The sequence below is a fragment of the Salmo salar genome, chromosome ssa12 (genome assembly GCF_905237065.1).
Source record: "Salmo salar chromosome ssa12, Ssal_v3.1, whole genome shotgun sequence".
Classification (NCBI taxonomy): Eukaryota; Metazoa; Chordata; class Actinopteri; order Salmoniformes; family Salmonidae; genus Salmo; species Salmo salar.
In genome coordinates, this window is record NC_059453.1 from 41889722 (window position 1) to 41952917 (window position 63196).

General features: G+C 43.4%; 1 protein-coding gene across 4 annotated transcripts; it reads left to right on the forward strand.

The window, feature by feature from the left end:
- The first annotated feature begins 14014 nt into the window (after positions 1-14014).
- osgn1 (oxidative stress induced growth inhibitor 1) lies at positions 14015-34232 on the forward strand. Of its 4 annotated transcripts, XM_045691384.1 has the most exons (7): positions 14021-14316; positions 18116-18192; positions 23769-23892; positions 24276-24412; positions 24854-25045; positions 27955-28046; positions 29855-34232. In XM_045691384.1, exons 3-7 carry the CDS (start codon positions 23820-23822, stop codon positions 30903-30905), a joined length of 1545 nt encoding a protein of 514 aa, XP_045547340.1. In that variant the 5' UTR covers positions 14021-14316; positions 18116-18192; positions 23769-23819; the 3' UTR covers positions 30906-34232. The 4 variants fall into 4 exon arrangements, with proteins under 4 accessions (XP_013987142.2, XP_045547340.1, XP_013987143.2 ...); XM_014131667.2 differs by lacking the exon at positions 23769-23892 and having other exon boundaries at positions 14015-14316; XM_014131668.2 differs by lacking the exons at positions 14021-14316; positions 23769-23892 and adding an exon at positions 14621-14767.
- The last annotated feature ends 28964 nt before the right edge of the window (positions 34233-63196 follow it).

Below are 63196 nucleotides of genomic sequence, written 5' to 3' on the forward strand. Positions count from 1 at the left end.
GTTTCAAAAATTGAAGTTTTCGGATTTTAGAGGAATTTGTATTTCGCGCCACGCCCATCATTGGATATTGGAGCAGGTGTTCCGCTAGCGGAACGTCTAGATGTAAGAGGTTAAAATCAATTTTTATGCAATTTTTCTCGTAAAAAAGCGATAATATTCCGACCGGGAAATCGTTGCATGCTATCCCCTCATGCACGAGCCTCAGTCTAATGGCCCTCTGATAGAGCACTTGCCAAACGCGCTAATGTGTTTCAGCCTGGGGATGGAATTACATCGTTCAGCTTTTTCCCGCCTTCTGAGAGCCTATGGGAGCCGTAGGAAGTGTCACGTTAGAGCAAAGATCCTCAGTCTTCAATAAAAACAGCCAAGATGAAACACAACTTGTCAGACAAGCCACTTCCTGCATGGAATCTTATCAGGTTTTGGCCTGCCATTTGAGTTCTGTTATACTCAGACACCATTCAAACAGTTTTAGAAACTTTAGGGTGTTTTCTATCCAAAGCCAATAATTATATGCATATTCTAGTTACTGGGCAGGAGTAGTAACCAGATTAAATCGGGTACGTTTTTTATCCGGCCGTGCAAATACTGCCCCCTAGTCCCAACAGTTTAAGAAGAAACTCATCCAGCTCATAGCTGAGTACAAGTCCATTTTTTTCCAGGCACAAGTTGGATTGTGGAAAAGCTTCCGGATTATCTTCATCGCATTCAACTGAGTGATGAGAAACCCATTCGGATGCCCTACTGACGCCTTTCACCAAATCATTATGAGAAGCTCAAGCAAGCGTTGAATGAGATGGAAGAACGTGAAATCATAACGAAGTCTAGTGAGTTCGCCTCACCCCTTGTCCTTGTATGGAAGAAGCCTGGAGACCTGAGAGACTGTACTGATTTTCGTTTGCTCAATGCTCGCACCATAAAAGACGCCCACCCACTCCCTCACCAGGCTGACGTGCTGGTTGCTTTAGGTGGAAATGCCTTTTTCTCGGCAATGGACCTTACCTCTGGCTACTACAATGTGGAAGTGCATGAGGATGACCGGAGATTCACAGCTTTTACGTCGCCATTTGGATTGTACGAATACAATCGTAACCCCTGTGGCATATGTAATAGTCCTGCAACCTTTGAGGATGATGCTAAACATCTTTGGGGATGAGAACTTTCTTAGCCTGCTGTGTTACCTTGACGATGTCTTGGTCTATGCACCCACTGAAGATCTGGCTATACAGCACCTGGAAATGGTTTTTGAGCGTCTCAAGGCTCACAACCTGAAGTTGGCGCCAAAAAAGTAACATTCTGCAGAGGTCTGTGAAGTTTCTGGGGCATACCATTAGTGCGGATGGTGTAGCTACAAACCCTGAGAAGGTGAGGGCCATTACAGGAGTAACAGAAGCTGATCTGATGGAAGATGGTACTGACATTCCATCTCAGAATTTGAGGTCATTCCTTGGGATGGTGGTGTATTACCAACAGTTCATTGAAGGTTGCTCGACCATCGCAAAGCCTCTCTTTGGATTGACTACTGGACACAAGGCTCAACGCTGGAAAAAGAAGCGACGCTCACCTGTCAGGAAGTTGACGGCTGCCGACTGGACAACAGAATGCAGACAGGCCTTATTCCAGCTAAAGCAAGCCTTACTGGACCAGGTTTTGTTGGCCCACCCCAACTTCGACAAACCCTTTCTACACTCGGTGGACGCGTCCAGCAACGGCTTAGGTGTTGTGCTGTCCCAGGTGCAGGAACAGGGAGCTACAGCAAGACCTATAGCCTTTGCGAGCAAGCCCCTCAGTTATGCGCAGTCGAGGTATCCTGCGCACAGCCCATTTCATGGCAAAGAGCTTGAGCCTATCTGTGACAAGTTCCACCACTGGCTATGGGGACAGCAGTTCACGGTATGGACGGATAATAATCCCTTGACATACATTCTGAGCAAAGCTTGATGCTTGTGAACAGAGATAGGTCGCCAAGCTGGCACCGTACGAGTTTGACATCAAGTACATCCCTGAAAAAATAAATGTTGCAGAGGCTTTGAGCAGAGAGCCCTTTGTACGACCCAGTGCACTCCATCGCCTGACAAGGGTCCTATACGAGACCTTACTAGCTGAAGCTAACGCTGTGCGCACAGACAGAGTGCAAGATGTGTTTCACTGGTCCAACCACCCCTTTGACAAAGCCTCTGACTCCAACGAAGTGGTCATTAGCTGTCAGACTACTGTTGACCCCCCCCCCCCCCCCCAAATCTGCTGCTTTATCAAGACATGAAGTTGCAGCTGTTCTTCGTTCACACAGGTGCTGGGTGGGTGAAGTGGGCTCACATGCACTGCTATTACCACAGGCTGTTATGCCATCGGAGCAGACCGATGTCAATGTTCTGCCACACGACCTACTGATGAGTAAGTAGTGTGATGACAACGTGATCAGCAGAGTGATCTTTTTTGTGGAGAGGGGGAGAACACCATCCCGGAGAGAGCGTGCCCGAGAGTGAGGTTTTGTGTCTTCTCAGAAGTTGGGACAAGTTGAACATGAAGATGGGTGAACTGTATCGGGTTTCGAAGAATGTGGTTACAAAGAGGAAAACGTTCCTGTATGTGTTTCCAGCCTCCATGAAAGCAATGGTGTTGAAGGGTGTCCATGATGAAGCTGGCCAACAGAGAACAGTCTACCTGACAAGACAGAGGTTCTTCTGGCATGGCCTGGAGAGGGAGGTATAAGCATATGTGAAGTGCTGCAGGAGATGCGTCGTGAGCAAGACTCCTGATCCGGAAGCAAGAGCTCCTCTTGAGAGCATAATAACAACTGAGCCTCTTGAACTAGCGTGCATAGACTTTTGGTCTGCAGAAGATTCTTCAAACAAGTCCTTGGATGTGCTCGTTGTTACTGACCACTTTACCAAATTGGCTCATGCCTTCTTGTGTCTGAACCAGTCTGCTAAGTCAGTAGCACATCAGCTGGGGAACAACTATTTCTGTGTCTACGGGATGCCTCGCCGTATACACTCAGATCAGGGAGCCAACTTTGAGAGCATTTTAATAGCCGAACTGTTGTGTTGCAGGTGTTCAGAAGTCTCACACCACACCGTACCATCCGATGTGGAATGGGTCTTGCGAAAGGATGAATAGGACGTTGGGAAACATGATCCGGGCTCTGCTGACGAGAGCAAAGCACAGATGGACTCAGGCGCTGAAGTCCCTCACGTTTGCGTACAATTGTACAATCCACGAGACCACAGGCTTTGCCCCTTTCCTGCTAATGTTTGGGAGGATGCCAAGACTGCCTGTTGACATAGTCTTTGGCTCTGTCCTAGAGAACCCAGAAGTTGTTGACTATGACCAGTTTGTTCAGATCTGAAAGAAGCCATGAATACAGCACAGGCATCTGCAGCGAAGCAGTTGAAGAGGCATGCTGACCTGTATGACAAGAGTCAGAGGAGCACCAGTGGAGATTGGTGATCGAGTGTTGCTAGCTAACAAGGGGGAGCGCCGAAAGCGGAAGCTCGCTGACCGTTGGGAGGATACTGTCTACCTTGTCACTGGATTGAATGCTGACAGTCACACTTTTAAGATTCAGAACAGCTCCACTGGACAGGAGAAGACGGTACATCGCAACCTGATAATGCCAGTCAACTTTCTTCCTCTTCCCCCATGCTGCGGCTGGAAGGTCTGCCTCAAACAGAGAGTCTTCAAGAATCTGACCAAGACGTAACAGTGTAGTGAGTGAGCTAATTGACCAGTCTGCTTACAATATCTGTACTGACCTACCAAACTCGGACCATTCCTTACCTGATCAGTTACACACTGACTGACTGTGTTGACAGACCCACTATTGCAACAGTACACAACACTGTCACTCCTTATGCAGTTGAAGGTACTCTGGGTCGTATTAGGTCAAGGTCAGGAAGACTATTTAAACCAGTGTCAAGACTGATTGAGATTATGAATCAGCAGAAAGTTAGCTCTTGAAGGTTAATATGTGACCAGAGAGGGTCAATGGTATTGACATCATTTATTTGTTTTGTTTTTACATCATTGTGACCATGATTAGTGGTTGCAGGATGGTAATGTGCCGGATATGATAGTCTCTTATGGTAGTTTATTTTATTACTTGGATGTTTTAAAGTCGCTGAGTGCACTTAACATGTAACAGGCATGTTTACCTATGAGGGCTAAGGGGATTGATCAACACTTTTCACTCTAATTCTCATGGAGAATAGTCTAATGACTGGAATATTTAGTGATCGTTTTAAAGCAGGGTCTGCATCCTCGATATACACAGCTTTAACTTTTAGTTTTCTCTATTAGGTAGTATAAAAAAAAATATATATATATATATATATATATATATATATATATATATATACTTTTTTTCTCTGGATTATTCTGTACATATGTTGTGTCTCTATACCTGGTATGTTTGCACAGTGCAGTTTTGTATTTTTATTATTTTTGTTTGCAAGTGGAATTCAGTAGGGGGGAGTGAACAGGGTTATATTGGTGATTCCCCTTGCCACTTTATTGTTAAGCCAATGGGTTTTTGGTTTTATTTTTGTCTTGCCTTCACCTACTCAACATGGCATCTTATTGGCTGGTTTGCATAGCTTGTTTACGAGGGAGGATGTTTCAGTTAGAATCGTCCCAGTGAACAAGCACCAAACCAGCGGTAAGTTGTTGGTTGCAAAGCACTGTATGTCAAAAGTGATTTTTACACACCCAAGTGATGATTTAAATGTACAATTTATATCAATTTGTTTGTAAATGTTATTAGAACACCACACATAAGATGTAGTGTTTTGTTGGTGCATTTTTGTTGTAGAGAATTCCAGCTAATACTAGTTAGCAACTTACTGTGTCTGGTGGGGGGGTTTGTATATTTTGTACAGTGCGTGAGTGCAGAGTTGGATGGTGAGCCGTGCATTGCACGACGTGCAATTTTGTGCTGTTTCTATCAGAATAAATCTCCATGACTGGTGCTACAAGATGGAGTTTGTGTCAGATTGATTGTACACAACGCAAGAAGAGTACTGTTATACATTCTCATTGGACATTGTTAATGAAGTCATAAGATGTCAAGCTTGTGATTTTGATGCTAACGAGCTAGCATGAAGTTGCATAGCAACAACATCAACTTCCGGTAGACAGGCAAAGTGCTAATACACTCAACTGAAAGAATACTGTTTGTTTGCAGTATACTAAAATTAACTAATAGTATGTACTATATACTCATTAAGCACAGTTGATGTCGGAAGTTTACATACACCTTAGCCAAATACATTTAAACTCAGTTTTTCACAATTCGTGACATTTAATCCTAGTAAAAATTCCCTGTCTTAGGTCAGTTAGGATCACTTTATTTTAAGAATGTGAAATGTCAGAATAATAGTAGAGAATTATTTATTTCAGCTTTTATTTCTTTCATCACATTCCCAGTGGGTCAGAGGCTTACATACACTCAATTAATATTTGGTAGCATTGCCTTTAAATTGTTTAACTTGGATCAAACGTTTTCAGGTAGCCTTCCACAAGCTTCCCACAATAAGTTGGGTGAATTTTGGCCTATTCCTCCTGACAGAGCTGGTGTAACTGAGTCAGGTTTGTAGACCTCCTTGCTCGCACACACTTTTTCAGTTCTGCCCACAAATGTTTTATAGGATTGAGGTCAGGGCTTTATGATGGCTACTCCAATATCTTGACTTTGTCCTTAAGCCATTTTGCCACAACTTTGGAAGTATGCTTGGGGTCATTGTCCATTTGGAAGACCCATTTGCGACCAAGCTTTAACTTCCTGACAGATGCCTTGAGATGTTGCTTCAATATATGCACATAATATTCCTCCCTCATGTTGCCATCTATTTTGTGAAGTGCACCAGGTCCTCCTGCAGCAAAGCACCCACCCAACATGATGCTGCTAGCCCTGTGCTTCACTGTTGGGATGGTGTTCTTCAGCTTGCAAGCTTCCCCATTTTTCCTCCAAACATAATGATGGTCATTATGGCCAAACGGTTCCATTTTTGTTTCATCAGTCCAGAGGACATTTCTCCAAAAAGTACGATCTTTGTCCCCATGTGCAGTTGCAAACTGGAGTCTGGCTTTTTTATGGCGGTTTTGGAGCAGTGGCTTCTTCCTTGCTGAGCGGCCTTTCTGGTTAGGTCGATATGGGACTCGTTTTACTGTGGATATAGATACTTTTGTACCGGTTTCCTCTAGCATCTTCACAAGGTCCTTTGCTGTTGTTCTGGAATTGATCTGCACTTTTCGCACCAAAGTACATTCATCTCTAGGAGACAGAATGCGTCTCCTTCCTGAGCGGTATGACGGCTGCGTGGTCCCATGGTGTTTATTCTTGCGTACTATTGTTTGTACAGATGGTTGAAAAACAAGTTTTAATGACTCCAACCTAAGTGTATGTAAACTTCCGACTTCAACTGTATGTAGTATACAGTATGTTAGTATGGATATTCGAACACAGCTCATGTGTAACCATGCCAGCCCAGGACCTCCACATCCGGCTTCTTCACCTGCGGGATCGTCAAAGGGGAGGGGTGCTGAGGAAAATTTCTGTCTGTAATAAAGTCCTTTTGTGGGAGAAACTCATTCTGATTGGCTGGGCCTGGCTCTACAGTAGGTGGACCTGGCTCCCAAGTGGGTGGGCCTACACCCATTGGCTTGGCCCGGCTCTACAGTGGTTGGACCTGGCTCCCAAGTGGGTGGGCCTATGCCCTCCAGGCCCACCCATGGCTGCAGCCCTGCCCAGTCATGTGAAATTCATTGATTAGGGCCTAATGAATTCATTTAAATTGACTGATTTCCTTAAATTAACTTTAACTCAACAAAAATTACTGCATGTTGTGTTTATATTTTTGTTCAGTATAGTATCTCTTAGAAGAACCTAAGGATCGCCATCACCACAGCAGTCTAACTACTGTCGTGGAAATTCTTACACAGGGACACTCAAACTCAATCTTAAATTAATCAAGAGTTTATTTGTCAGCACGCTGGAGAGATTCCAACCAACTCATTGCACCATAGCACACGTCTGTCAGAAAACTCAGCCGGGGCAGTCCCAACAGTTGTCTTATACACGGCTATACGCAGACAAGTTATTTGCATGATTTAGCACAATTAATTAATCATTACCGGTTTGGTCTATTTATGTGACCGACCAATACTGTTTCATAACATGTGACAGACCGACACCTCAAGGCTTCTTTCTAAGCTGATACCTTGAAACTGAGATATCTTTCGTTTGTTCGTTCTCAAAACAACGTCTGGCGTACTGCCAAATTGCAGCTACTGATAGGTGTGATTTGTACAGTCAACCACTTGCATGAACACAGAAATTGGTTTATAGAACAGCACATGAATAGAACACAGAAATTGGTTATAAGAATAGCACAAACATTAAAATGTCCCTTACACTACCATGGCCTGACGATGATGTCTACCTGAGACTCTAAGCCAAACTCTAGAGTCCAACCCCTGGATCCTTCATCTGCAACCCTCTGCTTCTTCCGGTCCATTCTCATTCCCCTCCTGAATCCTCATTTCTTTTAAAATATGATTCCAAACGGCAAAGGTCTATCTGGTTCATTACAATTGCTTTGTAGAAAAATACATTCACAGTTCTCATTATCAATAGAAAAATAGCTACATAAATATACATTCTGATACTTTCATATACAATGTTCAGTCTCTAACAGCAGTTGCGGTGCATGGGCTGCTATTCGCTGTTTATTATCTATGTATAGTCACGTAACCCTTACTACATGTACCAATTACCTTGACTAACTTGTATCCTGACATAGACTCGGTAACCCCTGTATATAGCCTCGTTATTGTTATTTAAAAATAATAATTCTTAACTCTATTTTCGGCGGCAGGTAACCTAGTGGTTAGAGCGTTGGGCCAGTAACCGAAAGGTTGCTGGATCAAATCCCTGAGCTGACAAGGAAAACATCTGTCATTCTGCCCCTGAACAAGGCAGTTAACCCACTGTTCCTAGGCTGTCATTGTAAATAAGAATTTGTTCTAAACTGACTTGCCTAGTTAAATGAAGGTTTTAAAAAAGTGTTAACCAACAATGCAGTTGTAAGAATTTTTTTTAAGGGCTTTTCACGGTAAGGTCTACCTGTTGTATTCTGCGCATTTGACAAATACAATTTGATTTGATGGGTAAGATCAGGGGGGAAAAAAGGCATATTACAACCTATGTGTTGTGATAATTGCTTTGTTTGCTCTATAACTTGTTAGTTCATATGCCTTGACATCGTGATATATATAGGCCTAAGGCCACAACAATTAGAAGACACAGTGGCAGAATAAATTCAATTACACCTTTGTTTCATCACAAAACTGGAGAGCAACATCTGTCCTGTGAAGTCCACAAAACATATTGCAGTTACATGATCTACAGCATGTTCAAGAAAGTCAATGTTTTTAACATTTTGGAACTAAACAACTATTGATTTAGAACCATGGAGAGTTACCACTATTCGTAAAGAAATCAGGCACAGCCTCCACTACAGTACTAGTCACACCTACTCATTCAAGGGTTTTTATTTTTACTATTTTCTACATTGTAGAATAATAGTGAAGACATCACAACTATGAAATAACACATATGGAATCATGTAGTTACCAAAAAAGTGTTGAACAATTAAAAATATATTTTATATTTGAGATTCTTCAAAGTAGCCACACTTTGCCTTGATGACAGCTTTGCACACTCTTGTCATTGGTCCCACCTGCCTAGAACCTGCCCTCACCGTAACGTTAACATAACTGCAGGGAAGCAGTGTTCGGGAGGCGGGGACGAAGTACACTGTCTACCGGTGTACTACTGTAGCTACCGGTGTCGCCCCCATGTCCATAACATTACCGGAGTACTAGCTAGCTAGCTAGTACTCAGTGTTGCCAACTCGTCAGTAAGGAAAGTAGCTATTGGCTGTCGTAAAAGTTGCTATAAGTCGCTAAATGACGTTATCACCTAATTTGCATAATTGGCCATGTGCATGTAATTGTGATGGACGCTGTAGGAGAGAGGAATAACGTCGTGGGAGAGACAAAGAGTGAGTAAAAACACCCTAAATATGTTTAGAACTACAAATGAGCACGCTGCAGAGAGTGGCACACACAGCGAATAAGAACCGGATATTTGAGGCCATACTCCTCCTTCAGCACTTTATGGACCCCATTGTTAATCCCTGTCATAACAGAGGCATTGTCAGTCCCTATCCCCAGGAGTTTCTCTTTTTTAAGACAACACTTCTCGAGGAAAGCCACAACAGCACGGGCTATAGATTTGGCATCTCCTCCCTCCAACTCAACAAGCCCCAGAAATGTTGATACAATTGTCTGCTTGGTGTCACTAAAGTACCTTATCACAACCCCCAGGTACTTAGAAACACTTACATCCGTGGACTCATCGAGGAGGAGGCTGAAACGCTGGTCACCCACATCTGCAACCAACTTTTTCAGAAAGTATGGTGCTAGAACACCATTAATCATTTCTGTGAACTTTGTCCTGTGCGTTTTGAAGTGGGTAGCAGCAGTGGAGTCTGAGAAAGCAGCTCTACATGCTTCTCCAATGTGATCACATGCCAGCATGGAACAGTGTTCAGCGATAGCTAATGCCATGGTGGCCTCAGCCTTTTTTGCATAGTACATTTTTTTTAACCATAAATGGCAGCTTGTTTTGGGTGGAACTGTTATAAGGCTTTGCCTTTTGAGTATGTTTTTGAGTTGTCATGTGTTTTTTTTTTTTTACATCACTAAGTTTGGCGTAGAAATCAGCCTTACAATACAGGCAGCATGCCCGTGTATCATCTCCAATAAACGGCTTCAACCAGCCTTTGAATTCAGGGTTTGATTCCCACTCCTTTCTGTATTTTTGAGTGTACAGTTTAGACTGAGACATGATGTGCTAGCCAGCTAGATGTTTAGCTTATGTCACAGAGAGGCACACACACAGTGGACAAGGTAAGTGACTGAGGCTGTGTGTGTCAAATGCAGTGATTTATTTTTGTGTAGTGATTTATTTTAGACAACGAACATTTTACATTTACATCCTGCCCTGAATGTAAGCCAGGGCGGGATCAGCCAGCGGCGGCTTCCCGCATGCGTGATTCATTTGCAGTCTGGACGCGGAGGGGTGAACATCTCCTGCTCTGACTGCAGCTGGGAGGGACTGCTGCGCATAGACTGGGCCGCCTGTGAGTGCTTTGGGATGGGGGTGGGGCCCACGGCAGCACCCGCTGCTCGTTGAGAAGAGCAAGAACGATACGTGCTTTCACATCAGTCTCTAAAAGCCTCCAATAACACCAGAAAAAGTCGCTAGATTTGTCCCTAGTCAATTTTTTTTAAATATGTCGCTAGAGGGGTCTGAATACTCGCTAAATATAGCGACAGAGTCGCTAAGTTGGCAACACTGCTAGTACTTTATCCCCGCTTGCCAATTGCCTGCCCTTGCCGTAATATTAACAGAGCTGCGGGAAAGCAGTGCTCGGCAGAAGGGAGCGAGGGACGCTATGGGGGGTGATTCATGCCAGAATTAAGCCTTGTGAAGCTGCTGATACCTCTCACCAAGTCACCTAACGTCTTCCTAGAGCCATAAAATACCGCCATGAATTAACTTGGACTGTCAATGGAGACAAGTTTGTTTCTAAGGCGTCAATCTCACACAAATCATCAAGAAACCTGTAATTGACAATTAACCTGTAAGTCTATGCCGTTTTTTGGTTTGAATTGTTTACGTGTTCGCTATGCGGGGGAAATGATAAGACAAGTGGGGCTACGTGGCTAAGAACTGTTGTAATGGGGATTATTATCGTAGAAACACACCTTTGGAGTGAAGGCAATCTGTGTTAGCTAAGTTTTCATGTCTTCGCGTGTTGTTCGTAAAGGTTGAAGTGTGTATGTTAGGATGGTAACGTTATAATAATGAAGGCTGAAGCGTGAATTCATGCCAGGAATAATAAGTGTGAAGTTTTTTGATTTCCTCCCTTCTGTAATAAGCAGCCAATTAGGTATTTTTCCTTTATTCATGTGTTTTGGTAATTATTTTCAAATAAACCAAATTTGCCTTAACACAGTAGGCCTCATTATCTCTAAGGAAACTATCTGGGGCAGACACTCGAAAATCGCTTCTGCCACTTGTAAATAAAATGTATGTCTGTGTTGCCGCCTAGCTCTCAAATACCGTGCCAGTCTCTCACTCTATGAATGGTCACTGCTATCTGTACTCCTTGGGACGTCCTTACCCTAAACTACCACTAAACTTAACCATTTTACATTTATACTTGATAGCAGTAGGGACATCCCAAGGATCCCTAATAGCACGGACACTCTGGGAAAGCATATGAACTCCTCAGTACATAATATTGCCTACATGCTTTCGACAATACGTTATCAACAAAACATGTTTTATTTTCAAATAAACCAAATTTGCCTTAACACAGTAGGCCTAAATATTTCCTAACGATGTCACAACTTAAATATAGCCTACTTACTCCTCAATTGGATCAAGTACATTTTGGTAATTATTTTCATCGTCTCTAAGGAAACTATCTGGGGCAGACACTCGCAAATCGCTTCTGGTGCTTGTAAAAAAAATAACGAATGAATGTCTGTGAAGCCGCCGAGCTCTCAAATACCGTGCCAGTCTCTCACTCTATGAACGGTCACTGCTATCCGTATTCCTTGGGTCGTTCTTACCCTAAACTAACACTAAACTTAAACATTTTACATTTATACTTGATAGAGTCCCTAGGATCCCGAATAGCACCTATTAACTCCTCTATATTCGACTGAAAGCCGTGGACACAACTCTTATTGGTTCTCTGATGTAGGTTACTGGGAACTAGTAACATCACAGTCTGTGATTGGCTAACAACATTTAGATCTGTATACAGCGAGAAAAGATAACATACCATGCCAGGAGGTGTTGAGGGAAAGACAGATTACCTATAGATTGGACATCATCCTTTCTAGGCCATTAGCGATAACAGGAAATACTGAAGTCGTAGGCTACACTGTAGTTCAAGGTGGCTACGTCGGAATGTCTGCTTGCACGGGAAAAATGGTACGTTTTTCAACATATGGTTGAGATTTTATTAACATAAATATAAACTATGCACATTATGACTTTCATTAACATGCGACGCAGGCGTCACGCAAGGTGTTTGTATCATGTCATGTCAGTCAGACGTGCAATGCTAGGCAACAGTCACACAGTGGTACGGTTAGGCTTATATGTGTCTCTTATCACCCCCCATAGGACACTGTCTAGTCGTGTCTACCAGTGTCCTAGATAGCGGCCCTTGCCTCCCACCTGTGTTATTGGTGCATTACTGCCACCTACTGTGCTGGAGTCCTAGCTTAAAAATGTACCAATAGTATAAAGAGGGGTTCCTGCAGATGCAAGAATGCCTACATTTATGTTATTTTTTTTATCCTTTATTTATCCAGATTAGTCTCGTTGAGATAAAATATTGTTTTTAAAGAGAGACCTGGTTCAACCAAGAAAGCAGCAGGGGGAACAATGTTTCAGTCATAGACACACCATAAACAGCATTTAAACGTAGACACGCATACATTACAATTACAGAAACAGAAGCGTTTTAGAAACTTGTTGACTATATAAAAGTATTTGGAATGATTATAACAATAAACACTCGCAAACAAAGTGCACAAGACGCACGGCTCATTCGACATTGCAGTTGAGTTTAAAGACAAGTCAACTGACTGATCTATAAATCACCTTGCATCCTAAAAACTACTCAATATTATCTGTAGATCAGTCAGTCACAATTTACCCATGACTCATCCCGGTTTTGATGCTCTCGAACACAGCCATGGGCTCAACTACCTTCAATGGTGAGAGTTGCCGCGTTCACGTGCTAGTCGGAACTAGTAAACTCAAACATTTCCGACATGCTAACTGGTTGTAGTTATACACGTGCCGCTTTCAGCAAGTCGGAAATTTCAGTCTTCTAGTTCTAACTAGAATGTGAACGCGGCAAGTGGTCTCTGCATGTGTGTGAACGCATGCAGGAAGGCATGTGAGTTGCGGGCCCCGAATGGTGGGTAGCAATCACACCGTTCTCCATTTGAGACCATTCCATTTGTCCTTGAGGGAAATCTTAATCCACCCTCGGCACCAGACCATTCAAAACAAACTTGCCCAGTTGCTTGCATGATGTTCAGTGCTATCTGTGATCCTTGGGATGTCCATACCCTAACCCCTAGCATTTAAGATGTAAACTTCAATGGGGTAGGGACGTCCCAAGGATCCCAGATAGCGCGGATTGCATCATTAAGGAGAAAGCCTATAGTCATTTTAAGCGTCATCTCCCGTTGACAATGACGAGAGGGGCAGGTTTAAGTGGCCAGAGTCAGAGTTGTGCAGAAAGTGTTGTATGTTGAGGCAGTGAAAAAAGTAGAGGAGGATGGGTCAAGGGTGAGGGATCCTGAGAGGATCCCAGTGAGTAGTTTTTTTTTTACCAGCACAGAGGGATAGGACAATGAGTGATTTATGTTTGAGTAAGGTTGGCTTCTTAGCCTTCATAGCAATGGTTATCAACTGTACTGCAGAAATGGAATGTAAAATCGCAGAAAATGTGTTGTGGTGGAAGCTGCATAGAAGTATACGAGATTTGAATTCAGAAGAATTACAGGGTGTGTTGAGGGATGGTGTCCCGTCATCCCAGTATGTTGACATAGTGCAGGAGCAGATGGGGTCAAAGTAGTGGAATGGGGGAGTGGGTTTTTAATGAGTATAGGTGGCAGTTGAAGAGAAGTACCTGGGTATACAAGATCTTAATGCAAAAGAGTTAATGGGGTGGTGATTTACATTTTTTATGAAATTGTGATATATAGGTGTAGGGTTAATTGGTGGAATTATTATTATTATTATTATTTAGGAACCGGAATAATTAAGATAATTTAATGTAGGTAGGCCGTGACTGGTCTCACACTTCAGTACAGTAGGTGGCGGTGTATGGACTTTAAAGTTGGATGCGATCCACCAACCCAATTCCAAAGATGAAGAAGAAGGTGACCATGAGTGGCTGGTGAACACAACGCAAATAGGAATTATAAAATTAGTTCATGCTCATCTTCCATCGCGGGTTACCGTAACATTGCAGCATTTTACACATGTCGGTGAAAGAGTCACATAACGAGAATTTGAGGCATATCTTTAGAGATTGCAGTCGGTTGAACCTGCCTGGGGAAGGAATCGAAGGTTTTCAACAAGGGTAGGCGTTTGATAACTCTAGCAGCGTTTAAGGGATATCAGCGGTAGCCTTGTCTTCATAGCTATCGGTAAGTGGAAACATTGTAGTCAATATTTCAATATTTTCGTTCTCCTTATTGGGCCCATTTAGCTTTTCTCCGACGTCTTCTAGGCTGTTCCTGATGTGTCTGTTGGTAAATAGCGAATTTGACGTGGTTTCAATGTGCCGGTTGCCGATGGAAACCGTAGACGGGAACCCAGCATTGAAGTAGAAATCTAAATCATTTAACCAAGGCTATCAGTCTAGACGTTTTGCGTTGGATTCAGGTTGTGTGTGTGTGTGTGTGTGTGTGTGTGTTTAATCTATCGATAATTAGGCTACAGTCCAGTTAGAAGGCTGCGTCGGCTGCAGTCAAATGGTCCACTACGAGACTACAATCGGGCTGTTTGCGGGTACTGTGCACGTCTCGCGTAGCACAACGGAAATTTTTGGCTACAATATAGGACCCATCATTCATTCGAACCTAGCGAGGTAATTTGGTAAGCATTTTCAGCCAGGATGGCGAATATTGACATGTATTCGATTTATGATAACATGGCACATTATTTATAACCATAGCGCATTGAGTCGTTAGCAGTTATATCATAACCTCATGTGGTGTTCTGTCAGGATTACATCATTGGTACAGTGATACAAAGGCCGGGAGATGGCGGGATTGAGTCGTTACATTTTACCGTCCAAAGGGACTCTGTTTATGCAAGGCAAACCCGTTTTTGTGATTTCTGGTATCAAAATAAATGAATCACAGCACGTTTTTGGAGTCATTCAGCAGTTTTTACCCGAATAAGTACAATAGCATTGGGAATGAATATTGGAAGTTTAATTAATCTTAAATTGAAAGGGATGTTATCGGTTCTCCCTGTTGACAAGACATTCATAAAGTTTCTTTCAAAAATGACTTATTAAAGCACCCAAATAATAGCCTGCAGTTGTAACCGATGTGAAATGGCTAGTTAGTTAGCGGTGGTGCGCGCTAATAGCGTTTCAATCAGTGACGTCACTCGCTCTGAGACTTGAAGTAGGGTTTCCCCTTGCGTTGCAAGGGCCGCGGCTTTTGTGGCGTGATGGGTAACGATGCTTCGTGGGGTGTCAGTTGTTGATGTGTGCAAGGGTCCCTGGTTCGAGCCCGGGTTGGGGCGAAGAGAGGGACGGAACCTACACTGTTACAGTTACACACGGCTTTGTTCTGTGTAATTGTGGGCTGTTCTTTGGGTGCTGAAATCAGTAGTTTTTGATAAAAATGAAGTTGTGTTGTCAGAGCTCCAGTCTGCCCACACTAACGTTATAGTTGAGTTTAATTAGCGAATTGATAAATAGCCCAATGTAAAAACACAGTTTTAAAGTGTCCAAATCAATAACCAATATGCAGAAACAGTTCATGATATTAAAAACATAAACCAAAAATGTACTATCTACACATACATGTGCAACAATAGTAGTCATATTACTATTTTTTTTTAAATTAACAACTTATAAACAGCACACGCCCCCAAAAATAATTTGTCAAGTGGCAATAAATCATTCATCATTTGGGAGGGGGGTGGTATGCACTGTTTAAACTAACACTATTCATGGAAACATAGAATAACCTATACATAGTTGGTTAGATGAGAATGGCCAATGTTGATTTCGGGATGCTGCTATCACGGGGAAAGAGGAATAATTCACTTTCTGTTAACTTCAGCGATTCACGACCCGCCATAGGATATCAACAGTCACAACGGTTGGCTGCTATTTAAGTGATAGTTTGACTTTCAAATCCGTGTATTGATGTGTGGCCAGCGGCTTTTATACAGAGACCACCCTGAATTATATTGAATTCTGTGCCATTTGAGAAAATCATAGATGCGTTCTAAGACGGAAATCAACAGTACAAAACCAATGAGCGTGTATGATGAAATCGACTGTAAAAAAAACAAATATATGTTTTAAGCAATTGATCTTGTCATCATGACTATGAACTTTTATACTAACGTCACCAGTCTGAGGTAAAAAAATTGCAATTCCCCTCAATTCTATGTGGTCCAAAACTTCTGCATGTGTAATGTAGTGACACATATTGTCCCCATTATGGAAAGTAGCATAATAATCATTAATTATATATGGCAAAATAATTATCTTAATTTAGGATGATAGTAAATGAAGTAAACTCCCAAGATTTTTTAAATAATCACATTTTCTCTCTAGTTTAAACATTTCGTTACTTTCTTTATGAAACACCATTTTCCACTGCCATGCTATGGTGGCAAATGCTAATTCCTGACATTGACTACAGCATTCAGACAAAGGGTAAACAGGCTACTGCAACCTGATTGGCTGAACGTGATACGCAACATCCGGAACTAGCATTAGCCACTCTAGGATGGTGGTGGAAAATGGTGTTTCATAAAGAATGCATATTTCCCCTGTTTTTTTCCGCCTTCTCTCCATTAAATCGAGTTAAGGAGGAAAACGTTGCCTTTCCAGCCTGAATATTTTATGTATCGAACCGGTCCGTGGGGGATACAAGTGTATAGCGGGCTTCGTACAGTCCCTTTAGACGTTAAGATGAAACGACCCAACATCGGCATCTGCCGGCCTTTGGGCTACCCCAGGCCTATCATACTAGGTGGAGAGAAAAGGCAGTGGGCGGAGAAAAAGTTTACTGTAAAGTTGACTTGTTTGGTTATGGCTGCTTTCTTGAACAACATTTTATAGACAATTGTCTGTCAAGTGAATTTTTTTATTTAACCACAAAGACTCTTTAGTTGAGACTTTTACAGGAGAGGTGCAGTTTGACAAATTTAGTTATTAGTTGTACCATTTCAGACAAGTAAGCCTTCGCCCCCAGGATGATCTACCTAGACAAAATATGTAGATGTAACGACTGCAAATTTATGCAAGCTTTGATCACTGACGTGTCAGTCACGGACAAGTACAGACTGACACATGTACAGAAAGGCAGGCAGACAACTAAGTAATGTGACAACTGAGCACAATGTAATTCTTTGGGATGAATACAAGAAAAAAAACATTTGAAATGTCAATATTTATGTTGTGGTCTGACAAAATAAGTTTTTAACAAGGACATCTTAACCTAGATCTTGGGTAGGCTAATATCTCACTTTAATCCTGCCCAGCTGTTCTATATAAGCCTATAAACAATATGGGTTAAAGTATTTAAATAATATTGCACTGACTGTCACTAGAAAAGGTAAGGAACATCTGCTTGTAACAGTCAAATCTTAGTCAGTCCACATAGTTTCCTTTGCATTTTGAGTCCGGCTCAGCCGGATTGAGATGATATAAAAGCTGCTTGCTGCGCTATCGCTTTAAACTTTCTGCCGAGTCACGCTTACAAGCAAAGTGAGTTGTATAACCACTCTGCTCGCTGTAAGCCTCTGCAAGGATCCAGTAGGGGTCCCAGAGCTTTCTGGTATAACCTGTCTCTTCCCCCTCATGACTCACTTCACTACTGTACTACTTCTCCCCTTACATGCTTAAAGCTGTCCTCGCCCCCTTCCTGGCTAAATTAGATCACTATTGGACCCTTCCCAGCCATTTAAGTGTTCTCCCTCAACTATTTGAGTTGTGTTTTAGCTGCAGTTTCCGTTCCACATTTAACTTCTCTTATCTGTACACGTTCACCTTGGCTTGAGGACACAGAGGCTGGTCTCGCCCAGACGGAAGTGTTTTGTTTCTTTTATGTGCCGTTATGGAAAGCAGCTTGGCAATGGTGTCAGACAGGGATGTGTCATTGGTGGACTGTGGAAATGTACTGAAGTAGAAGACCAGAGCAGGAATTTAAAGGCTAATGGTTAACGTCCCTTTTTTTTCTCTCCTTGCAGATAAAAGCATACAGTGGCCATGGACTTGCAAAATAAAGATATCCTTCCCAGAGAGATTCTGCCAGTTGTTGTCATCGGTAAGACTGGGGTGACTGTACACATTCAGCTCTGAAAGACTTGGCTATAAAACCAGATTTGGTTACAAGTTATTTCTACACATAGTAGGGAATTTGGTCAAAGATCTTCTCGGGGACTAGACTATGAAACTGCTTCCGGTATTATAGGGAAGGAAGTAACACTTTGCACAACAGTGTTTCTCTTCTGAGGCAATTTCCAAATTGCATACGGTGGGTGAAAGGATGCATTGTCACCAAAATGTCAAGTGCCCTAGATCATTGTAGACTCACAAGGCTATAGGGTCATTCCAAGATATGACACCCACCATCTCAGATTGTTCTAAAATTGTTTTTGTAGTTAGAAACAGTTAAGATTATAATTTCTACAAGATTTTTGTTGAAAGATAATTAGATCTCTGAGAAATTAAAATAATTGATTGCAGAACATGGTATTTTTCAGGATGTAGAATGGGACATAAACCTAACAACTTCAATTTGATCTTTTCTATGAACAGGGAGGGGAAAAAACACCATCAAATTCACTGAGAATACATTGCATAGGATGAAAAACAATACAGCTCCATACTATTCATAGATAACTGATACTGTATACTCATTGTTGGATATGAGGTGGGTGGCTTTTTACCATTTCTTTGGATTCTTACTCATAGTTAGAAAGAAATGTTTGGATGTTAAGTGAGGTTATATGTATTGAAAATTATATGAATCATATAAATTGAAATGGTCAATTTGGATGCAATAAATTACCTTAATATCTCAGAGACAAGATTATATTTCAACAAAATAATGTTGCAGGAATGCTAATGTTATATTTCTTACAACAAACGATGTCGGAACAATCTGAGATGGTGAGTGTCAATCCCCTTTCTTGTGCTTTTTTAGGTGGAACGACCCCATAAGAACCTAGTTTCTTAGAATGATGGCACAACGTGCTCCCCTTATACAGTGAGGGGGAAAAAGTATTTGATCCCCTGCTGGTTTTGTACGTTTGCCCACTGACAAAGAAATGATCAGTCTATAATTTTAATGGTAGGTTTATTTGAACAGTGAGAGACAGAATAACAACAACAAAATCCAGAAAAACGCATGTCAAAAATGTTATAAATTGATTTGCATTTTAATGAAGAAAATAAGTATTTGACCCCCTCTCAATCAGGAAGATTTCTGGCTCCCAGGTGTCTTTTATACAGGTAACGAGCTGAGATTAGGAGCACACTCATAAAGGGAGTGCTCCTAACCGCAGCTTGTTACCTGTAAAAAAGACACCTGTCCACAGAAGCAATCAATCAATCAGATTCCAAACTCTCCACCATGGCCAAGACCAAAGAGCTCTCCAAGGATGTCAGGGACAACATTGTAGACCTACACAAGGCTGGTATGGGCTACAAGACCATCGCCAGGCAGCTTGGTGAGAAGGTGAAAACAGTTGGTGTGATTATTCGCAAATGGAAGAAACACAAAAGAACTCAATCTCCCTCGGCCTGGGGCTCCATGCAAGATCTCACCTCGTGGAGTTGCAATGATCATGAGAACGGTGAGGAATCAGCCCAGAACTACACGGGAGGATTTTGTCAATGATCTCAAGGCAGCTGGGACCATAGTCACCAAGAAAACAATTGCTAACACACTACGCCGTGAAGGACTGAAATCCGGCAGCGCCCGCAAGGTCCCCCTGCTCAAGAAAGCACATATACATGCCCGTCTGAAGTTTGCCAATCATTCCATCTGAATGATTCAGAGGACAACTGGGTGAAAGTGTTGTGGTCAGATGAGACCAAAATGGAGCTCTTTGGCATCAACTCAACTCGCCGTGTTTGGAGGAGGAGCAATGCTGCCTATGACCCCAAGAACACCATCCCCACCGTCTAACATGGATCTGGAAACATTATGCTTTGGGGGTGTTTTTCTGCTAAGGGGACAGGACAACTTCACCGCATCAAAGGAACGATGGATGGGGCCATGTACCGTCAAATATTTGGTGAGAACCTCCTTCCCTCAGCCAGGGCATTGAAAATGGGTCATGGATGGGTATTCCAGCATGACAATGACCCAAAACACACAGCCAAGGCAACAAAGGAGTGGCTCAAGAAGAAGCACATTAAGGTCCTGGAGTGGCCTAGCCAGTCTCCAGACCTTAATCCCATAGAAAATCTGTGGAGGGAGCTGAAGGTTCGAGTTGCCAAACGTCAGCCTCAAAACCTTAATGACTTGGAGAAGATCTGCAAAGAGGAGTGGGACAAAATCCCTCCTGAGATGTGTGCAAACCTGGTGGCCAACTACAAGAAACGTCTGACCTCTGTGATTGCCAACAAGGGTTTTGCCACCAAGTACTAAGTCATGTTTTGCAGAGGGGTCAAATACTTATTTCCCTCATTAAAATGCAAATCAATTTATAACACTTTTGACATGTGTTTTTCTGGATTTTTTTTGGTTTGTTATTCTGTCTCTCACTGTTCAAATAAACCTACCATTAAAATTATAGACTGATCATTTCTTTGTCAGTGGGCAAACATACAAAATCAGCAGGGGATCAAATACTTTTTTCCCTCACTGTAAGAAGACCCATCTCAAATGACTCAACTTTTTTAGGCTTTTCTTATGCGAGGCATTCTTAAAAGCCAAGTATATTTTTATACAAATACTTTTTTGACTGCTATTCATGGTTGATTCTCATATCAGATTTTTACATTCATGATGAGCCCTCAAACATTCTCTATGTAGGGCTGTTGCGGTGAACATATTACCACCACACCAGCAGTCACGAGCCATTACTGCAGTAAAATTTGACATCAGGGTAATCTCTTATGCACTCCGGACATGCTTGGTGGTACCCAACTCACTAATGACCATCAGGTCGCTAATGGCCTGGTACTCATGGACCTGTTGTCCCTAACCACACTGACATCAATACAAATGCAATCGAAAATAACATCAAACACTTGTCATCAAAACAGTATCATGCTTTTAAAACTCACCTCACTGTGATTGATCAATTTGAAGAAAGAAGTTCAACAACAGGTTTCAAAGCCTAACATAACAAAATGGACAGCGCTTTCTAAGGTTGTGAATAATTCAAAACATCCGTACGCATATTAGAGATAATACATAGGCCTATAAATGAGCCCCAAAAAAGGAAAAAAACAGAATTAAAATAATGATTGTGCCGTTATCAAATGTTGTACAATACATAGCCGATAAATACATACAAATATTTAACGTGTCTTTGGTAAATTATACGTATAGCCTATACTCCAAAATTAACCAAATTCTTGTAATCATCTTTGAGTGTGGAATGTGTTGTTATGCATACCGGATGGACTGGTTACCTTATGCAATGTGCCAAACTTTCTATTCAGTAGTCTGGGAGAGAATGCCTGGATGATACTGTTGGTTCATTGATTTGTCAGGTTGTCTTACAGAGTTAGCCTACAATTTGTATTTTGTTTTGAATAGCCTACTAATAGGGCATTTTTTTTACATTTTCATAATTTATAGACTGACACATTACCTTATAGTTACAGAATCTCACCACCGTGTTTCAATCTCCTCCCCTCTCTCCTTCATTCTTTTCTTGAGTGTGCAGAGAGGGGCTGTCAACAGTTTAATGCAATATTTTTAGTTGTGAAAACATGTTACTGTTGATGCTCCTGAACAACTTTCACTTGGTTTCCCAATTTTAAGCACTGGCTAGCTGCAGGAACAGGGTTGGAGGGCCCATGGCATACAGAGTTTGGGCGGAATATCACCTGTCGTGCAGCGAGAGGCTGCATGCTCTTCAAACAGTGGTTGATTCATGGAGTGAAATAACCAGAGTAGCCTCACCAGGCTGATTTTGAAAATTGAACCAGCAGGAAAGCGGCCTCCATTCACTATTTAAGTGTATATGGATGACGCCTTTTTTCCCCTGGCCATTTTATAATGGGCCGTTCTTAATCAAAACTAATTTGACCTATTAGTAAAGACAAAGTTGAGAATAGTCTGATGGGGAAAATATAGTCACGTGATGTTAGAATAGTTTGTGCAGTCAGAGGTAAGGAACAGAGCTCAAACCTTTTTGCTTAAAATAAATAATGGATTTATTGTGATGGATATTAAATTGATTTTGACATTCTTAAATGTAGACATTCCAAAGGCGTGCATCAGTGGCTTGTATGCGTGAAGGCCTGGAGATACTAAACGTGTTTATGTTAATTGACTGTCTATTATCGTGAGACCAGCAGTCTTTTGCCTGGCAATAACCGGCTGACAAAATTTCATGACAGCCAAAGCCTGTATGAGCCCCCAAATAATGTTAATATATTGCCTTACATAATATTAAGGCACTACATTATTATTATATATTTTTTTACCTTTATTTAACTAGGCAAGTCAGTTAAGAACAAATTCTTACTTTCAATGACTGCCTAGGAACAGGGGGTTAACTGCCTTGTTCAGGGGCAGAACGACAGATTTTTACCTTGTCAGCTCGGGGATTCGACCTTGCAACCTTTGTTACAAGTCCAACACTCTAACCACTAGGCTACCTGCCGCCCCAGGTAGCCTAGCCTACATAAACAAACAAAAACTGTAGTGGTTAACCTCTCTGGGGTATGTGGGACAGTAGCATTCAACCTCGCCAACAACCAGTGAAATAGCAGAGCGCCAAATTCAAAACGAAGAAAAATCTCATAATTCAAATTTCTCACACATACAAGTATTATACACCATTTTAAAGATAATCTTCTCGTTAATCCAACCACAGTGTCCGATTTCAAAAAGGCTTTACGGCGAAAGCATAACATTAGATTATGTTAGGACATAAACTTCACAAGAAAAACCACACAGCCATTTTCCAAGCAAGAAGAGGCGTCACAAAAACCAGAAATACAGCTAAAATGAATCACTAACCTTTGATGATCTTCATCAGATGGCACTCAATAGGACTTCATGTTACACAATACATGTATGTTTTTCTCGATAAAGTTCATATTTATATATTAAAAAAAAAAAAAAAAACATTTTTACATTGGCGGTTAATGTTCAGAAATGTTTTGCCTCCAAAACCTCCGGTGAATGAGCACATCAATTTACAGAAATACTCATCATAAACTTTGATAAAAGATAGTGTTAAGCACAGAATTCTAGATAAACCTCTCCTTAATGCAACCGCTATGTCAGATTTAAAAAAAACTTTACAGCTAAAACACACTTTGCAATAATCTGAGTACAGCGCTCAACAACAACAAGCAATACAGATACCCGCCATGTTGGAGTCAACAAAATTCAGGAATAGCATTATAAATATTGACTTACCTTTGATCTTCATCGGAATGCACTCCCAGGAATCCCAGTTCCACAATAAATGTTTGTTTTGTTCGATAAAGTTCATCTTTATGTCCAAATACCTCCATTTTGTTTGCGCATTTAGTCCAGCACTCCAAATTCACTAAGTGCGCGAGTTTAGTCCAGACGAAAAGTCAAAATAGTTACATTACAGTTCGTAGAAACATGTCAAACGATGTATAGAATCAATCTTTAGGATGTTTTTATCATAAATATTCAATAATATTCCAACTGGACAATTCCTTTCTCTTTAGGAATGAAGAGGAACTCCGCTCGCTCCCAAGGCTGCGCGTGTGACTGAGCTCATGCCTTATTTTGGGACACCTGATACAATCAGCTCTTATTCTCTCCCCAGTCACAGTAGAAGCATGAAACAAGGTTCTAAAGACTGTTGATATCTATTGGAAGCCTTAGGAAGTGCAATATGACCCCATTTACATGTTGGATAGGCAATCACTTGAAAAACTTCAAACCTCAGATTTCCACACTTCCTGGTTGGATTTCTTTCTCTGGTTTTTGCCTGCCTTATGAGTTCTGTTATACTCACAGACATCATTCAAACAGTTTTAGAAACTTCAGAGTATTTTTCAATCCAAGTCTACTAATAATATGCATGTCTTAGCTTCTGGGCCTGAGTAGCAGGCAGTTTACTACGGGCACGCTTTTCATCCGGATGTCAAAATACTGCCCCCTACCCCAAAGAAGTTAAACTAATTTATTCAACTTGTCTGAACTTGCACCTCTTTCCCTTTCTCTCCTAGGTAACGGCCCCTCGGGCATCTGCCTGTCATATCTGTTGTCAGGTTACACCCCCTACCTATCTCCAGAGGGCACTCACCCTAACCCCCTACTGCAAGGCAAGCTGGATCAACAGCCTCATTTGTCACTGTTGGAGCTGGTAAGAATGACACCTCGTCTGTCTTCACAATGTCTCTGTCACAACTCGCATTTTACACCTAGCTTGGTGGGTGTTGGTTTACAGTTGCCGGGCTGGTTGTAGGTGCTAGTTTAAATGTTCTGTAAAATGCTGTCTGTTTGTGTTTACCACTAAGATTTATGGTTTGTTGGTAGTTATGCAACTATTACTACCTGTATGTATGCTCAGTAGAAATATTTGTGTGGCCCTAAGTAAGGTCTGTATGTAGGCTACAGGAGGTTTTGTAAATAAAGTTGTGTCCATGTTATAAGCTTAGTAAAAAGCTTTATTAGTGTCCTTGATAAAGGGTGGCATTTTGTTTTTCAATGAGCTAGACCCTAAAACTAATTATATAATAGGTAGGTAGGGCTACATACCACAGTCTTTGTACAAAGTTGTTTACGTGTTTGTTTCTGTGTGCAGGACCTGGAGTACCTGTGTGAGGGACTAGAGGGCCGCTCCTCCAACCCCGTGGCTGTGCTGTTTGACTCCCTGCTCCTGCCCGACAGTGACTTTGGGCTGGACCATGCCTCACCTCTGCTTTGGCGCTACGAACCGGAGCGGGCCACCCCACACCTGGTGCTTGGCAAAGGACCCCCAGGAGGAGCCTGGCATGTAAGTGCCCAGTCCATAATAATTGCCCAATACCATGTTGACCCCCTGGTCCCCACTTTGTGCAGATCTAAAAAGGATTGGTTATTCCAAGAATTCCAACTTTTCCTTGTGATGTTGCTCACAACAATCTAATCATTTTCAGATACACACAAGGCGCTTTTTGGAAGGGGCCAGGTGGTGATTTGCAATTGGGTAAAAAAATTGGGTCATAAACACATTTTGTGCTAACATTCAGAATTGGTCTGTCACACCCTTAAATCTCTGAAGTCTGTTTTTGTCAAGTGGAAAATGGCCTTGGGTATTTGCTATTTTATTAGGATCCCCATTAGCTGTTGCTGAAGCAGCAGCTACTCTTCCTGGGGTCTATACAAAACATAAAACAGAACATCAATAGACAAGAACAGCAAAAGGACTGAACTACACAAATTTAAAATAAGAACAATCGAACCAAAAAAGGTCCTACGGACAGTTGCACGCATACATAAACTCAGCAAAAAAAGAAACTGTCTCACTGTCAACTGCGTTTATTTTCAGCAAACTTAACACGTGTAAATATTTGTATGAACATAACAAGATACAACAACTGATACTTAAATTGAACAAGTTCCACAGACATGTGACTAACAGAAATGGAAGAATGTGTCCCTGAACAAAGGGGGGGGGGTCAAAATCAAAAGTAACAGTCAGTATCTGGTGTGGCCACCAGCTGTATTAAGTACTGCAGTGCATCTCCTCCTCATGGACTGCACATCAGCTGTTCGTCTTGTCTCCCTGTAGCGCTGTCTTAGGCGTCTCACAGTACGGACATTGCAATTCATTGCCCTGGCCACATCTGCAGTCCTCATGCCTCCTTAACAGCATGCCTAATGCACGTTCACGCAGATGAGCAGGGACCCTGGGCATCTTTCTTTTGGTGTTTTTCAGAGTCAGTAGAAAGGATCCGGCCGTGAAAATACTGCCCCCCTAGCCATAACAGGTCGAGTGCATAGAGGAGTTCTGTATCTATAATTCTTAAAATAATTGTTATGCTTTTCGTGAACGTTTATTGTGAGTAATTTAGTAAATTGTTAGCAAATTCCCCGGAAGTTCCCCGGAAGTATGCTAGTTCTGAACGTCACATGCTAATGTAAAAAGCTGTTTTTTGATATAAATATGAACTTGATTGAACAAAACATGCATGTATTGTATAACATAATGTCCTAGGTGTGTCATCTGATGAAGATCATCAAAGGTTAGTGCTGCATTTAGCTGTCTTCTGGGTTTTTGTGACATTATATGCTAGCTTGAAAAATGGGTGTCTGATTATTTCTGGCTGGGTACTCTGCTGACATAATCTGTTTTGCTTTCGCTGTAAAGCCTTTTTGAAATCGGACAGTGTGGTTAGATAAAGGAGAGTCTGGTCTTTATTATGGTGTAAAATAGTCATATGTTTGAAAAATGGAAGTTTTTGGATTTTTGAGGAATTTGTAATTCGCGCCACGCCTATCATTGGATATTGGAGCAGGTGTTCCGCTAGCGGAACGTCTAGATGTAAGAGGTTAATTGCCTACCGTTTGTAAGCTGTTAGTGTCTTAATGACCGTTCCACGGGTGCATGTTCATTAATTGTTTATGATTCATTGAACAAGCATGGGAAACAGTATTTAAACCCTTTACAATGAAGATTTGTGAAGTTATTTGGATGTTTACGAATTATCTTTGAAAGACGGGGTCCTGAAAAAGGGACAATGCTTTTTTTTTTTGCAGAGTTTACATTAGTACAGTGGTTCCAAACCTTTTTCGGTTACTGTACCATCAGGTACATTTTGCTTTGCCCAAAGTACCCTTGAAGTACCCCCTCATGCATTTTCCCTGTAAGCCTATGGTTTTATGAGTCCTCTGAAGTACCCAATGTGGATCCGAGTTAATTAGGTCAGATTGGGGAGAGACGTTGTGCTGTGAGGTGTTGTTTTATTTGTTAAAGCAAATTGAGTCATTCAAGATGGAAGGGAGAGATGTGATCATGGCTCTATATAAAATTGTGATTTGCCTTGAATTCATTCTGGATTTGGGGACTGTGAAGAGACCCCTGGTGGCATGTCTGGTGGGTAAGTATGTCTGTCTGTCTAAGTTGATTATACAGACAATTTGGAATTTTCAACACTAGTATTTCTTTGAAAAACAAGAATTGATGCAATAATAATTCTTGGTCCCTTTCTGAAAATGTGTCTTGCATCTCCAAAAAACGCAGTAAGCATCACCATAAGTGCATACATAATACAGCCGACAACACTGTTTACAGATGGATATAGTTTGCAACTCAGTTCGTAAGTTCTGTGGGGGTGAAGTTACTGTATTTATTCAATTGACTTATACTGGTGGAGATGAATGATTTCTTGTAAAGGTCAACTCTGTATCGGCGGTGCTCCTGGTTGAGTGGGTGTGTCAGGTCGGTGGCAATTCTCTCTTCTTCCCTTGACACTCTCTCCATGAACAGCACTCATGTTCTTGAGATGAACTCCACTGATTTTGATTGACAGCTTTACTATTTTGTGTAATAGTTTTTTGTTTGAGATGGATAGTTATAGTCAATCTCTTGGTAAATTCCTTACATAGTATACTTAGTGAAAAATGTTGTTTATATGTCATGGCTAACTAATGGCATGTAGCTAGTAAAACCACCTGTAGTTTGCATACCTGCAGATACATTGGCATGTAAAACAGCAAGGGACAATGGCAGACCATTGCTTTCTGGGAAAAAGGTGGGTGGGTGAAATATGCATCTGATGACCATTGACCAGAACACTTTGGGCCCTGGCCAAAAGTAACACCATTTATAGGAAATAGGATGCCATTTGGGACACGAAAGTTTGCATATGTGGCTTTCAGCCTTGTGGTTAATGGTGCTGGTGTTTGTGTTTGTCTCCTTAGGCGATGGAAGGCTCCATGCTCACTCTTAGCCTAGCTAACTGGATGGAACTGCCCGGCCTGAAGCTTAAGGAGTGGATGAGAGAAAAACGCAGGTGGGTCCTTCTGACAAGCTACAGCACCATTAACTTTTTTTTTGGTATTTTTTTCATTAATCCACAGAAGCAAAGATTCACTTGCCACATCATGATGATGTGTTTGGCGGCAGGTGACACTTTCCTTTTTTAAAGTCCTATATCTTGAATGCTGACATGCAAAACATTTTGGGACTGTATTTCACTGAACAAAAATCAAACCATTTCAAAGTGTTACAATTCAAATAAGGAAATAATTTAATTGAAATGAATTCATTAGCCCCTAATCTATGAATTTCACATGATGGATACAGATATATCTGTTGGTCACAGATACCTTAAGGTGGGGGCGTGGATCAGAACCAGCCAGTATCTGGTGTGACCACCATTTGCCTCATGCAGCGTGACATCTCCTTTCCATAGAGTTGATCAGGCTGTTGATTGTAGCCTGTGAAATGTTGTCCCAATCTTCTTCAATAGCTGTGCGAAGGAATCCTGTACAGATCCTTGTGCCATGGGGCCGTGCATTATCATGCTGAAACATGAGTTGATGGCAATGAATTAATAGCACGACAATGGGCCTCAGGTCCCTCTCCCGGTATCTCTGTGCATTTAAATTGCCATCAATAAATTGCAGTTTTGTTCGTTGTCCGTAGCTTATGCCTGCCTATATCATAACTGCACCACCACCATGGAGCACTCTGTTTACAACAGCAAACCACTCGTCCACACAATGCCATACACGCTGTCTGCCATCTGCCTGGTACAGTTCAAACCGGGATTCATCCGTGAAGAGCACTCATCTCCAGCGTGCCAGTGGCCATTGAAGGTGAGCATTTGCCCACTGAAGTCGGTTACGACGCAGAACTGCAGTCAGGTCAAGACCCTTAGGTTGTGCAAATCCACAGTTTCATCAGTTATCCGGATGGCTGGTCTCAGACGATCCCGCAGTGTGAAGAAACCGGATGTAGAGGTCCTGGGCTGGCATGGTTACACATGGTCTGCAGTTGTGAGGCCAGTTGGACGTACTGCCAAATTTTCTAAAACGTAGTTGAAGGCAGCTTATGATAGAAATTAACATTCAATTATCTGGCAACAGCTCCGTTGGACATTCCTCCAGTCAGCATGCCAATTGCACGCTCCCTCAAGTTGAGACATCTGTGACACAACTGCACATTTTAGTGGCTTTTTATTGTCCCCAGCACAAGGTGAACCTATGTAATGATCATGATGTTTAATCAGCTTCTTGATATGCCACACCTGTCAGATGGATGGATTATTTTAGCAAAGGAGAAATGCTCACTAATAGGGATGTGAACAAATTTCTGCACAAAATTTGAGCGAAACTCGCTTTTTGTGCGTTTGAAAAATGTCTGGGATCTTTTATTTTGGCTCATGAAACATGGGACCAGCACTTTACATGTTGCATTTTATATTGTTGTTCAAGGTAACAGTGCACTAATAAAAAATAACAAAATACAGTTTTTGGTGTGAATTTTTCCTTTAAGTGGCCACAGTCGAATCAGCCATTCCAGATTGACCTTATCACTGTTACTGAATAGGAGTGTTCACTTAAGGGAAATATTCTTGTTTGCGTGTAGTTTTTTTCTGTGTTGAGCCGCTTAGGAACTAGGATTAGCTACCAGTATTAATGCCTTAGGTTTAGTGAAAATAGAGGCAAAACAAATGTGGTTTTGTGTAAAAGACAAGTGGCTGGTGAATGAGGCTGTTTTTTTGTTGTTTTCATTCAGGTTTTGGCCCCAAGGACCTTTTTTTGTGTGTATTTTAAACACCGGTGTCTGAGCCTCATACTTAAATCTTTGTTTCAGGAATGTCCGTAACGACAGGGCCACCCCCGCCGAGATCGCCTCCTACTACCAGCACTATGTCAACCAGATGGGCCTGGAGGACAGCTTCGCCTGCGGCACCACCGTCACCTCCATACAGAGGGTGAACTGCGAGGGGGCCAGCGGCCGTCCCTTTTGGAAAGTCCAGGGAACCCAGAAGAGGGAGGCTGACGAGCTGGGGGAAGGAAGTCTGTCAGAGGTCCCCTTTATAGTGTGCGCAGACTACGTGGTTCTGGCCACGGGCACCCATGACATCCCGGCCCGTCTGGGCGTGGAAGGCGAGGGTCTCCCCTTCGTGTGCCACAGCTTCTGGGAGCTGGAGGCAGCAATCTCCAGAGGCCAGCTGGACCACACCTCAGACCCGGTACTGGTGGTGGGAGCCGGGCTGACAGCGGCCGACGCTGTCCTGGCAGCTCACCACCTCAACACGCCTGTGTACCACGCCTTCCGGCGCTCGGTCACCGACCCAGGCCTCATCTTCAACCAGCTTCCCAAGCTCCTCTACCCTGAGTACCACAAGGTGCACCAGATGATGACCCAGCAGCAGCAGCATGGCCAAGACATCCCCAGCTCTGGGGGAACGGGCACCCCGGTGGACCAACAGGAAAACAACACCGCCTCCATGTCTACTGGCTCCTACCCAGGCTACGTCAGTCTGCCAAAACACCGGGTGGTGGCCTTCAAGCCTGACAGGAAGTGCGTGCTGGAGGGGGAGGACGGACGTCGCACCGTGCTGCAGGTCTCCATGGTCCTGGTGCTGATTGGCGCCCACCCCAACCTGTCCTTCCTTCCTGAGAACGGACGGCCCCTCGGTCTCAACCCCCAGGAGCCAATCACGTGCCGGCGGAACCCCCTGGAAGTTGACCCATACACGTATGAGTTGGTGTCAGAGGGGGGGCTGTACGCCATGGGGCCTCTAGTTGGGGAGAACTTTGTCCGCTTCCTCAAGGGGGGTGCTTTAGCCATCGCTAGCGACCTCGCCAAGAAGCAGCGGGCCAAGGAGGAGAATCGCACCACCCTGCGTGTGTCCTAGACTCCTAGGGGTTAAGGGTTGCGACAGGAGTAAACTGCTCCTAAGGCCTGTTGTTGTTATTATTGTTATTATTATTATTATTATTATGAAGGCTGGACTGGGCTTGTCAGCTCAGGCTAAAAGACTGAAGCGCAATCTGTGACAATATGACCTGCACCAGTCCCAATATTCCTCAAAGGACATTGCCACTCTCTCTGGCTCCGCTGAGAGAATAATTCAATCTTTTTACCAGGGCAGGAGAGTAGGTCGGGTTGATGTGTAGCTAATCATATGGTGCAAGGGTAGAATCCAATGTCCTTATAGAGTACCACAGTATGAGCCATAATACCCATAGAACATAGCGGTCAAACAGGTGAATGGTTCCAATAGTTTTTACACCGTTCATTTTTCCCATAGGGGATTTTAGAAATACTTAAAATAAGGGCTGTGTTTCCTGTAGGCTTACCCTGGCGTAATGTTTTGATAACTGTGTAAATCTCTCTCGGACAAGGTGACTTTTATCAATTGAAATGCTAATTAGCTCCTAATGTGGCTATCATAAAGAACTATAAATGCCATTATTATCTGGATGAGACTGACTCGAGGCAAAGGTAAGAATATCTGGATGAACTATCTGTTAGCTAAATGTAGTAATTAAGTAATTGGCAAAATGTATTTAAATGGACAATTATGTGAACTGGCTTGTGTAATTTTAAATTGACACAATACCTCTTAGCAAAGGTGTCAGAGATTTGTAGTTTTGCATTATGTCTGCTTTGATGCGAATTAGCATTTTCGAATCAGTAAATGGGACCTAATATATTGATAAAAGTCACCTTGTCCTACGCCAATGTAAGCCTACACGAAACACAGCACTTATTTTAAGTGTTTCTAAAATCCCCTATGGGAAAAATGTATGGTGGAAAAACAATTGGAGCCATTTCCCTGTTTGACCACTAGATTTTATGGGTATTATGACACCTCCACTGGGCGCTATTTGGTTCCTCATCAAGTATGCTAGCCGTATACTACAAATGTAGTTTGAGTTAGCAAGGTAACTCTTGAGTTCAACTTGGGATAACCGGTACCACGAAAGTGGCTCACCTTTTAGCCAGGTAAATGTTCTATGGCCACGAATCCTTCAGAACTAACCTGCTCCGGGGCAGGTTAACTCGGGTCTAACTACATTTACCCTGAATTAAGTGTCTTAGCCACGAGTTGAGGACCAAGAAAATCAGATTCCCTCACTCTCGCCAAGATTGCGTTATCATCCACTTAATTTGAGGAAGATGACTGATTTTTAAATATTTATTCATCAATAGATATTTTAAAATTACTATTTTAACAAAAACAATCACATTACACATTAAGTAATGACAAATGCATTTGAAACTTGACGCACAGTAAAACCTTTTATAACTTAATTCAATTATTTTATTGATGGGAGTCTGGAATAAAGGTGCTAGTGCATTGATAACCACAGCAAAGTAATAAAATAAAGACGGCACTCCTAAAAGTCTATTTCACACAACAGCCTGCTGAATTTGCTTAACTTTTCGGCACAAATTAAAATGGCACTGACTTGCCCATGGATTGATGTTTCTGCATTGTCTCAATGAAGAGTTCACCGTTCAACTAGCCACGAGCGACATGCAGTTATAAGCTTGCTAGAGTTCGCGGCAGACGGAACAGCAATATCCACCGTCATAGTACGGATGAAGCCTGAGCTGAAATGGGAAAACCCTGTGTAGCTATAGGTTGCTTTGTTGTATACCCCTCTTGTTAATGTTTGAAAACTCAAACGCCAACGTAACTTCTCAGCTAAATCTTTGAGATTAACTCTTTTGTTGCATTGGTTTTCCATTGTAAATCAATTTTGAAAGTGTAGAAACACATTACATTTACCATGCCATGACGTTTGATGGATTCTCTGAAATGAGAATGGTATCTGTGTCTATATTAGCATCTTTCACAAACGAGAACTCAAGCTTGCCAAGCTGAGTTTTTTGTTGTTGTATCATTCCTGGTAGTTTTTCAATCTGTTAGACCTTAAATGTAGCTGTTTATTCTATTTTTTTTAAACCAGACGATAAGTTTAAGGGGGGGCTATTCCCTTGATTTATTTGCAGTAAAAACTTAAAAGTAATATGTTTGAATTAAGAATTACAGGGTCAGTTTATCACCATGATCAGGCTCAATTTGAGACTAGGATAATTAGGCAATCTATGTTTAAGGCCCATATGCATTCTCACCAATCTGGGGTGACTTTCCTGAAAGCTTTGTAGCCAATGTTGTATTTTATTTATCTTGACAACCCAGACACCACTCGTAATTCGTTCACATACAGATTGACTACTAAATGTTGCTACTTTCTCACTGATATGGGTCTGGGTGGTGGAGAAGGTGTACTGTCAGCTATTAAGCTTCAGGGAAACGCACCTATTTTTATCATCCAGAGAGAATTGTCATTTTGTGCTATCTGTTTTCTCTTGTACATGTTTGTCCAGATGGTGCCTTGGCCAATTGCATACTCTGAGCTTCTGTTACTGCCCCAGCAGCATTTGATCTCGAGCCAGTGCCTTAAGACACATTGCTATTACCAAACTGGAAATGTATAAACTTATCATACAACCACTAGGTGGCCACATCAAATATTATATTATTCCACAGGTGTACAAAAAGTGTATTGAAGGCCTATAATGTTCTTGTAAAGTTGTGGGGCCATGTATTAAGACATCCTTAAGAGACAATATTCATATGCCAACCAGAAACAGTTTAAACGTCTAATTGAATCTAGTTGAGAAACTAGAGTTACAAATGCATTCAAAGCAGCGCACTATTGACAGTCTCTTTCAAGGCAACATAGTTGGTTTCATATGGCTCCTTAGCACTTGCTACACAAGGCAGTAAGACCAATGACCCACTGGTCTTTTCCATGCCAGATGTTTGTTCTGTCTTACATTTTAAACCATTACACAATGTTAAGTACTTCTTAAAAATAAATGTAAAATACTTTTTTTTTCGTCATTCATTCATGGTCTCAGACAATCATTTTGAAATCCACAGAACCCTGACCGATCAATAGAAAAGAGACCAGATGCAATATTTTCAGAGAATCTAATATTGTTTTTGTCCACATTTCCTATAAATTGTTCTTCACCACTGTAACCAAATTCTGAGAGTTGTGGATCATTGGTAATGTTTATTTTTGGAAAATGTCCATTCAAAAAGTTTGATAGGTGGCTATCATGACTTCACTTGAGTGTTCTTTTCCATGTTGATATACATGCACTACAAATGCAGGATTTTCTATGGATCCTTTGTATTAAATATACTATTTTCAACAAACTGTTTTTTTCCTCGTTACTATGCCACTAGCACTGAATGAATGCATTATTTTTATTGGACAGATATTAAATACATAAAGTTGCCTCATTCATTGAGTACGACAATGCATACATATGTTGAGCACAAAGTCTGCCAACTTATTTCCATGGTTCCATGTCCTTGTTATCATGTGTGTAGCGAGAATGGACAGCTTGGGCAAGACTGGCTTTGTATTTTGCACTTCATATTACACTCAGTGTAAGAAATGGCTTTTCCCTCACTTTATCCACCAGATGGCAGGCTATTCTAACCATTCAGTAAGCACTAACCCTATCTGGGTTCATGGGAAGTCCATATCCTAACCATAACCTTTTTAAATGTCTACTTCAATGGGGGGGATGTCCCAAGGATTCCATTTATACTTTGCCATTCAGATAGCAACAGGTTTGCATACCATGTGGAATGCAGTCCTACTGATGATATTACTTATGCAATATAATGTAAACTGCTTAGAGGCTATTTTCCTTTTCATACCCCAGAAACCCGTGCACATGCATAGATACTGTGTGAGAGCAAAGTCTTGCATCTCGATCATCTCTATCTGCAGTGCTGCTTGTTGCAACTTAATTTCGCTGAGTCTACCTTTAAAAGATGCACTACAGGATCTTAAGCACAATGAATTGGATTCGTAACCTATCACACGAATTGCATCAGAAAATAATATATATATATATATATATATATATATATATATATACAGTGCCTTGCGAAAGTATTCGGCCCCCTTGAACTTTTCGACCTTTTGCCACATTTCAGGCTTCAAACATAAAGATATGAAACTGTAATTTTTTGTGAAGAATCAACAAGTGGGACACAATCATGAAGTGGAATGAAATTTATTGGATATTTCAAACTTTTTTTAACAAATAAAAAACGGAAAAATTGGGCGTGCAAAATTATTCAGCCCCCTTAAGTTAAAACTTTGTAGCGCCACCTTTTGCTGCGATTACAGCTGTAAGTCGCTTGGGGTATGTCTCTATCAGTTGTGCACATCGAGAGACTGACATTTTTGCCCATTCCTCCTTGCAAAACAGCTCGAGCTCAGTGAGGTTGGATGGAGAGCGTTTGTGAACAGCAGTTTTCAGTTCTTTCCACAGATTCTCGATTGGATTCAGGTCTGGACTTTGACTTGGCCATTCTAACACCTGGATATGTTTATTTGTGAACCATTCCATTGTAGATTTTGCTTTATGTTTTGGATCATTGTCTTGTTGGAAGACAAATCTCCGTCCCAGTCTCAGGTCTTTTGCAGACTCCATCAGGTTTTCTTCCAGAATGGTCCTGTATTTGTCTCCATCCATCTTCCCATCAATTTTAACCATCTTCCCTGCCCCTGCTGAAGAAAAGCAGGCCCAAACCATGATGCTGCCACCACCATGTTTGACAGTGGGGATGGTGTGTTCAGGGTGATGAGCTGTGTTGCTTTTAGCCAAACATAACGTTTTGCATTGTTGCCAAAAAGTTCGATTTTGGTTTCATCTGACCAGAGCACCTTCTTCCACATGTTTGGTGTGTCTCTTTGGTGTGTCGCAAACTTTAAACGACACTTTTTATGGATATCTTTAAGAAATGGCTTTCTTCTTGCCACTCTTCCATAAAGGCCAGATTTGTGCAGTATACGACTGATTGCTGTCCTATGGACAGAGTCTCCCACCTCAGCTGTAGATCTCTGCAGTTCATCCAGAGTGATCATGGGCCTCTTGGCTGCATCTCTGATCAGTCTTCTCCTTGTATGAGCTGAAAGTTTAGAGGGACGGCCGGGTCTTCGTAGATTTTCAGTGGTCTGATACTCCTTCCATTTCAATATTATCGCTTGCACAGTGCTCCTTGGGATGTTTAAAGCTTGGGAAATCTTTTTGTATCCAACTCCGGCTTTAAACTTCTCCACCTGCCTATCTCGGACCTGCCTGGTGTGTTCCTTGTTCTTCATGATGCTCTCTGCGCTTTAAACGGACCTCTGAGACTATCACAGAGCAGGTGCATTTATACGGAGACTTCATTACACACAGGTGGATTCTATTTATCATCATTAGTCATTTAGGTCAACATTGGATCATTCAGAGATCCTCACTGAACTTCTGGAGAGAGTTTGCTGCACTGAAAGTAAAGGGGCTGAATAATTTTGCATGGCCAATTTTTCAGTTTTTTATTTGTTAAAAAAGTTTGAAATATCCAATAAATTTCGTTCCACTTCATAATTGTGTCCCACTTATTGTTGATTCTTCACAAAAAAAATTACAGTTTTATATCTTTATGTTTGAAGCCTGAAATGTGGCAAAAGGTCGAAAAGTTCAAGGGGGCCGAATACTTTCGCAAGGCACTGTTTATATACCGTACCAGTCAAATGTTTGGACACACCTACTCATTCAAGGGTTTTTCTTTATTTGTACTATTTTCTACATTGTAGAATAATAGTGAAGACATCAAAACTATGAAATAACATCTATAAAATCATGTAGTAACCAAAAAAGTGTTAAACAAATCAAAATGTATTTTGAAATGGGAAAACCCACTGAACTCGGGTGATTATATAGGCCAGGTCATCTGATGCAGCACTCCATCACTCTCCTTGGTCGAATAGCCCTTACACAGCCTGGAGGTGTGTTTTGGGTCATTGTCCTGTTGAAAAACAAATGATAGTCCCACTAAATGCAAACCAGATGGGATGGTGTATCGCTGCAGAATGCTGTGGTAGCTATGCTGGTTAAGTGTACCTTGAATTCTAAACAAATCACAAACAGTGTCACCAGTTACGCACCATCACACCTCATCCTCCATGCTTCACGGTGGGAACCACACATATGGAGATCAGCGGTTGGAACCAAAAATCTCTAATTTGGACTCATCAGACCAAAGGACAGATTTCCACCAGTCTATTGTTCATTGCTCATGTTTCTTGGCCCAAGCAAGTCTCTTCTTATTGGTGTCCTTTAGTAGTGGATTCTTTGCAGCAATTCGACCATCAAGGCCTGATTCACGCAGTCTCCTCTGAACAGTTCATGTTAAGATGTCTGTTACTTGAACTCTGTGAAGCGTTTATTTGGGCTGAAATTTCTGAGGCTGGTAACTCTAGTGAACTACTCTCTGTAGCAGAGGTAACTCTGGGTCTTCCTTTCCTGTGGCGGTCCTCATGAGAGCCAGTTTCATCATAGCGCTTGATGGTTTTTGCCACTGCACTTGAAGAAACATTCAAAGTTCTTTAAGTTTTCCGCTTTGACTGACCTTCATGTCTTGAAGTAACGATGGACTGTCATTTCTCTTTGCTTATTTGAACTGTTCTTGCCATAATAGGGACTTCGTCTTTTACCAAATAGGGCTATCTTCTGTATACCACCCCTACCATGGCACAACACAACCGATTGGCTCAAACGCAAATTTCACAAATTAACTTTTAATAACACACACCTGTTAATTGAAATGCATTCGGGGTGACTACCTCATGAAGCTGGTTGAGAGAATGCCAATTGTGTGCAAAGCTGTCATCAAGGCAAAGGGTGGCTACTTTGAAGAATCTCAAATATAAAATATATATACTTTTTTGGTTACTACATGATTCCATATGTGTTATTTCATAGTTTTGATGTCTTCACTAATATTCTACAATGTAGAAAATAGTAAAAATAAAGAAAAACCCTTGAATGAGTAGGTGTCCAAACTTTTGACTGGTACTATATACTTTTTTTGCAGGACATAACATATTCGAAATGGATGACATAGTACACAATTTGATGACCTAGTACACAAGAAATAAGGAAAATGTTGGGCTCGTGAGCACCACTTTCAAAACTACTGACTGAAATTATACAAAAGCTTGAGAGTGCATCTTTAACGTTTCTGGGCAGTGCAGTTCAGTTCATCTTTATTCAACACAATGCTAATGTTGCCAGTGATTCAGCAAGGCGACGCATCAAATACTCACACATTTCCCTCACAGACAACCACTAGGGGACTGACTATATGCTGCCCATGAATTGCATCTGAATTTGCTGTGGTTATTGTTGTTTTTTTACAGTTGCTATGAGACAGCAGATTTGAGGGATCACTCTTTGATTATCTGTCTTCTTTGAGTATTTACAGAGCCCCCTGCTCTTCTATAGCCCGGGAAGACAATCTCTGCAAGAGTAGCCTAAGTATATTTCTGTCTTTCAATAAGTGTTGTTGTTGGTATAGTCTGGCTAGGGCAATTCAAAGTAAGTGCTGCCTCTACCTAGTAGCCTACTTAATCATTGCTTTGAACTGCTGAATGCTCAGCACATTCCTAGCTTCCTTTCCTAGTTTCCTTCCCTAGTTTCCTTTCCTATATCAATTTCCTCCTTTCCCAGCTTCCTTTCCTTACTCCCTTCCCTAGTTTCCTTTCCTCCTTTCCCAGCTTCCTTTCCTCCTCCTACAGTAGTGACTTTGGGCATTCTACACTACTACTACCGCTACTATTACAGTCAATATAACAGTAGCAGCAAATCAGTTGCCCTGTGGTAGTGTCCACCCTGAGATTGGAAGGGTGGGGGTTCGATCCCTGGTTGAGTCATACCAACCAAAGACTTGACCTGATGCGTCTCTGCTTGGCACCCAGCATTAAGAAGATGGATTGGGGTAAAGTCTTAAAACAGATGGGCATCCTGTCCAGGATATGTACTTGTACATGAAGCTACCTCACCCTCCAGAATCAGGAGATGGGTTCCTGCCCCTTTGAGCCGTTCTGGCTCAGACAAGGCTTACTTTTCCAAGGCAAACGTTGGTGTCTCAGTGTATCCTACCATTAGTTGGCAAATGGGCAGATGCCATTTTTTCTGGCAGTACAATGTGGGCGATCCAATGGCTTGCCAACCATTTCAAATCTGGCAGCTGTTTGCTATGCTCACACCTCCAATGAATTCACAGCTGGTGTGATATTGGCTTATATGAATACTAATTACCAACATCAAAAATGTTATTTAAAGACTTAAAATATACTGTAAATAGCCTATGCAGTCTTCTAAAAGTATAATGGAAGCACAGGGACAGTCTTGAAAACACTTTATTATAACAGTAAGGAAGGAACACTCATCTCTGCCACATTCAGATGAAACCAAAGTCATATAAAATATATAAACAAAGCTGTTGCAAACATGTAAAAAGTACAAACCATGAATTTTAGGAGAACATATAATTTGAGTTCAATAGCTGCATAATACTGTTTTTTTACAGACTAAAATAAATAAAATCTGCAAATGATCATGCGAAAATGCAAAGATTGTGTGATTGTGCCATGTCTGAAATTATTGTGGTTTTCTCCAAGTCCCTCCAACTTATTCCAACTTATTCCAGCACCTGTCAAATGACAGGTGCTGGAATAAGTTGGAGTGACTTGGAGACTTTTGTAAATTGACTTACAGCAGGGGAGGCCAACCCTCCTCCTTAGATCCACTGGGTGGTTCAGGCATTTGTTCTAGCCCTGCTCTAACAGACCTGATCTTACTCATCAACTGAGTTGGCCATCCCTACAGTATGGTGATTATAGCAGTATAACCCCACCCCGCACCCCCTACTTTAAAACTTTTAATCTTTGACAATAAAAAGCCATCTGACATGAAAATATTGAAGTGTTACACCCTCTATAGCCATCAGGGTTATTATGTGTCGTTTATAACTCAGTTTTGGGAGGAAAGCTTCAGGCAACACATCTAATTCACAGCAGGAACTTCCATGTATGGCCTTGTTGTCAGTATTGGAAAGCAGCCAGATCAGGAACTCCTTACATGGGCACAGCCTTTTCATATTGAGATGTGGCCAGGAGCAGGAACTCCATACATGGCACCGGCATTCATATTGTATCGCAGCCCTGGAGCAGGAACTCCATATATGGTCCCAAACACCCATTTTGGAGCGAAGCCTATTAGTAAGGAACTCCATAAATAGACATAGAGCCGTAACCATGCCAACTTGCATCCAATCGTCATTAGCCACAAGCCCACCCAACTCACCTGAATCCCCTTTGCCTAATCAACCACCCTCATAGTATGTTAACAGCATATACCTTCATGTCTTTCTACTTCTGATAAACATGCAAGTTGTAGTGCAGGTTTGGGGAGCTCTTTTTGCCTCAGGGGGATGCGGTTTCTGTCATGTCTGTCTGGCCCAGAAACGATCAGGTCCCTGCCTGCTAGAGAAGCTGCCTTTGCTGGGGCCCCTGCCTTGACCCCCATACCAGCTTGGGGCTGATCTCAGCCTGCCATCCATCCTCAGGCTGCTTCCACCGGTGCTCCCACCAGTGCTGCTCCAGGTTGCCACGCCAATGGGAATGCCTGAGCCCCCTTCCCGCCATGCCATTCTAAGTTGGCGCCCTCTGGTATCAAGATTGGACCAGGGCCCAAATGTGTGAAGTCCTGACTAGAAGGGGCGTTCGCCACTTCCATGCAGACTGCAAGTCCTGCCCGTTTGACCTGTATTGCTCCAGGGCCTACCTCTCAGGGGTCTTTGCCCACCTGGGAGAAGACCTGGCCTCGGCTGCCTACTCCTCCTCCAACAGTGACTCCGCTCACCTTGTCAGCCACTGAGTACTGAGGCTGCTGCACGCACCTTCTCTCTAGCAGCCAGCCCAAGCTCCCGCTTCCACCTCACACTCACCCACCTCGCTGTCTGAGCTGCGCCCTTGCTGAGCCCGGACTGGGCCTGCTGCCCTCACTTACATTCCTGCCCTCACATTCTCTCCTGCAGCCGGGATTAAGCTCCCACCTCCACGGTGCCCCCTGCCTGCACGGTGCACCCCCCACTTCCACAGCGCCCCTCCAGCATTCCCTGCGACCTTCCCACATCGAGCCCTGAAACTGCACCCTCTGTTGCTGGTGATCGGGCCTTTGTAGCTTGATCCTTTTTGGGGGCGTCCACCTCCCTAACTGCGACCTTCCTATCGTCACATCCTATGTCACGTATGCCTACAAACACCTCCGTTCCCACAAGTTCCCTATCAGGACATACCCTTAAGCAGCCTCTAATTCACAAACTTGAAAGTTTAATGTTAATGTCATGTGCACAAGTACAGTGAAATGCCTTTCTTGCACGTTCTAAACCCAACAACGAAGTAATAGTAAAAATAACATAAGGTAGACCAAAAACACACTAATGAAAATAAATAACACGAGAAGTAGGCAAGCTATAGACAGGGTGTCATAGTCCGTGTATGTAGGTGGCAGGGAGAAAACAGAGTGGTTTAAAAATGGAATATTTATTTCCAAAACCAACGTAGAAAAGAATCCGGGTAAAACAATAACCCGTCGCACACCGATATAGCAACAACACGTACATAACAAACAAACAATCACCGACAGAGAAATGAGGGGAATCAGAGGGTTAAATACACAACATATAATTACTGGGATATGAAACAGGTGTGTAAATAGACCAGACAAAACCAATGGAAAATGAAAAACTGATCAATGGTGGCTAGAAGGCCGGTGACGTCGACCGCCGAACACCACCCGAACAAGGAGGGGCATCAACTTCAGTAGAAGTCGTGACAGTACCCCCCCCCTGACGCGCGGCTCCAGCAGTGCATCGACACCGGCCTCGGGGACGACCCGGAGGGCGAGGCGCCGGGCGATCCGGATGGAGACGATGGAACTCGCTCAGCATGGAAGGATCTAACACGTCCTCCACCGGAACCCAGCATCTCTCCTCCGGACCGTACCCCTTCCAGTCCACGAGGTACTGAAGACCCCTCGCCCGACGTCTCGAATCCAGGATGGATCGAACGGAGTACGCCGGGGCCCCCTCAATGTCCAGAGGGGGCGGAGGAACCTCCCGCACCTCGGCCTCCTGGAGCGGGCCAGCCACCACCGGCCTGAGGAGAGACACATGGAACGAGGGGTTAATGCGGTAATTGGGGGGAAGCTTTAACCTATAACATACCTCGTTCAATCTCCTCAGGACTTTTAACGGCCCCACAAACCGCGGACTCAGCTTCCGGCAGGGCAGGCGGAGGGGCAGGTTTCGGGTCAAGAGCCAGACCCTGTCCCCCGGTGCAAACACTGGGGCCTCACTGCGGCGACGGTCTGCACCAGCTTTTTGACGTCGTACGGCGTGCTGAGCTGCGTCCCAGGTCTCCTCCGCTCGTCGGAACCAGTGGTCCACCGCAGGAGCCTCGGTCTGGCTCTGATGCCAAGGGGCCAGAACCGGCTGATAACCTAACACACACTGAAACGGAGTGAGGTTAGTGGAGGAGTGGCGGAGCGAGATCTGAGCCATCTCTGCCCAGGGCACAAACTCCGCCCACTCCCCCGGCCGATCCTGGCAATAAGACCTCAGAAACCTACCCACATCCTGATTAACTCTCTCCACCTGCCCGTTACTTTCGGGGTAAAAACCCGAGGTAAGGCTAACCGAGACCCCCAGACGTTCCATGAACGCCTTCCAAACCCTTGACGTGAACTGGGGCCCTCGATCAGACACTATATCCTCAGGCACCCCGTAGTGCCAAAAAACGTGTGTAAACAGAGCCTCCGCCGTCTGTAGGGCCGTAGGGAGACCGGGCAAAGGGAGGAGACGACAGGACTTAGAAAAGCGATCCACAACGACCAGGATCGTGGTGTTACCTTGTGATGGTGGAAGATCGGTTATAAAATCCACAGACAAGTGCGACCACGGCCGCTGTGGAACGGGTAAGGGTTGTAACTTACCCCTGGGTAGGTGTCTAGGAGCCTTGCACTGGGCGCACACCGAGCAGGAGGAAACATAAACCCTCACGTCCTTAGCTAAGGTGGGCCACCAGTATTTCCCACTAAGACAGCGCATTGTCCGACCAATCCCAGGATGACCAGAGGAGGGTGACGTGTGAGCCCAGTAGATCAATCGGTCGCGGACAGCGGACGGAACGTACAGACGCCCAGCTGGACACTGAGGGGTAACAGGCTCTGCACGTGACGCCCGCTCAATGTCCGCGTCCAGCTCCCAGACCACTGGTGCCACCAAACAAGAGGCTGGGATGATGGGAGTGGGATCCATGGACCGCTCCTCTGTGTCATACAGCCGGGACAGTGCGTCTGCCTTGACATTCTGGGAACCTGGTCTATAAGAGAGGGTAAACACAAAACGGGTGAAAAACATGGCCCACCTTGCCTGGCGAGGATTCAGTCTCCTCGCCTCCCGGATGTACTCCAGATTGCAGTGGTCAGTCCAGATGAGAAAAGGGTGTTTAGCCCCCTCAAGCCAGTGTCTCCACACTGTCAGAGCCTTGACGACAGCCAACAGCTCCCTGTCCCCCACATCATAGTTTTGCTCCGCCGGGCTGAGCTTCTTCGAGAAGAAGGCACAGGGGCGGAGCTTAGGTGGCGTACCTGAACGCTGAGAGAGCACAGCTCCTATCCCAGCCTCAGATGCGTCCACCTCCACTATGAATTGCAGAGAGGGATCCGGATGAGCCAACACAGGAGCCGAGGTAAACAGAGCCTTCAGTTTCCTAAACGCCCTATCCGCCCCAGCTGACCACTGCAAGCGCACCGGACCCCCCTTCAGCAGTGAGGTAATGGGAGCAGCTATCTGACCAAAACCCCGGATAAATCTCCGGTAGTAATTGGCAAACCCTAAAAATCGCTGCACCTCCTTTACCGTGGTGTGAGTCGGCCAATTACGCACGGCTGTAATACGGTCACTCTCCATCTCCACTCCTGACGTAGATAGGCGATATCCTAAGAAAGAGACGGACTGTTTAAAGAACAAGCATTTCTCAGCCTTGACATACAGGTCATGCTCCAACAGGCGACCAAGCACTTTGCGCACCAGGGACACATGCTCGGCGCGTGTAGCGGAGTAAATCAGAATGTCATCGATATACACCACTACACCCTGCCCGTGCAGGTCCCTGAAAATCTCATCGACAAAAGATTGGAAGACTGATGGAGCATTTTGTAACCCATACGGCATGACAAGGTACTCATAATGCCCTGAGGTGGTACTAAATGCTGTCTTCCACTCGTCTCCATCTCGGATACGCACCAGGTTATACGCACTCCTGAGATCCAGTTTTGTGAAGAAGCGCGCGCCGTGCATTAATTCAATCACCGGGGCGATCAGAGGTAGCGGGTAACTGTACCCCACTGTAATTTTATTAAGACCTCGATAATCAATGCACGGTCGCAGACCCCCATCCTTCTTCACAAAAAAGAAACTTGAGGAGACGGGTGAGATGGAGGGCCTAATGTATCCCTGACGCAGGGATTCGGAAACATATGTCTCCATAGCCACCGTCTCCGCTTGCGACAGGGGATACACGTGACTCTTGGGAAGTGCAGCGTCTGCCATGAGATTTATCGCACAATCCCCCTGTCGATGAGGTGGTAATTGAGTCGCCTTCTTTTTACAGAAGGCGAGAGCCAAATCGGCATATTCAGGGGGAATGTGCACGGTGGAGACCTGGTCTGGACTTTCCACCGTAGTAGCACCAACGGAAACCCCTACACACCTACCTGAGCACTCTCGCGACCACCCCGTAAGAGCCCTCTGTGGCCAAGAAAAAGTGGGGTTATGGCTAGTTAACCAGGGAAGACCCAGCACCACCGGATACGCAGGAGTGTCGATTAGGAAAAGACTAATTTTCTCCTTGTGACCCCCCTGCGTAACCATAGTCAATGGAGCCGTGGCCTCCCTAATCAACCCTGACCCTAATGGTCGACTATCTAAGGTGTGAATGGGAAAAAGTACTTTCACCGGTACAATAGGTATCCCTAAACTATGAGCCAACGTTTGATCAATAAAGTTCCCAGCCGTGCCTGAATCTACTAGTGCCTTATGCTGGGAATGAGGGGGGGAAAAAAAATCTGGAAAAGTGACAGACACAAATATATGAGCAACAGAGGGCTCTGGATGAGAATGGTGCCTACTCACCTGGGGTGGTGCCAGAGCGCCCTGCCTGTTACCTCGATTCCCAGAAGAACCTGCCCGGCACCGACCAGCAGTGTGTCCTCTGCGGTCACTGACGGTACGCGAGCGGGAACTCCCTCCGGTCTCCCTGTGCACCCTCTCTCCTGGCTCCATGGTTGTAGAAGAGGGGGTGCAGGAGGATGAAACCACCAGACCCTGATCTGGACGTCCACGAGCAGCCAGCCCGTTGTCCAACTGGATGGACAGATCCACCAGCTGGTCGAAGGTTAGGGTGGTGTCTCTACAGGCCAGCTCCCGATGGACGTCCTCCCGCAGACTGCAACAATAATGATCTATCAGGGCCCCATGATTCCATCCTGCACCAGCTGCCAGGGTCCTGAACTCCAATGCGAAATCCTGGGCGCTCCTCGTCTCCTGCCTCAGATGGTAGAGGAGCTCACCCGCCGCTCTGCCCTCAGGTGGATGGTCGAAAACTGCCCGGAAACAGCGGATGAACTCCTCATATCGGTCCAACGCCGTATCTCCTCCTTCAACCATAGCGCTGGCCCATTCCAGGGCTCTCCCGGTGAGGCACAAGACGAGGGCGAAAATCTTCTCTCGGTCTGATGGGACTGGGTGGACCGTGGCCAGAGAAAGTTCTAATTGGAGCAGGAAACCCCGGCAGTTGGCAGTACTTCCGTCGTAACCCCGAGGCATGGCTAGACGGATACCACCCGGTTCAGGTTGACAAGGGGTGTTTTGGATCGACCCCGGTTGGGCTGGTGGAGGCGCTGGCTGAATCTCCCGTCTCTCTAAGCGGTCCATCAGCTTTCTGCATTCTTCTGGATGCGCTCCTCCACCTCCCTGTCCGGGATCTCTTCTCCTGCTGACTTCAAAAAATTGGTCGGTGATTCTGTCATAGTCCGTGTATGTAGGTGGCAGGGAAGTCAGACGCAGGAGAAAACAGAGTGGTTTAAAAATGGAATATTTATTTCCAAAACCAACGTAGAAAAGAATCCGGGTAAAACAATAACCCGTCGCACACCGATATATCAACAACACGTACATAACAAACAAACAATCACTGACAGAGAAATGAGGGGAATCAGAGGGTTAAATACACAACATATAATTACTGGGATATGAAACAGGTGTGTAAATAGACCAGACAAAACCAATGGAAAATGAAAAACTGATCAATGGTGGCTAGAAGGCCGGTGACGTCGACCGCCGAACACCACCCGAACAAGGAGGGGCATCAACTTCAGTAGAAGTCGTGACACAGGGTCTATAGACTAGATTTACAGTGTGCAAGGATACTGGTGTGATAGCGGTAGTATCTTCAGAAGGTATTCACACGCCTTGACTTTTTCCACATTTTGTGTTACAAAGTGGGATCATTTTTTTTGGTTTTTAGCAATGATCTACACAACACTAATGTAAAAGTAGAAAAATTCTAACGTTTGTAAAACATTTTATGTAATGAAGATAGTGGGTTGAACACTTAAAAAGTGTAAATCCATGTTAGAATCACCTTTGGCAGAACTTAACATTGAAATAACTGATGAAGCATGGTTGAACATATTAGAGACTCAACAAAGCTCCACCAACTCAAGGTCACGGAGTGAATTCTGTTGGAAGAATGTTGTACGTTTCTTCATAACACCTAAACTGAAATCAAAACAGACTGGCTCCCTACATCCTTGTTGGAGAGAATGCGGCCTATCGAGGGTGGATCACTCTCATATCTTTTGGACTTGCCCCGCAATTGAAACCTACTGGGGAGAAATAAGATCTAACATTGGAAAAATAATGGGATTTGACATAGAACAAACATTCATTTCTTTGTACTTGGGTGAAATACCTGATAACTTACACAATAGAGAAAAGTACCTCTTGAAGGTCCTACTGGCAGCCAGTAAAAAGGCTATCACTTGGAAATGACTACAAAAAGACCCTCCCACAGTGACACAATGGATAGACATTGTAAAAGAAATACACCACATGGAGCGTATGACCTTTGCTTTAAGAACACAAGAGGAGAGAGGTCAGGAATACTGGGAAAAATGTGTTTCGTACCTGAAAAAGATCTAATTCAAAGATGTCAATGTAACTAATGTGATTAAGGTATGACGTGCACTATAACTGCCAGATCTTTATTGTTGGCTTTTATTTTACTTTCTTTGTACTTTCTTTGTGTTCCTACAATAAAAACTAAGTATAAAAAAAGTATTTCTGGGTAAGTCTCTAAGAGCTTTGCAAACTTGGATTGTACAATATTTGCACAATATTAAAAAAAATATTCTAGCTCTGTCGAGTTGGTTATTGATCATTGCTAGATAGCCATTTTCAAGTCTTGTCATAGACAGTGACAGTTTTAGCATGTAGATCTTGGTGGGGCAAAAAAAAAGAAGTGGAATGCATGCCAGCAAAGCCACAACACTAAACAATACATTAACAATAATAACAATACTGTTAGGGCCTACATAAAGCTGTCCCAACATCTTACCACTGCTACACCTGGCTATCAGCGGAGCTTTGTCTGGCAGTGAAAAAGTTCATTCAGCCTTATTTACTGCCCTTTAAAAAAAACATTGCTGATATGGCTGACTTGCTTAAACAAATGTGGTGTAACGGATGTAACGTTAGTCACTAACTATTTGTTAACAACTTTTGAAATGTACAACAACAGAATTCAGAACATGGGCCGTTCTTACAGTGTACTCCCTGTACACCAAGTCAGAACCGTAGGATAAATAAAGGGGTCATATAAGCAGACAATGAAAGCTCTTACAATATTCGATGATTACATTTCTCTAAAACCGGTTATAGGCTACAGTAGAACAGTCAGAACAGTAGGTGAAATTAAGAGGGGTAAATAGACCAAATTATTAGGGCACATAGGCTACTAACAACTTACTACACAACATACACTTAGTATTACTTTCTTAGCTACAGTATACATATCTCCCTGGAATATTACATTTATGAAGCAGCACTCAATACATTGTTGGACTCATGCTGTGCCCACTTGAACAGGAAGGTGGCGTGGTGGTCCTCCGAGTTAACATTTTTGAGCGGGACACATATCATGCTTTGTTGACAGCATGGCCAATGTTGAATGTTTATAATTTGAAACTTGGAAAAGAGTCCCTTAATCCCAGATGTTGGACCACACAGCCACTGTCACAAATTCATTCCAAACCACTCGTTGAATTTGTGATTTCCAACTTGTTGTGTAATGTTTATGTCCAATGGCCGATGAGCACCGATACGTTTTATTTATAAGTTCTCATTTTTCTTCATATGACAAGGATTAAAAAAGATTTGCCAGTAGATTGTCGACTTGATTCATGATGATGATGACTGTTAGCTAAGATTGTGAAAGTATGATGTTGACATGATCAGTCCAGTCAAAGCTACTGTAGATATGTGATTTGACGTCATTTTATCTGTGGCCAATGATCTTGAGATTTCTTGGATGGGCACTTCTATGGCAGCAGCCGAAGGGCAAAAAACTTCAAGGTCTCCTCTTATACTTGACAGTGACGTAAAGTCCCCATGAGTGACAGAACACTGAGCCAATCACGGCGCAACGCTCCGTATTTTCTACTGGCTTGCCCCACCACCACAGAAAGCACTGAGCTAGGCTGAAACACCTGCATTTAGGAGGTGCCTTACTCACAAAAAACAAAAGAGACCATGTTTGTATGCGGCTTTATTAACTCAATGATATTTTTACATTGTTTGCAAACTGATATGTGACACGTATTAATGCCCCACCTGCTCTGAATAATGGGTCGCCACTGGCCATATATATAAGTAGATTTAAGTCAAAATTGTAACTAGGCCACTCAGGAACATTTGTGTATAGTTGGCCTTTTTTTGTTTAGGTTATTATCCTGCTGAAAGGAGAATTTGTCTTCCAGTGTCTGGTGGAAAGCAGAAAAAAACAGGTTTTCCTCTAGGATTTTGCCTGTGCTTAGCTCTTTCATTTTATTTTTATCATTTAAAAAATACTCTAGTTCTTGCTGATGACAAGCATACCCATAACATGATGGAGCCACCACCATGCTTAAAAATATGAAGAGTGGTACTCAGTGATGTGTTGGATTTATCCCAAACATTGCACTTTGTATTCAGAACAAAGTTAATTTCTTTGCTACATTTCTTGCAGTTTTACTTTAGTGCCTTATTGCAAACAGGATGCATGTTTTGGAATATTTTTATTCTGTACAGGCTTCCTTCTTTTTTTGTAGGTTAACTACAATGTTGTTGATCCATCCTCAGTTTTCAATCTCAGCCATTAAACTCTGTTTTAAAGTCACCATTGCCCTCATGGTGAAATCCCTGGGCAGTTTTCTTCCTCTCCGGCAACTGAATTAGGAACGACACCTCTATCTTTGTAGTGACTGGGTGTAAAGGGTACACCATCCGACATGTAATTAGTAACTCCACTATGCTCAAAGGGATATTCAATGTCTGCGACCAATAGGTGTCATTGTTTGCAAAGCATTGGGAAAACCTCCCTGGTCTGTGTGGATGAATCTGTTTGAAATTCACTGCTCAACTGAGAGACCTTACAATTATCTGTATGTGGTGTACAGAGCAGAGGTGTAAAGTACTTAAGTAAAAATACTTTAAAGTACTACTTAAGAAGTTTTTGGGGGTATCTGTACATTACTACTTATTTTTGACAACTTTTACTTTTACTTCACTACATTCCTAACGAAAATAATGTTCATTTTACTCCTTACATTTTCCCCGACTCCAAAAAGTACTAGTTATATTTTAAATTCTGAACAGGAAGATTGTCTAATTCACACACTTATCAACAGAACATCCCTGGTCATCCCTACTGCCTTTGATTTGGCATTCACAAAACACAAATGCTTTGTTTGTAAATGATGTATTATGAGTGTTGAAGTGTGCCTCTGGCAATCCATAAATTGAAAAAGCAAGAAAATCGTGCTGTCTGGTTTGCTTAATATAAGGAATGTTAAATGATTTATACTTGTACTTTTGGTAATTAAGTATATTTTAGTGATTACATTTCTTTTGATACATAAGTACATTTTAAACCAAATACTTTTAGACTTTTACTCAAGTAGTATTTTACTGGGTGACTTTTACTTTTGCTTTACAAATTTTCTATGAAGGTATCTTTACTTTTAGTCAAGTATGACAGAGTAGCAGCAGCGAGTGTGGGAGTGTCAGTGTGTAGAGTCCTGTGAGTGTGCATAGAGAAAGTAAAAAAATAAAATACAAGGGTCATTATGTTAGCTATTTAGCAGTCTTATGGCTAGGGGATATAAGCTTTTCAGGAGTCTGTTGGTCAGACTTAATGCACCGGATCCCTTGCCGTGCAGAATCTTGACTGATGGCAGCCCATTCTTGCAAAATCAATGCTTGGAGTTTGTCAGAATTTGTGGATTTTTGTTTGTCATCCCACCTCTTGAGGATTGACTACAAGTTCTCAATGGGATTAAGGTCTGGGGAGTTTCCTGGCCATGGACCCAAAATATCTATGTTTTGTTCTCCGTGCCAGTTAGTTATCACATTTGCCTTATGGCAAGGTGCTCCATCATGCTGGAAAAGGCATTGTTCATCACCAAACTGTTCCTGGATGGTTGGGAGAAGTTGCTCTCGGAGGATGTGTTGGTACCATTCTTTATTCATGGCTGTGTTCTTAGGCAAAATTGTGAGTGATCCCATTCCCTTGGCTGAGAAGCAACCCCACACATGAATGGTCTCAGGATGCTTTTCTGTTGGCATTACACAGGACAGATGGTAGCACTCACCTTGTCTTCTCCGGACAAGCTTTTTTCCAGATGCCCCAAACAATCGGAAAGGGGATTCATCAGAGAAAATGACTTTACCCCAGTCCTCAGCAGTCCAATCCCTGTACCTTTTGCAGAATATCAATCTGTCCCTGATGTTTTTCCTGGAGAGAAGTGGCTTCTTTGCTGCCCTTCTTGACACCAGGCCATCCTCCAAAAGTCTTTGCCTCACTGTGCGTGCAGACACACTCACACCTGCCTGCTGCCATTCCTGAGCAAGCTCTGTACTGGTAGTGCCCCGATCCCGCAGCTGAATCAACTTTAGGAGACGGTTCTGGCACTTGCTGGACTTTCTTGGGTGCCCTGAAGCCTTCTTCACAACAATTGAACCGCTCTCCTTGAAGTTCTTGATGATCCGATAAATGGTTGATTTAGGTGCAATCTTACTGGCAGCAATATCCTTGCCTGTGAAGCCTTTTTTGTGCAAAGCAATGATGACGGCATGTGTTTCCTTGCAGGTAACCATGGTTGACAGAGGAAGAACAATGATTCCAAGCACCACCCTCCTTTTGAAGCTTACAGTCTGTTATTCAAACTCAATCAGCATGACAGAGTGATCTCCAGCCTTGTCCTCGTCAACACTCACACATGTGTTAAAGAGAAAATCACTGACATGATGTCAGCTGGTCCTTTTGTGGCAGGGCTGAAATGCAGTGGAAATGTTTTTGGGGGATTCAGTTCATTTGCATGGCAAAGAGGGACTTTGCAATTAATTGCAATTCATCTGATCACTCTTCATAACATTCTGGAGTATATGCAAATTGCCAGACTTTGTGAAAATTAATATTTGTGACCAGTGCAATATACCTGCTGGAGCGCGTGCTACGGGTGGGTGTCGCTATGTTGACCAGTGAGCTGAGATAAAGTGGGGCTTTACCTAGCAAAGACTTATAGATGACCTGGAGCCAGTGGGTTTGGCGACGGATATGTAGTGAAGGCCAGCCAACGAGAGCATACAGGTCATAGTGGTGGGTAGTATATGCTAGTCGGGCGAGAGGGTGCGGGCAGCAATCGGTTGAAGAGCATGCACTTAGTTTTACTAGCATTTAAAAGCAGTTGGAGGCCACGGAAGGAGTGTTGTATGGCATTGAAGCTCGTTTGGGGTGTCCAAAGTGTCCAAAGAAGGGCCAGATGTGTCCAAAGAAGTGTCCAAAGAAGGGCCAGAGGTATACAGAATGGTGTCGTCTGTTTAGAGGTGGATCAGAGAATCACCAGCAGCAAGAGTGACATCATTGATATATACAGAGAAAAGAGTTGGCTCGAGAATTGAACCCTGTGGCACCCCATAGAGACTGCCAGAGGTCTGGACAACAGGCCCTCCGATTTGACACACTGAACTCTATGAAGTAGTTGGTGAACCAGGCGAGGCAGTCATTTGAGAAGCCAAGGCTATTGAGTCTGCCGATAAGAATGTGGTGATTGACAGAGTCGAAAGTCTTGGCCAGGTCGATGAAGACGGCTGCACAGTACTGTCTTTTATCGATGGCGGTTATGATATCGTTTAGGACCTTGAGCATGGCTGAGGTGCACCCATGACCAGCTCGGAAACCAGATTGCATAGTAGAGAAGGTACGGTGGGATTCGAAATGGTTGGTGATCTGTTTATTAATTTGGCTTTCGAAGACTTTAGAAAGGCAAGGTATCTATAACAGTTTGGGTCTAGAGTGTCTCCCCCTTTGAAGAGGGGGATGACCGCGGCAGCTTTCCAATCTTTGGGGATCTCAGACGATACAAAAGAGAGGTTGAATAGGCTAGTAATAGGGGTTGCAACAATTTCGGCGGATCATTTTAGAAAGAGAGGGTCCAGATTGTCTAGACCAGCTGATTTGTAGGGATCCAGATTTTGCAGCTCTTTCAGAACATCAGCTGTCTGGATTTGGGTGAAGGAGTATGGAGGGGGGGGGTCTGGGTAAGTTGCTGCAGGGGGTGCTGAGATGTTGGCCGGGGTAGGGGTAGCCTGGTGGAAAGCATGGCCAGCCGTGGAAAAATGCTTATTGAAATGATCGATTATCGTAGATTTATCGATGGTGTCAGTGTTTCCTATCCTCAGTGCAGTGGGCAGTGGGAGGAGGTGCTCTTATTGTCCATGGACTTTACAGTGTCTCAAAACTTTTTGGAATTAATTCTACAGGAAGCAAATTTCTGTTTGAAAAAGCTAGCCTTAGCTTTCCTAACTAACTGAGTATATTGGTTCCTGACATCCCTGAATGGGTGTGATGCTGGGGGTTGCTGGGCCTGGGTTAACCTCAACATCACCAGAGGAACAGAGGAGGAGTCGGTTAAGAGTACGGCTAAAGGCTAAAAGAAGTGGTCGTCTAGTGCGTTCGGAATATAGAGTAAAAGTAGCAGGTTTCTGGGCGCGGAAGAATAGATTCAAGGTCAAATTTACAGACAAGGGTATGGTAGGATGTGAGTACAGTGGAGGTAAGCTTAGGCATTGAGTGGCGATGAGAGAGGTTTTGTCTCTTGAGGCACCATTTAAGCCAGGTGCGGTCACGCATATGTGTGTGTGGGGGGGTGGAACAAAAGGGCTAGCTAAGGCATATTCAGCAGGGCTGGAGGCTCTACAGTGAAATAGCACAAAAATCACTAACCAAAATAAGGAATATTGACATTAGGGAGAGGCATGTGTAGTCGAGTGATCATAGGGTCCAGTGAGTAACTAGGCGTGCTGGAGGCACGGTGATTCAGACAGCTAGCAGGCCGGGGCTAGCAGGCTAGCAGATGGGACGTCGCAACGGGATAGCCTGTGGTTACGTCGGTAGACCAGTCGTGATGAATCGGCGGGGCTCCGTGTTGGCAGCGAAGGGTCCAGGCCAATTGGCAAAAGAGGTAATTGAAGCCCAGGAATTGCTTGATGGATCTCTTCGGCTTCCCGGGAGATGGGCCTAGCTCGAGGCTAGCTCCAGGCTAACTGGTGCTTGCTTCGGGACAGAGACGTTAGCCAGGAGTAGCCACTCAGATAGCAGTAGGAATTCGGAGATGTGGTAGAGAAAAGCAGTCCGATATGCTCTGGGTTATCGCGCTGTGCAGGCTGGCAGGAGTTGACCGGGCTGAGGTTGGCAGATGTCTGAGTTAACGGTGATGACCGCTAGTAGTGGCTAAATGACTACTAGCTAGTAGCTAGTTAGCTTGCTAGCTTCTGAAGGGGGTTCCGGTTATAAAGTATAAAACATTGCAGATCCATACCCCATTGGGTGAGGTGGGTTGCAGGAGAGTATGTTCAGTCCGTAGATTAAAGATTAAGATTAAAAGTATTAAAAATATATATTAAATATATTCGAAGAAAAACGATATATACAAGGGACGGGACAAGACAATCAAAACAGACATCCCACTGCTATGCCATCTTGGACGTTTTTGTGCGTGAGTGTCATTGTAATGTTTTACTTACCAGGACAGGAGTGTCCAAAGGTGGGCTTCCTGATAAGGACTTCTTCCAGGTGGAGATCTACATCAAGTCATGCCTCTTGTGAAGATAAAAATGATCATCTCACTATTATACATTTTAAGCTGTATGTGAACATTTCTATCGTTATTGCTACTATTTGACTATCGTAGCTAGCCTAGCAGCAAACATGATTCATTGTTGTAAGAATTCACAGTGAGGAAGTAAAGCTAGCTAGTTATTTGTTGTCAAAGAAAGAAAGCCATTTGTTTGTCAGCCAATGTTAGATTTGAACTGTTTTGTAAGCAGAATGGCTAGCTAGCTTGAAGATGAATAGGCTTCTCAAATATGTTTATTTCTGATACTCCCTAGCAAGCAACACAACAGCTAGTGAGTTAAATGAAGTTAGCTAGCTAGGTGTTTTGGCTTTTTAGCTATTTACCTAATGTTAGCTAGCTAGCTATGCATACAGTTTGACGCATACGTTCGATAAATCCAACGTATGCACCACACAGAATGCCCTGCAATTGCCTCTGCAACGTAATGCTGCAAGGCAAACGCAGCGTTCCATTGGAAATGAATGTACTTCTGGTGCACCAAAATGCAATGAGGCTGTCGGTGTGATCGGGGCAATAGGCAGAATGATGTAGATAATAGGGTTACTCCTGGAATAAGTGGACAAACTGTTGGAAATGTTGCTTATGTTGGTCCAGACATCGATACGAGACCTGTTCAGAAATCTTGCTGTCACAAATGTGTTGTGTCAAAGGACACCATAAAAGTTAATCAGATTGACTTTATAGCCTTCATTTAAAAAGTTATCAACCTGACTGTGTTTGTGAAAAGAAGAACTGTCAAGTTGAAAATCATTGTGGAAGCAGCAACAGAGTTTTTGGAGTAACAGATGTTACTGTCGCCATGATTGTTGATATGTTGACTCCTAATAGTACCAATGATGGAATGTCTCAGTATGATGATAATTAGAGTTATGGTTTTTGTTATCCTTCAGCGGAATGCCCGAATCCTTATTGCTAATGGTCAGGAGTTTAAGAAATATTGATTTTGAGATCAAACCTGATGTGATATGTTTTCAAGAAACATGGCTTAGACCACATCTTGATTTTATTATTCCTGGTTATTGCTCAATCAGATCTGATAGATATGTGATGGTGGAAATCTTCAGCGCAAGTAGTAATATTAAGTTACATCATTTTTACAACCCTTGTCGTGAACTTTCTGTAGAGATGTTTGATGAAATATCAGGAGAATTGGGCTCTACAGAGATATGGTGCGGTGACTTTAATGCACATAATTCTTTATGGGGAAGCACACATACAGATTCTTATTGTACTATTGTGGAAGATATGATGGGAACAAGAGCATTAGTATGTCTTAATGATGGATCTGGTACAAGAGTTGATGTTGTTAGAGTTACATCCTGCCTGGACCTCACGCTGGCTTCTAACGCTATTGCATCTTTGTGTGAATGTAATGTAATTAATGATTCTACTGTTGGAAGTGATCATTTCACAATCTCGTGTACCATGAACTTTGATGTTACTATTCTAGAGAGGGTACCATTTTAGAAGATTGTGCTTTCATATAGCAGACTGGGAAAAGTTTGGTGATCATCGTTTAAAGTCTGTTGGAAAGTTGCCGTTAGAGAGGCCGGTTGATGAATGTGCTGCCTCTGTGATCTCTCGGGTTTTTGAGTCCTGCGAAGTGGGTGAGAAAAGGAAGGTGGTTCCTTGGTGGACTGAAGAGAAAGAAATAGGGCTTACAGAGGGTTGCGTAGGAATATGACTCCTAAGAATCTACTTGATTTCCAAAGGAAGAGAGCTTTAGTACGTAGGGTCATTAAGTCTGTTAAGAGAAATGCATGGAGACAATTCTGCTCTACAATAGGCAAGGTTACTGAGCTGGGGGATGTATGGTCTATGTTGAAGAAGATGACTGGAAGAAGCAAGTCCACTCGAATTCCAGTTTTGGTTGTGGGTCAAACAAATTGATGTAATTGACAAAGAAAAAGCTGACTTGTTGGGGAAGACATTTGCTAGGGTACATAGTGGGGTTACTTTGGATGAAGTATATAAGCAACGCAAGTGTGACATTTTAAATGTTCATGTTAATGTGTATAAGAAAAGGGATACTGTTGATTCTTCTTTGGATGCAGTTTTTACCATACATGAGATGTGTTCAGCCTTAATAGGCTGTGGATATACAGCCCCAGATCATGATCAGTTGTGCTATGTAATGTTTAAGCATCTACCTGATGAGGTCATACATGATCTCCTGGGATTATTTTACAAGATTTGGATTGAGGGGGGTTATACCTTCGGGTTGAAAACATGCAGTTAGTTATATTACCTTTTGTAAATCCTGGTAAGGACCCTTTATGACACTAACTGGGTTTTGGTCTTATTTAATTGCTCTTTTCGAGTTGAAATAGAATGCATTTTATCTGATGACTATGGAGTTGACAATGGTATTCCTCAAGGCAGTACTATCTGTCCTATTTTGTTCAACATCTGGGGATGGCTACCAAAAAGATTCTGCAGCATTGAAGGTCCCCAAGAACACAGTGGCATCCGTCATTCTTAAATGGAAGAAGTTTGAAACCACCAAGACTCTTCCTAGAGCTGGTCGTCTGGCCAAACTGAGCAATCGGGGGAGAAGGGCTTTGGTCAGGGAGGTGACCAAGAACCCGATGGTCACTCTGACTGAGCTCCAAAGTTCCTCTGTGGAGATGAGAGAACCTTCCAGAAAGACAACCATCTCTGCAGCACTCCACCAATCAGGCCTTTATGGTAGAGTGGCCAGACGGAAGCCACTCTTCAGTAAAAGGCACATGACAGCCTGCATGGAGTTTGCCAAAAGGCACCTAAAGGACTCTTAGACCATGAGAAACAAGATTCTCAGGTCTGATGAAACCAAGATTGAACTCTTTGGCCTGAATGCCAAGTGTCACTCACGTCTGGAGGAAACCTGGCACCATCTCTATGGTGAAGCATGGCGGTGGCAGCATTATGCTGTGGGGATGGTTTTCAGCAGCAGGGACTGGGGGATTAGTCAGGATCGAGGGAAGGATGAACGGAGCAAAGTACAGAGAGATCCTTGATGAAAACCTGCTCCAGAGTACTCAGTACCTCAGACTGGGGTTCACCTTTCAACAGGACAACGACCCTAAGCACATAGCCAAGACAACGCAGGAGTGGCTTCGAGACAAGTCTCTGAATGTCCTTGAGTGGCCTAGCCAGAGCCCAGATTTTATCCCAATCTAACATCTCTGGTGAGACCTGAAAATAGCTGTGCAGCGACGCTCCCCATCCAACCTGACAGAGCTTGAGAGGATCTGCAGGGAAGAATGGGAGAAACTCCCCAAATACAGGTGTTCCAAGCTTGTAGTGTCATACCTAAGGAGACTTGAGGCTGTAATCGCAGCCGAAGGTGCATTAACAAAGTACTGGATAAATGTCTGAATACTTACGTAGTTTCTAAAAACCTGATTTTGCTTTGTTGTTATGGGGTATTGTGTTTAGATTGATGAAGGAAAAAAACTATTTGATCCATTTTAGATCAACGTAACAAAATGTGGAAAAAGTCAAGGGGTCTGAATACTTTCTGAATGCACTATATAAGGAAGAGGGGAAGGAATGTGTCTCATGTAATCAAATCTATTCAACAAGCTATAGTAGATGTTGAAAGATGGTAGATTGACTGGGGTTTTAAATTGTCAGTGGCGAAGTCTTGTTGTATATAAGAAGAAAGTTGCTGATAATATACAGTTTTTTCTGTATGGACAGCCTATGGGGACGGTTTCTAAGTACAAATATTTGGGTCTATGGTTCAATGAGCGATATACATGGAAAGATCATGTCATAAATGTTGAAACAAAATGTAAGAAGGTGCGGATTCTTATGCGCTTGGCCTCTGGTTATGAATGGGGTGCTGACAGACAATCGTTGATGGATATTTATAGAGCTCTGATCAGGACGACAATTGATTACAGGTGTGTAGATTATGGAACAGCGGTAAAGACTTGGCTTCAGAGGCTGGACAGAATCCAGTATATAGCTTTGAGGATATGTATTGGTGCATTTAAGTCAACATCTGTATGTGCCTTCCTAGTGGAGGCAGGTGAGATGCCTTTGGATACACAGTATAAAAAAATTGCCATTAGCTTATTGGTTTAGGTTGAAAGGCTGTGAGGTTAAGCATCCCCTGCTACTGTTCTAGATGACTGTTGGGAATATACCAGTAGACAAGGCAGTGTTTTTGGTTGGACAGTTGGAAAGCTTGCAGATGAGAGGGGTTTGAGGGAGTTGGAGGTTGGCCCTTCAGTGGTGATAGGGGATGTTCCTCCATGGTTACTCCCAGATCCTGTTGTTGATCTAACCTTGGTAGATAAAAGGAAAGATTGGTCAGAAGTCAGTGATATAGGGAAACTGGTTGACAATTGCATTGGTAGAAGTTTTTATGGTTTATTACCGCTTTTCACAGATGGATCCAAGGACCCAGACAGTGGGCGCACAGGAGCAGGGTCCCAGCACATTCGGGTGTGGAAGTGTAACGCCCTGGCAATAGAGAGGGGTTTTTTGTTCTTTATTTTGGTTAGGCCAGGGTGTTACATTGGGTGGGCGTTCTATGTTCTTTTTCTATGTTTTTGTATTTCTTTGTTTTGGGCCAAGGGTGGCTCCCAATCAGGCACAGCTGAAGTTCGTTGTGGTTGATTGGGAGTCACACATAAGTGCATGTTTTTCCGTTGGGGTTTTGTGGGTAATTGTTTCTGTTCAGTGGTTCACCTGACAGGACTGTTGGCTGTCAGTTTCTTATTTTGTATTTGTATAGTGTTCCATTTTATAATTAAATATGATGAACACTAACTCCGCTGCGTTTTGGTCCACTCTCTCTTCAGACAGCCCTTACAGAATTACCCACCATACCAGGACCAAGCAGCGAGGATATCTGGCGAGGACCGGGGCTGGTAAGGGAACCTGAGAGGCAGCCCCAATAATTTTTTGGGGGGGGCACAAGGGCAGTTTGGCGGGGCGAGGATGGAGCCCCAGGCCAGCTCCCCGCACTAGCCCTGAGGTGCGTCAGCCCAGTCTGACTCGGCCTGTTCCCGCTCCCCACACTAGCCCTAAGGTGCGTGTGCCCAGACTGGCACATCCTGTACCAGCCCCATGCATCAGGCATCTAGTGCGTCAGCCCAGCCTTGCCAGTACGGAGCCGCCTGAGACGCCCGCCAGTCAGGAGCCGCCAGAGCCGCCCGCCGGTCCGGATCTGCCAGAGTGGCCCGCCGGTCCGGATCTGCCAGAGTGGCCCGCCGGTCCGGATCTGCCAGAGTGGCCCGCCGGGCCGGATCTGCCAGAGTGGCCCGCCAGCCGGGCGCAGCAAGGGTCGTCAGCCAGCCGGGCGCAGCCATCGCCGCCCGCCAGCCGGGCGCAGCAAGGGACACCCGCCAGCCGGGCGCAGCCATCGTCGCCCGCCAGCCGGGCGCAGCCAGGGTCGTCCGCCAGCCGGGCGCAACAAGGGTCGCCCGCCAGCCGGGCGAAGTCAGGGTCGCCCACCAGACCTTCGGCGCGGCCAGGTGCGCCACCTAAGAGGGCGACGCCAAGGGTGGGGCAGAGGCCACGTCCTGCACCTGAGCCACCACCGTAAGAAGGCCCACCCAGACCCTCCCCTTCAGTGTCAGGTTTTGCGGCCAGAGTCCGCACCTTGGGGGGGGGGGTACTGTAACGCCCTGGCCATAGAGAGGGTTTTTTTGTTCTTTATTTTGGTTAGGCCAGGGTGTTACATTGGGTGGGCGTTCTATGTTCTTTTTCTATGTTTTTGTATTTCTTTGTTTTGGGCCGTGTGTGGCTCCCAATCAGGCACAGCTGAAGTTCGTTGTGGTTGATTGGGAGTCACACATAAGTGCATGTTTTTCTGTTAGGGTTTTGTGGGTAATTGTTTCTGTTCAGTGTTTCACCTGACAGGACTGTTGGCTGTCAGTTTCTTATTTTGTATTTGTATAGTGTTCAATTTTATAATTAAATATGATGAACACTAACTCCGCTGCGTTTTGGTCCACTCTCTCTTCAGACAGCCCTTACAGGAAGGGAATTAAATCGTAGACCAGTTAGCCAAAAGAGCTTTGAAACGAGATATAATTGATATTAATGTTCAACTGGGTAGAGGTGAGGCCAAATGTAAGATCAGAGCCATTTTGATAGATGTGTGGGAGAAGAGATGGGACTCTGAGCCCAAGGGTCGGCATTTATTGTATATGCCCTTCAAAGATTCAAAGGTCAGATTAGGAAGGAAGAGGTGGTGTTTGTTCGATTGCACTTAGGCCATTGTACATTAAACTCGTCATTACGTCTGGTTGGCATGCATGTGAATGGTTTGTGTCTGGAGTGTATGGTCGATGAAACGGTGGAGCATGTGTTGTTGTCACGTCCTGACCAGTATAAGGATTATTTCCTATTGTAGTTTGGTCAGGACGTGGCAGAGGGTATTTTGTTTATATGTTTCGGGGTGATGGTGTATGTAGTAGGGTGTTTGATTTATTATTTCCGGGGTTTGGTCTATGTTCTGTTTTGTATTTCTATGTTCTTTCTGGTTTGTTGTATTTCTATCTTCAGGTTGATGGGGGGTTGGACTCTCAATTGGAGGCAGGTGCTTTCTCGTTGCCTCTGATTGAGAGTCCTATATATGGGTAATTGTTTGGTTTGATGTTGTGGGAGATTGTTTCTTGTTTTGCCTGTGTGAGCATGACAAGACTGTTTTGTTGTTTGTGAGTTCTTCGTTTTTGTTATTTTGGTGTTCTCTTTATTTAAAATAAATACAAGATGAGCATCCACATTCCTGCTGCGTTTTGGTCCTCTATTCCCGACGAACCCCGTTACAGTTGTTATATTGGTGTAAGGATGTTGAAGAGAGCGAAAGATTGAAGTGTATGGTAATTGAGGTTGGACAGGGTTGGGTGGTTTTGGAAGGGAAATTGGGGATGGGGGAGGGTATATTAGAAGTTAGTAGGTGTCTTTTTTTTCTAAGAAGTACTGAGTTAGGTAGGAGGATTTAGAAATGTTGTAAACCGTGATTGACCACACACTCCAGCACAGTAGGTGGCGGCATGCACCTTTAACGTTTGTTTGCGGACCGCCATTATATCATAGAAGAAGAACAAGAAAAAGAAGACGAAGAAGAAGAAGGGGGGTAAAAAACGAAGAAGAAGAGGCCGATCTTGGGAAAGAGGGAATTTGGAGAGAAACTTGGAGAGGGTGGGGGGATTCAGGTTCCTTGGGGTATACTTTGACAATAGACTGACCTGGGCAGAACACATTGAGAGAGGGGTAGGAAAGTGTAAGAAGGTGCTGAATGTGATGCGCTGTCTGATGGGGAAGGAGTGGGGGGCTGGGCTTTCCTCATTGAGGACCATGCATGTTGCATTGATCCGATCTGTAATAGTCTACATGTCACGGTTGTCGTCGGGAAAGGAGGACCAAAATGCAGCAGGAATGTGGATGCTCATCTTTACGTTTATTTAACTCAAAAGAGAACACCAAAATAATAAACAACGAATACTCACGATCAACACAACAGTCTCGTTAGGCTCACACACGCTAAACAAGAAACAGGCAAAACAAGAAACAATCTCCCACAAAATACAAATCCAAACACACGCTAATATATAGGACTCTCAATCAAAGGCAAAGAGACAACACCTGCCTTCAATTGAGAGTCCCAACCCCAATTAACTAAACATAGAAACAGATTCACTAGACAAAACATAGAAATACATGAATATGCCACAGTGCCCAAAAACCCCGGAATACATAAATCAAATGCCCTTCTACAACAACCACCACCCCGAACCACATAAAACAAATACCCTCTGCCACGTCCTGACCAAACTACAATAACAATTAACCCTTATACTGGTCAGGACGTGACACTATGGCAGTATAGCGTATGGTTCGGCATCCCGGACCTCATTGGAAAGGCTAGATGTCATACAAGGGCAAGGACTCCTGGGATGGTGGGATGGTGTTCTTCGGCTTGCAAGCATCCCCCTTTTTCCTCCTAACATAACGATGGTCATCATGGCCAAACAGTTCTATTTTTGTTTCATCAGACCAGATGACATTTCTCCAAAAAGTACGATCTTTGTCCCCATGTGCAGTTGTAAACCGTAGTCTAGCTTTTTTAATGGAGGTTGGTCCCACGGTGTTTATACTTGCGCACTATTGTTTGTACAGATGAACGTGGTACCTTCAAGCGTTTGGAAATTGCTCCCAAGGATGAACCAGACTTGTGGAGGTCTACAATTTTTTTTCTGAAGTCTTGACTGATTTCTTTTGATTTTGCCCATGATGTCAAGCAAAGAGGCACTGAGTTTGAAGGTAGGCCTTGAAATACATCCACACGTTGAAAAACGAGTTTTAATGACTCCAACCTATGTGTATGTAAACTTCCGACTTCAACTGTAGCAGACAAAACCTGCTTGATGACGTGCTACAAACCCATGGCAGGATTAGACAGATGGGTATACAGTTAAGATTTACTTGGGTACTAGCCCATGTGGGGGTGGAGGGGAATGAGGCAGTTGATGTACTGGCTTAACAAGCACTTAGTCGTGGGGATGTTGATTTTGTAGTTTCAATGAGCAAGGCAGAGGCAAAAAGCCTGATATGGACAGTGATGGTGCAGAGATGGCAGGAGCAGTAGAATAGAGAAAATAAGGGAAGGCATTTATTTAAAGTACAGACGAAAGTCGGGGAGGGGAGGACGGCAGGAAGGGACAGAAGAGAGGAGGCTATTTTTACAAGATTAACGGTGGGACACAGCCAATTGAATGAGATCTTAAATATGATAGGAAAGCA

What these genes read in the sequence shown, in the direction of transcription:
- osgn1 (XM_045691384.1), top strand. Translation starts at nt 23,820, where the DNA reads ATGCCTTATTTTGGGACACCTGATACAATCAGCTCTTATTCTCTCCCC. An exon ending in CAGTAGAAGCATGAAACAAG is followed by an intron (nt 23,893 to 24,275) that starts GTTCTAAAGACT and finishes TTTCTCTCCTAG; the next exon opens with GTAACGGCCCCTCGGGCATC. An exon ending in CCCCAGGAGGAGCCTGGCAT is followed by an intron (nt 25,046 to 27,954) that starts GTAAGTGCCCAG and finishes TTGTCTCCTTAG; the next exon opens with GCGATGGAAGGCTCCATGCT.